The 72,089-nt window shown below is 39.3% G+C and overlaps 3 protein-coding genes and 1 pseudogene across 3 annotated transcripts in view; 1 reads left to right on the top strand and 3 right to left on the bottom strand.

Annotated features, from left to right (window-relative positions):
* LOC100523835 (olfactory receptor 1L8-like) overlaps positions 1-202 on the bottom strand; it is a 1,025-nt gene extending 823 nt beyond the window's left edge. The window contains exon 1 of the mRNA XM_003122146.2: positions 1-202. This exon is cut by the window's left edge and continues 823 nt beyond it. Within this exon, the coding sequence (XP_003122194.2) occupies positions 1-122 (122 nt within the window). The 5' untranslated portion in view covers positions 123-202.
* Positions 203-29,140: 28,938 nt separating this feature from the next.
* On the bottom strand, positions 29,141-30,281 carry LOC100621729 (olfactory receptor 1L8-like). The gene has a single exon (XM_003353646.2). The coding sequence runs from the start codon at positions 30,279-30,281 to the stop codon at positions 29,337-29,339; it is 945 nt and encodes a 314-aa protein (XP_003353694.2). The 3' UTR covers positions 29,141-29,336.
* Positions 30,282-40,772: 10,491 nt separating this feature from the next.
* LOC110259067 lies at positions 40,773-41,688 on the bottom strand (annotated as a pseudogene).
* Positions 41,689-63,650: 21,962 nt separating this feature from the next.
* Positions 63,651-64,238, top strand: LOC100517631 (olfactory receptor 1J4-like). The gene has a single exon (XM_021082357.1). It carries the CDS (start codon positions 63,651-63,653, stop codon positions 64,236-64,238), a length of 588 nt encoding a protein of 195 aa, XP_020938016.1.
* Positions 64,239-72,089: the final 7,851 nt, after the last annotated feature.

Genomic DNA, 72,089 nt, shown 5'->3' with positions numbered 1-72,089 from the left:
GTGATGGTGACCAGGTATATGGTGAGGAAGAGGGTAAAGAGTGGCTTCTGGTCCTCGGGCCGAGAGGAGAGTCCCAGGAGGATGAACTCAGAGACACTGCTGGTTTGGTTGACTCTTTCCATTGATGTGGGTCTAGTTATGCACAAGAAGTTTTGTTACAAAACATGCTCCAATTCCACACCCCAAACCATGAGAACCCAGCAAGTCTTTATTTCCTCGATTTAGTCACAAAGCGCAGCTGTTCAGGGAAAGCTTGTCAGCCTCCTGGTGCTTGATGTGGTCCTTCCTTCCCTAATCCATGGGTGTCATAGGGCCTTCTTTGAAAGCTGGAGAGACAGAAGAAGAGTTTTCCTTTAGAAACCATAAGAAGTGGACATTCCTGATCCACATTTTTTAGTTCCTATTCTGAAAATGCTCTGGGTCCCTGCTGAGAACATAGCATAAAGAGATTAATCTTTGCTTTTATGCAGTTCATGTTGTGGTTTTGGAGGTAGATCATTAGCAAACAAATACATAATATAATATCAGGTTGGGTACATTTGTTAACGAAATAAAGCAGTATAAGAGTGGAGGTGACTGCGCAGTGGAGATTTTAGGTTGGGAAGTCACAGGATACTCACTCCTTATCAAAGCTAATTCAGTTGTTATAATACTGGAGTTTACCTTTGCATTGTCTTGGGTAGAAATAAGCCTTGGCCAAAATAACCAACAGGTGAAATCTAAGAAGAATGTTGAATTAATTCAACAGTGTTTTCTCCCTCATTTGGTGGCAGAATGAGAAGGCCCTTCTCCTTAGTTCTTGAGATGCTCTCATCCTCAGTCTGTGCATGTCTCCCCTCTTTGGTAAATTATTTTTCTTTTCTTTAGTCCCCTGTCCTAAATTACATTTGTACATAATAAGCATCCAAGAAAATTTTAAAAAATTAAAAAAAAATTGTTGAAGTGTAGTTGATTTACAATGTTTTGTTAATTTCTGCTGTATAGCAAAGTATATATATATATACACGTGTATACACACACACATATTCTTTTTCCTATGCCTTTCTATTATGTTTTCTCACAGAATATTGAATATGCTTCCCTATGCTATACAGTAGGACCTTCTTTTTCTTTTTCTTTTTGTCTTTTTAGGGCCACACTCGCGGCTTATGGAGGTTGGCTAGCAGTCGAATCTGAGCTGTAGCTGCTGGCCTACACCACAGCAAGACCAGATCCTTAACCCACTGAGCGAGGCCAGAAATTGAACCTGCATCCTCATGGATGCTTGTCAGATTGGTTTCTGCTGAGCCACAGTGGGACCTTTTGTTTATGATGGGCAACCCCTGTTGATTATTCATGTTGTAAAGATTCCTTTCAGTGGATATGTGTATATATACATAATTGAATCACTTTGCTCTACAGAAGAAATTAACACAACATTGTAAATCAACTATACTACAAACAAATTTTTAAAAATGAAAAACAGTTATCTCTCACATATTTATCCAAAAATACTTATGAGAAGCATGTTTATACACATGGCTTTTTTCAGTCATATCCAGTTACCCAGCAATGGACATCCAAAAAGCCTCTGTTTCTTGCTACTGCAAAACACTCTATAATGAGCGATCTTGCATCAGTAAAGCACTGTAAAAAAGTGCTTTGAATCAACTTTTTTTTTAGAGTCACCATATTCCTCCATATATTTTGAATAGGGATTTTCAAATATTTTTGAGACACTGGTTAATTATATATTCTGGTTTCCAAAAAACTCTCGATAATAGAGCTCCCCCTGTGGTGCAGTGAGTTAATGATCCCTTTAGTTAATGATCCCTTTTGTTTCTGTGGTGGTGCTGGTTTGATACCCAGCCCAGTGCAGTGGCTTAAAGATCCAGCCTTGCCGCAGCTGTGGTATAGGTTCCCAGGTGAGGCTCTGCTTCGATCCCTGGCTCAGGAGATTTCATATGCTGCAGGCATGGCCAAAAAAGGAAAAAAAATCTCTATGATGAACATACTTCTGTTATCAAAGTGTTTAAAATAATTTCTTTAGAGGCAGCATGCTCTTTCACATACTTTTGAAAATACACTGGTGTAGTACATAGATATATTAACACATTAATTACTTGAATAGAAAATGCTTACATTTTAGTTGTAAGTTACTAAACATTTTTAAGCCTCAGTTACTTCATGCTTAACAATGGACACAAATATTTACATTCACATGAGGATTTAGTGAGAGAACACATTGCAAGCATTTAAAGGACACAGCATATTGTAAACACTCTGGAGAAGCTGTTGATCCTTATCACTCCCTGTGTCACCTTCCCTTATCTGCTTTTTCTAGATGTTCTCCTAAGCAATTAATACATAGGCATAAAACATCACATCCCTCACTGCCAAATTGTTAGGCTAATTTCAGGATTTTACAAGACTTTATGGAAGAAATATTTGTTGATGCATTGAGCTTTGAATGTATCAGTAAAGATAATCATAATACTGAATATTATTGAAAATTTATTACATGCCATGCTTATGCCAAGCATCTCACTATCATAACAGGAATTGTGAGGCATGTGTTGTTATCAGGAGACTTAGTTTTACGGAGGTAAAGGTGTTTGCTTAAGGTCACTAAGGAAGTGAAGAGCAGTCAGGATTTGAAGCCCACTCTGTTTTCAGACTCACTCTAAGCTCATGCTCTTAAGTGTTATGCTCCCCCTTCTTGGTTTTTGTGTATTTATTGTCACCATCAGGCAAGGCACTGTTTTCCTCATTTTGATAATTTCCTACATGAATTAGCCTTCCATCCCCCTTAACTGACAAACTTTCTTCTCCCATGTTCAGAATATATCCTTGCAGTTGCAAGAGAGGTGACCTATCTTACTATGTTATAGAGATGGTGGAATTTGAAAAGCTGAACATCCATGATTAATTGGCCAAAATCAGGCAGAGATAACTGGTGGTGCATGACTGGGGCATGTCTGTTGTCTAAGCTGTGGTTGTGCAGTGGACACTTCCCTGGACTGAAAAGGAGGGGTTGGATTTGTCCTCCATCACCTGCTCCCAAGCTGGTTCCTGATGTTTTATGAACAACAAGGGAGACATTATGTATGTAAAGCAGTTTATCACAAACAGATCAACATTCAAAGATGAGTCATTTGTGAAAGGGCTGCCTGAGGAAGGTGGAATACAAAACTAAGTGGTGATTTGGTGAATTAATGGGATTGGATCCTGGTTGAATGTGCTGACAAGGGGCAAAAAGGAGGAAGATTTTGGAGCTGAGAATCAGGAAGAACAGTTCTAAAAGCACAGGGAAGGAGGCTGGGAATACCTTAGTTTGATGGGTTTTGCTTCCATGAAAACATGGTATAGGTGGCCTAGAGGTTAAACTGGATGCCCTTAAAACCAAGTGCCACATGGAAGTTTTACTTGGACCTTATGACTTCTCAATCCATAAAATATTTGAAAGTATGAAGAAATAAAGAGTAAGGTTCTGAATTGGATTGGGGTAGCCCCTGGGTGGCTAGCTCACCAAAGCTCACCTCCACATCCAGATGCTTTTCTTTCCTTGCCAGCCTCCCCAGAAGCTGATGGGCACCACCTCTGCTCTCAGCCAAAACCTCATGCTTCTCAGCCAAAGCTCAGCTTCCTCCTGTGTCTCTCATGAAATCTGGGGCTGATTGGAAGGAGAGAAGCAGGAAAGGAGGGAGGAGCTGATGTCCTCCTCCAAAGGGGTAATACTTATCCCTCCCCTGTCCACAGACCCCACATTTCTTTCTTGCCACCTGGTCCCCAGCAGGCTGCTGCTTCTCCCAGCTCCAGATCTCAGAAGGCAGAGATGCCCTGACTCAGGGGGGAGGGCCCTCCTGGTTGTGGAAGCCCCACCAGCTTCCCAGGAGTCTCAGGTGTGTCCTGCTGGCCTCTTGGGGCACTTGTTAGGCTGAGGGTGTTGTGTTGTGATGACCTCTCAAGGGAGTTTGTCCTGGGATCTCTCCAGGCAGAGAAAGCAGAATGGGAATCACGGTTAGCACAGCTGACTCCAAGGGGACAAGTGGATCCCCGAGGCTTCCTGTTTAGATATGGGATGAATCTCAGAGCTTCTCATTCCCATGGCAGCGTCTCTCAGGCATGCTTCAGTTGCCTTGACTATAGGTTATCAAGGGTGGACAAATATTTGTGTGGGTGAATATGTTCATTTTAGGGGATTTGGCTGTGGACTGAGGTGTATTCTAGAACCAGGCAGGTCCTAAGTCAATACAGGAAGGTTATTGTTTTCAGCGGATTCAGTGGTGTTAGATCAATGGTGTGTATGTGCTTTTCAGTGTCCAAGGAGGTGTGTGGCCGAGATTATTTTCTGTGTGGTGTTAGGTTAATGTTAGTTTGTGTATGATTAAAGCACAAGATCAGGCAAAGGTTATTGTCATATTTAGGAAAGGGGCTTTGGAAATAATAGTGTATGTTTTCTGAATTTAGGCTCCATGAAGGTTTAGTATGTAGCGATGGAGATTTTTAATAGAATGCTTGCCTGGCTTTCTTTTAACTGTTTTATCAAGTTACTCAGCCTTTAAAGCTTCAGTTTCCTCATCTGAAAAATGCACATAAGAACTTTGTGGCACTGAAATCCGAGAGAAAGCGTGAATATCATAGAGAGACTCTCGTATGTTATCGTGAACACCATCCACAACAATGTTATAGGAAATAAATCTCATTCTGCTAATGTTTTTAGGATAAACCGCTGTCTCACACAGAACACCTGTGTCTTCTTTCTTAGCTGAGTGGAGTTTAAGCATTTTAATCTGTGTATAAGTGTCAGCAGTACAGAGACTGCAAGTCCTGGGTTTGAGTCCTGCCTCCTGTACTTACTCTTCATATGATATTTATCTTTCCCCTGTTTATCCTCATTCATCCAACAAATATTTATTTACTTATTAATTTCCAGCTTTATTGAGATGATTGCCATATAACATTGTGTAAGATTAAGGTGTACAATACAATGATTTAATAGATGTATTTATTGCAGAATGATTACCACATTAAGGTTAATCAACACATCTATAACCTCACATACTTACAATTTAGTTATTTTGGTGAGGACTTTTTTTTTTTCATTTTTTGCTGCTGCCATGGCAGGTGGAAGTTCTGGGGCAGGGACTAAACCTGTGCCACAACAGCAATCCATGCCACTTCAATGACAACACAGGATCCTTAACTTGCTGCACCAAACAGATTACTGGTGAGATTTTTTACTTCGCTTATCTTAGCAACTGCCTTTCTTTTTTTTTTTAAATTGATATATGGTTGATGTACAATACCATAAGTTTTGGGCATACAACATAGTGGGATTCATAATTTTTAAATGTTATACTCCATTAAGAGTTATTATAGAATATTGGGTCTATTCCAATATCAAATCAAATATCCCTGTAGGTTTTTTATTTTCTACAAAGTGGTTAGTACTTCTTAATCCTCTGCCCCATCTTTACTTTTCCTTCTCTCCCCACTACTAATCTATTGTTTTTTATATCAGTGAGTCTACTTCACTTTGTTATTTTCAGTAATTTAATTCTTATACCCTACATGTATAGAATTTGTTTTCCTCTATTTCATGTTTTAATAGTTATTACCCCAATACATTTTTTTTCAACTGTACAGCATGGTGACCCAGGTACACATACATGTATACATTCTTTTTTCTCACATTATCATGCTCCATCATAAGTGACTAGACATAGCTCCCAGTGCTACACAGCAGGATCTCATTGCTGATTTATTCTGAAGGCAATCGTTAGTTTCTGTTAACCCCAAGCTCCCCAACCACCCTACTCCTTCCCCCCCTCCCCCTGGGAAACCACAAGTCTATTCTGCAAGTCTATGATTTTCTTTTCTGTGGAAAGATTCATTTGTGCCTTATATTAGATTCCAGATATAAGTGATACCATATGGTATTTGTCTTTCTCTTTCTGACTTACTTCACTCAGGATAAGAATCTCTAGTTTTATCCATGTTGCTGCAAATGGCATTATTGTGTTCTTCTTTTATGGCTGAGTAGTATTCCATTGTGCATATATACCACATCTTCCTAATCCAATCATCTGTCGATGAACACATTGGTTGTTTCCATGTCTTGGTTATTGTGAATAGAGCTGCAATGAACGTGCGAGTGCATGTGTCTTTTTTTTTTTTTTAATTTTCCCACTGCACAGCAAGGGGGTCAGGTTATCCTTAGATGTATACATTGCAATTACAGTTTTTCCCCAACCCTTTCTTCTGTTGCAACATGAGTATCTAGACATAGTTCTCAATGCTATTCATCAGGATCTCCTTGTAAATCTATTCTAGGTTGTGTCTGATAAGCCCAAGCTCCCGATCCCTCCCACTCCCTCCCCCTCCCATCAGGCAGCCACAAGTCTCTTCTCCAAGTCCATGATTTTCTTTTCTGAGGAGATGTTCATTTGTGCTGGATATTAGATTCCAGTTATAAGTGATATCATATGGTATTTGTCTTTGTCTTTCTGGCTCATTTCACTCAGTATGAGATTCTCTAGTTCCATCCATGTTGCTGCAAATGGCATTATGTCATCATTCTTTTTTATGGCTGAGTAGTATTCCATTATATATATACCACTTCTTCTGAATACAATCATCTGTCGATGGACATTTGGGTTGTTTCCATGTCCTGGCTCTTGTGAATAGTGCTGCAATGAACATGCGGGTGCACGTGTCTCTTTTAAGTAGAGTTTTGTCCGGATAGGTGCCCAAGAGTGGGATTGTGGTGTCATATGGAAGTTCTATGTATAGATTTCTAAGGTATCTCCAAACTGTTCTCCATAGTGGCTGTACCAGTTTACATTCCCACCAACAGTGCAGGAGGGTTCCCTTTTCTCCACAGCCCCTCCAGCACTTGGTATTTGTGGATTTATTAATGATGGCCATTCTGACGGGTGTGAGGTGATATCTCATGGTAGTTTTGATTTGCATTTCTCTTATAACCAGCGATGTTGAGCATTTTTTCATGTGTTTGTTGGCCATCTGTATATCTTCTTTGGAGAAATGTCTATTCAGGTCTTTTGCCCATTTTTCCATTGATTGATTGGTTTTCTTGCTGTTGGGTTGTATAAGTTGTTTATATATTCTAGAGATTAAGCCCTTGTCAGTTGCATCATTTGAAACTGTTCTCTCCCATTCTGTAAGTTGTCTTTTTGTTTTCTTTTTTCCATCTGAGTCAGACACTCAGCAAAGGAGATGGTCTTCTTCTCCGATAGGATGTTCACCAGCATCCTGGGGACAATGGTTTTTGAGAAGCAAATGTCAATGAAAGTCACAAAACTCAGGAAGAAAAACATGGGGGTGTGGAGCTGGGCGTCTGAGCGGATGGCCAGGATGATGAGCAGGTTCCCTGTGATGGTGACCAGGTACATGGTGAGGCAGAGGATAAAGAGTGGCTTCTGATCCTCAGACCGGGAGGAGAGTCCCAGGAGGATGAAGTTGGAGACACTGCTGGTTTGGTTGACTCTTTCCATGGTCATGGAGCCAGGAAAAATAGACAAGGTCCTACAATTTATCCCACATCTTTCATTCATACCTGCAACCACAAACAAGCCAACAAGTTGGTGTTTCTTCCTACCTTTTCTTTCCACCCATAGGATCATGATTTGCTAACACAGGGGCAACTTGTGAGCTTCACGGCCCCTGAGGCTGCCCTTTCTTCCCACCTTGAAGATTTCCCAAGCTTCTTGTATTGATAGTATGAACATAGGGGAAACATTTTTGTTTTAGGAGCAGAATTGAACCTTCCTGATTCAGTTTAATATTAAATCTTAGAAATGTTTTTTTTTTTTATTAAGCACCCACTCTGTGAAAAATATTCTGGGAGTGGTGATACAATTGTGAATATGACATACAAAGGCCTTTTTTTTTGAATCTTGCATTCTAATGGAACTGCAATTGAGCAAGCTATCTATCTATTTATCTATCTATGTATCTATGTATCTACCTATCTATCTGGTAGTTCACAATTTTATAAAGAGAAGTAAAGCCTCACAAGGGGTAGAAATTGAAAGAAATAGGATGGGGAGTATTTCAGCTAAGGTTGCATTCTTGTTCGCTCTATATCAAAAGGAATTTTTACTGATGGCATGCTGAGACTTACATCTGACCATTCTTGCCCAAAAAGGGGCTTGATAAAGCAATCAACAGGGGAAATTGGCACAACATTGTAAATGTACCATATTTTAATACAGAAATAAAATAGCATAAGCAATAGGGATGTCAAAGGAATAATGGACCTAGGTCAACAAAGTTTTCTGGGCTTGTTTTATTTTCAGAGGCATTTATTTGAAAGATCGTATTTTTCAGTGAACATCAAATTATACTATCGGTCCATACAAATCTTTATTTTTCAAGTTTCTTTTTATTCATTTTCCAATTCCTTAAAATCATGTTCCTGCTAAGACTTTGCAACCATAAACATTGATTCGAATATTCTCATGCTCACACAGTGTTTTATTTTTAATTTATTTTTTATTTTTTGGTATTTTATTATTTTATTTATTTTATTTTATTTTTTCATGCTGTACAGCATGGGGATCAAGTTACTTACACATTATACATTTTTCCCCCCCACCATTTGTTCTGTTGCAATATGAGTATCTAGACATAGTTCTCAATGCTACTCAGCAGGCTCTCCTTGTAAATTCTTTTTTTATTTTTTCATTTAAAATTTTTTTTTATTTTCCCACTGTAGAGCAAGGGGATCAAGTTATCCTTGCATGTATACATTACAATTACATTTTTTTCCCTCACCCTTTGTTCTGTTGCAACATGAGTATCTAGACAAAGTTCTCAATGCTACTCAGCAAGATCTCCTTGTAAATCTATTCTAAGTTGTGTCTGAAATCCCCAAGCTACCCATCCCTTCCACTCCCTCCTCCTCCCATCAGGCAGCCACAAGTCTTCTCTCCAAGTCCATGATTTTCTTTTCTGAGGAGATGTTCATTTGTGCTGGTATTAGATTCCAGTTATAAGTGATATCATATGGTATTTGTCTTTGTCTTTCTGGCTCATTTCACTCAGTATGAGATTCTCTAGTTCCATCCATGTTGCTGCAAATGGCATTATGTCATCATTCTTTTTGATGGCTGAGTAGTATTCCATTGTGTATATATACCACTTCTTCCGAATCCAATCCTCTATTGATGGACATTTGGGTTGTTTCCATGTCTTGGCTATTGTGAATAGTGCTGCAGTGAACATGTGGGTGCATGTGTCTTCTTTAAGTAGAGTTTTGTCCGGATAGATGCCCAAGAGTGGGATTGTGGTGTCATATGGAAGTTCTATGTATAGATTTCTAAGGTATCTCCAAACTGTTCTCCATAGTGGCTGTACCAGTTTACATTCCCACCAACAGTGCAGGAGGGTTCCCTTTTCTCCACACCCATTCCAGCCCTTGTTATTTGTGGACATCTTAATGATGGCCATTCTGACTGTTGTGGGGTGGTATCTCGTGGTAGTTTTGATTTGCATTTTTCTCATAATCAACAATGTTGAGCATTTTTTCATGTGTTTGCTGGCCATCTATATATCTTCCTTGGAGAAATGTCTATTCAGGGCTTTTGCCCATTTTTCCATTGCTTGATTGGCTTTTTTGCTGTTGGGTTGTATAAGTTGCTTATATATTCTAGAGATTAAGCCCTTGTCGGTTGCATCATTTGAAACTATTTTCTCCCATTCTGAAAGTTGTCTTTTTGTTTTCTTTTGGGTTTCCTTTGCTGTGCAAAAGCTTTTCAGTTGGATGAGGTCCCATGGGTTTATTTTTGCTCTAAATTCTATTGCTTTGGGAGACTGACCTGAGAAAATATTCATGATGTTGATGTCAGAGAGTGTTTTGCCTATGTTTTCTTCTAGGAGTTTGATGGTGTCCTGTTGTATATTTAAGTCTCACAGCCATTTTGAGTTTATTTTTGTGCATGGTGTGAGGGTGTGTTCTAGTCTCTTTGCTTTGCATGCAGCTGTCCTGGTTTCCCAGCAATGCTTGCTGAATAGATTTTCTTTTTCCCATTTTATATTCTTGCCTCCCTTGTCAAAGATTAGTTGACCATAGGTGTCAGGGTTTATTTCCGGATTCTCTATTCTGTTCCATTGGTCTGTCTGTCTGTTTTGATAGCAGTCCCACACTGTCTTGATGACTGTGGCTTTGTAGTATTTCTTGAAGTCTGGGAGAGTTGTGCCTCCTGCTTGGTTTTTGTTTCTCAGGATTGCTTTGGCGATTCTGGGTCTTTTGTGGTTCCATCTAAATGTTTGGATTGTTTGTTCTAGTTCTGTGAAAAATGTCCTGGGTAATTGGATAGGGATTGCATTGAATCTGTCGATTGCTTTGGGTAGTATGGCCATCTTTACAATATTGATTTTCCCAATCCAGGAACATGGAATATCTTTCCATTTCTTTACATCTTCTTTGATTTCTTTGATTAAAGTTTTATAGTTCTCGGCATATAGGTCTTTTACCTCCTTGGTCAGGTGTATTCCGAGGTATTTGATTTTGTGAGGTACAATTTTAAAAGGTATCATATTTTTGTATTCCCTTTCTAATGTTTCATTACTGGTATACAGAAATGCAACTGACTTCTGAATGTTAATCTTATGTCCTGCTACTTTGCTGAATTTATTAATCAGTTCAAGGAGTTTTTGCGTTGAGTCCTTAGGGTTTTCTATGTATAGTATCATGTCATCTGCATACAGTGACAGTTTTAGCTCCTCTCTTCCTATATGGATGCCTTTTATTTCTTTGGTTTGTCTAATTGCTGTGGCCAGGACTTCCAAAACTATGTTGAAGAGCAGTGGTGAGAGTGGGCATCCCTGTCTTGTTCCAGATTTGAGTGAGAAGGCTTTCAGTTTTTCCCCATTGAGTATTATATTTGCTGTGGGTTTATCATAAATGGCTTTGATTATGTTCAGGAATGTTCTCTCTATACCCACTTTGGCCTGGGTCTTGATCAAGAATGGATGTTGGACTTTGTCAAATGCTTTTTCTGCGTCTATTGAGATGATCATATGATTTTTGACTTTTTCTTTGTTAATGTGGTGTATGATGCTGATTGATTTGCATATGTTGAACCATCCTTGTGAACCTGGGATGAACCCAACCTGGTCATGGTGTATAATTTTTTTGGTATGTTGTTGGATTCTGTTGGCTAAGATTTTGTTGAGAATGTTTGCATCCATATTCATCAATGATATTGGGCGATAGTTTTCTTTTTAGGTGGTATCTCTGGCTGGTTTTGGAATGAGGGTGATGGTGGCATCATAGAATGTCTTTGGGAGTATTCCTTCTTCTTCAACCTTTTGAAAGCGTTTAAGGAGGATGGGCACCAATTCCTCTTTATATGTTTGATAGAATTCGCCTGTGAAGCCATCTGGTCCTGGACGTTTATTTGTAGGGAGTGTTTTTATGACCTCTTCAATTTCATTTCTAGTGATGGGTCTGTTCAGTTGGTCTGTTTCTTCTTGATTCAGTTTTGGCAGGCTTTAAGATTCTAGAAAATTGTCCATTTCTTCCAGATTGTCAAACTTGTTGCCGTATAGTTGTTCATAGTATTCTCTTATGGTTTTTTTGTATTTCTGCTGTATCCGTTGTGATTTCTCCTTTTCCATTTATAATTTTGGTGATTTGGGTTCTTTCTCTCCTCTTTTTAGTGAGTCTGGCCAGGGGTTTGTCCATTTTGTTCACCTTTTCAAAGAACCAGCTCTTGGTTTTATTAATTTTCTCTATTGTTTTTTGATTCTCTATTTTATGGATTTCTTCTTTGATCTTCATAATTTCCTTCCTTCTGCTGACTTTAGGTCTTTTTTGTTCTTCTTTTTCTAATTCATTTAGGTGGAGGGTTAAGTTGTCAATTTGGGATCTTGCTTCTTTTTTGAGGAAGGCCTGTATTGCTATAAATTTCCCTCTGAGCACTGCTTTCGCAGCCTCCCATAGATTTTGAGGGGTTGTGTCTTCATTATCATTTGTTTCAAGGTAGTTTTTAATTTCCTTCTTGATTTCCTCATTGACCCATTGGTTTTTTTAGTAGCATGTTGTTTAGTCTCCATGGAGTAGGTTTTTTCTCTTTCCTTTTCCCAGGGTTGATTTCTAATTTCATGGCATTGTGTTCAGAGAAGATACTTGAGATAATTTCTATGCTCCTAAATTTATTGAGATTCACTTTGTGTCCCAATATGTGGTCGATTCTTGAGAATGTTCCATGAGCATTTGAGAAGAATGTGTCTTCTGATTTTTTTTGGATGTACTGTCCTGAAGATATCAATGAAGTCTACCTTTTCTATTGTTTCCTTTAGGATCTCTGTTGCTTTATTGGTTTTCTGTCTGGAGGATCTGTTCATTGATGTGAGGGGGGTATTAAGGTCTCCTACTCTGATTGTATTCCCATCAATATCTCCCTTTATGTCTGTTAATATTTGTTGTATGTATCTGGGTGCTCCTATATTTGGGGCATATATGTTGATGATAGTAACATCCTCTCCTTGGATGGATCCCTTAATCATTAAGGAGTGTCCTTCTTTGTCTTTCTTTATGTCTTTTGATTTAAGGTCTATTTTGTCTGATATGAGTGTTGCGACTCCTGCTTTTCTGTCGTGTGTATTGGCGTGAAATATTTTTCCCCACCCTTTCACTTTCAATCTATATGTATCCTTTGTCCTAAGGTGAGTTTCTCGTAGGCAGCATATTGAAGGTTTTTGCCCTTTTATCCACTCAGCCACTCTGTGTCTTTTGATTGGGGCATTCAGTCCATTGACATTTAAGGTGATCATTGATAGATGATTATTTATTGCCATTTGAACCTCGGGTTCCAGTTGATTCTATGGTTCTCCATTCTTCCTTTCTTTTTTTTTTTTTTGGTTGGATGTTCTCCTGTTATTATTTGCTTGAGGGTATTTTTATTTTCATTTTTTGCAAATGCAATATTTGGTTTTGGCTTGTGGTTGCCCTGTTTTTGAAGTATGCTAACCCCTTCCCATAATTGTGTGTTTTAGCCTGATGGTCCTGTAAGTTCAAACACTTCATTACTATATTAAAATTAAGAAGAGAATCATACAAACAAACAAAAAGGGTTATTTACTTCCTAACATCCCTTGCCCACATTTTATGGTTTTGATGACTCTTTTTTATTTTTTTCTTTTTAATTTTATTTTGTTTGAAGCATGTTCATGATTAAATCTGTATGCTGGCTTATTTGAGTGACTGCTCTCTGATTGCGGTTTCCTCAGTCCTAGTTCTTCCTCTTCTTCTTTTTTTTCTTTTCTTTTTTCTTCCCTTTCCTTCCTTTCTTTTTGGTTTAGAGAAGCCCTTTCAATATTTCCTTTAACCTGGGTTTTGTGTTGCTGTATTCTTTAAGTTTTTGTTTGTTGGGAAAAATTTTTATTTCCCCTTCTATTTTAAATGATATTCTTGCTGGATAGAGTATTCTAGGTTGCATATTTTTTCCTTTTAGCACTTCAAATATCTCTTGCCATTCCCTCCTGGCCTGTAGTGTTTCTGTAGAGAAATCAGCTGATATTCTTATGGGGGTTCCCTTGTAGGTAACATTCTGTTTTTCTCTTGCTGCCTTTAGGATCCTCTCTTTATCACTAACTTTTGCCATTTTTCTTATGATGTGTCTTGGTGTGGGTCTATTTGGGTTCAGTTTGTTTGGGGCCCTCTGTGCTTCTTGTATCTTGAATCCAGTATCCTTTAGACTTGGGAAGTTTCCAGCGATAATTTCTTCAAATATATTTTCCATCCCCTTATCTTTTTCTACTCCTTCTGGAATTCCCATTATGCGTAGATTGGCCCGCTTTATATTATCCCATAGTCTCTTATATTGCTTTCCAGTTTTTTGATTCGGTTTTCTGTCTGTTGACCAGATTGAGTGATTTCCATTATTCTAGCTTCCATATCCCTGATTCGTTCTTCTGCATTATTCATTCTGGTTTTTACTGCCCCTAGTGCAGTTTGCATCTCTGCAAATGAATGTTCTAGTTTTTCTTGGCTCCTCCTTATATTTCCTAGTTCCTTTCTGAGGGTATCTGCATTACTGTTCATATCTTCTCTGAATTCCTTCAGTATTTTCACTATTTCTCTTTTGAACTCCAGGTCTGTCAGACTGCAGAGATCTGTTTCATTGTTGAGTGCTTTAGGTGCTTTTCTGTTGGTTTGACTGGGGGTGGTTTCTCAGCTTCTTCATCTTGCTTGTTGTTTTCTTTCTCCTGAGGGAGTTTTATTCTCAGTGAGTGGGCAGTGTTTGCCTTGTCACTGCCATGGAATATTTCCTGAGGGCTGGTGTTGTTGGTCAGTCTTTTTTGAGGCAGTGTGTCTTTTCTGGTGTTGATGGGGCTAACAGTGTTTCTTTGAAGCAAAGGAGGACTTCCTGAGTGCAGACAGGACTGGGAGGTCCACCCTACGATGGTAGCAGATTTCACTTGGTCATGCAGAGCTTGCTCTGGTGTTTTTAGGCTGTGGGGTTCTTGCAGGGGTTTGGCAGTGTTGGGCTGCTGCTCTTCATTGGTGCAGCACCCCCTGGGGGCTGGAGCAGCTATCTGGGTCACTGAGAACTTAAGAGGCTCTTCCCTAGGGCAGCCCAACTCAGAAGGACAGCCTGAGAATGTAGGCGGATCTTTTCACAGTCTGGCCGAGCTTGTTGTAGATTTTCTGGGCTGCAGGGGCTCTTCCAGGGGGCTGGTGGTGCTGAGAAGTTATTTCACGGGAGTGGGGCACCCCCTGGGGGCTTGGGCAGATAGCAGGGCCATTGGAGACCCAAGAGGCTCCTCCCCAGGGCAGCCCAACTCAGAAAAACTGTCTGACTCAGCCAGGCGTGTTGCAGCTTTTCTGGGCTACAGGGGTCTGCATGGTGCTGGCAGTCCTATGCAGCTGGTCCACTAGAGCATCCCCTGGGGGCTTTGGCGGGTAGCAGGGCCTTTGGAAACCTAAGAGCCTCCTCCCTGGGGCAACCCGACTCAGAAAAACCGTCCGAGAATTAGGCCAATCTATTCACAGCCTGGCTAAGCTTGTTCTAGCTTTTCTGGGCTGCAGGCCTTTTCTCGGGGGCTGGTGGTGTTTGGTGCTGCTCTGCGGAAGTTTAGCCCCTCCATAGGGCAAGCAGGCCTGTGCAGGGAAAGCCCCTGTGGTGGTAGGCTTCAGGCAATTGTTGAGGCCAGCCCTCCTGGATGGCAGGCAGCCCCATGTCCGGTGAGAGCGTAGGGCGTGGTGGGGGTGAGGGGGGGGAATGCACTGGGAAGCACAGCTTTCAGCTAGCTAGCGGACCAGTAAGCTTGCTGTGGCGTGGGGGGTATTCTATGGGGACCCACCCCTTCTTCTCTCCCCTCCCCAGCAAGGGCGTAGACCAGGCTCTTCTCCCAGGTTCCCTCTGATGGGGCTTTCCACTTCCCTGCTCCTAGAGTATTGCTCCCTTCCTCTGCGACAGCTTTGTTTTCTAGTCTCCCAGGCAGTCTCTGCCCCATCAAATGGTTTCTCAAATTGACAACTTAACCCACCACCTAAATGAATTAGAAAAAGATGAACAATCAAAACCTAAAGTCAGAAGAAGGAAGGAAATAATAAATAATAGAGGATATCAGTAAAATATATTAAAAAAACAATTGAAGAAATCAATCAAACCAAGAGCTGGTTCTTTGAAAAGGTAAACAAAATTGACAAGCCTCTGGGTAGACTCACCAAGAAGAGGAGAGAAAAAGCCCAAATAAAGAAAATCAGAAATAAAAAAGGAGAAATCACGACAGATACTGCAGAAATACCAAAACCATAAGAGAATACTATGAAGAACTATATGCCAACAAATTTGACAATCTGAAAGAAATAGACAACTTTCTAGAGACTCATAGCCTACCAAAACTGAATCAAGAAGAAATAGACCAACTGAACAGACTGATCATTAGAAATGAAATTGAGTATGTCATAGAAACAGTCCCTATAAATATAAGTCTAGGACCAGATGACTTCACAGGTGAATTCTACCAAACACACAAAGAGGAAATTATACTCATCCTCCTTAAACTTTTCTGAAAATTTGAAGAAGAAGGAACACTCCCAAAGACATTCTATGACACGACCATCACCCTAATTCCAAAACCAGACAAAGATATCACCAAAAAAGAATATTATAGGCCAATATCTTTGATGAATAGAGACAAAAAATTCTCAAGAAAATTTTAGCCATCTGATTCCAACAACATATAAAAAAGATCCTATGCCACAACCAGGTGGGATTCATCCCAGATTCACAAGGATGGTTCAACATACACAAATGAATAAACGTCATACACCACATTAACAAAAGTCAAAAACCACATGATCATCTCAATAGATGCAGAAAAAGCATTTGACAAAGTCCAACATCCATTTATGATAAAAACACTTACCAAAGTGTGTATAGCGGGAACATACGTTAATACAATCAAAGCCATTTGTGCCAAACCTACAGCAAACATAATACTCAATTTAGAAAAGCTGAAAGCCTTCCCACTAAACTCTGTAACAAGACAAGGATGCCCATTCTCACCACCATTATTAAACATAGTACTGGAAGTCGTAGCCACAGCAATCAGACAAACAAAATAAATAAATGGCATCCAAATAGGAAGAGAAGAGGTAAAACTGTCACTGTATGCAGATATGATACTATATATAGAAAACCCCAAGGACTCAACCCAAAAATGACTTGAACTGATCAACAAATTCAGCAAAGTAGCAGGATAGAAGATTAACATTCAGAAATCAGTCACATTCTGTATACTAACAAAGAAATATTAGAAAAGGAATACAAAAATACAATATCTTTTAAAATTGCACCCCCAAAAATCAAATACCTGGGAATACAGCTGACCAAGGAGGTAAAGGACTTATATGCTGAGAACTATAAAACATTAATCAAGGAAATTAAAGCAGATGTAAAGAAATGGAAAGATATTCCATGCTCCTGGGCTGGAAAAATTTGTATTGTAAAAGTGGATATTCTACCCAAAGCAATCTACAGACTCAATGCAAGCCCTATTTCATTTTTAAGGAGAAATTGTTTGATTTGATTTTCTTTCTTTAATTCAGTGGAGGATTCTTTACATTCTATAGTGCTTTATCATTTTCAAAATTTCACATACATGATTTCATATAATCCCATAAAAACCCTTTTTAAAATCCCCTCTCCCCAAATTGCCCTTACCTTTTCCCTCTCTCTGTTGGTAACCACTAGTTTGTTCTCTATATCTGTGAATCTGCTTCTTTTTTGTTTTTGTTTTCACTAGTTTGTTGTATTTTTTAGATTCCACATATAAGTGATATCCTACAGTATTTGCTTATTTCTGTCTGACTTACTTCATTTAACATAATGCCCTCTAAGTGTATCCATGTTGCTGCAAATTATTTCATTCTTTTTATGGCTGAGTAGTATTCGATTGTTTATATATACCACATATTCTTTACCCATTCATCTGTTGATGGACACAGGTTGCTTCCATACTTTGGCTATTGTAAAGAATGCTGCTGTGAACTCTGAGGTGCATGCTATCTTTTGAACTAGTGTTTTTTTTTTTGATATGTACCTAAAAGTGAAGTTTCTTAGTCATGTGGTAGTTATATTTTTAGCTTCTGAGAAATCTCCATACTGTTTTGTGCATTTGGCTTCACCAATTTACATTCCCACCCAAAGTATATTGGAGTTCCTTTTTTTCCCACATCCTCACCAGTATGTGTTATTTGTGGTCTTTTTGATGATAGTCATTCTGACAGGTGTGAATTGATAACTCATTGTGAATTTGATTTCTATTTCTCTGATGACAGTAATGTTGAACATCTTTTCATGGGACAGCTGGTCATCTGTGTGCCTTCTTTGGAAAAATGTCCATTTGGGATTCTGCCCATTTTTGATTGAGTTGTATGAGCTATTTATAGATATTTGAGATGTATGAGCTATTTATAGATATTTTTGCTACACTCATGGCATGCAAATGTTCACGGGCCAGGGATTGAACAATGCAGTAACAATGCTGAATCCTAACCTGTTACTAAAGCAGGGAACTCCCTCTTTATATATTTTGTCTATTAAAACCTTTTTTAAAATTTTATTATTTTATTTTATTTTTTATTACTATATGAATTTATTACATTTGTAGTTGTACAATGATCATCACAATCCAATTTTATAGGATTTCTATCCCATAACCCCAGCACATCCCCACACCCCCCAAACTGTCTCCTCTGGAGACCATAATTTTTTCAATGTCTGTGAGTCAGCATCTGTTCTGCAAAGAAGTTCAGTCTGTCCTTTTTTCAGATTCCACATGTCAGTGAAAGCATTTGATGTTGGTGTCTCATTGTATGGCTGACTTCACTTAGCATGATCATTTCTAGGTCCATCCATGTTGCAAAAAATGCTGGTATTTCATTCCTTTTAATGGCTGAGTAATATTCCATTGTGTATATGTACCACTTCTTCTTGATCCACTCCTCTGTCGATGGACATTTAGGTTGTTTCCATGTCTTGGCTACTGCAAATAGTGCTGCAGTGAACATCAGAATACATGTGTCTTTGTGAGTCATAGTTTTCTCTGGATAGATGCCCAGAAGTGGGATTGCTGGGTCAAATGGTAGTTCTATGTTTAGTTTTCAGAGGCATCTCCATCCTGTTTTCCACAGTGGTTGCACCAATTTACAATGCCACCAACAGTGTACTAGGGTTCCTTTTTCTCCACACCCTCTCCAGCCCTTCTTGTTTGTAGACTTTTGGATGAAGGCCATTCTGGCTGGTGTAAGGTGGTACATCAGAGTGGTTTTGATTTGCATTTCTCTAATAATGATAGATTTTGAACATCTTTTCATGTGTTTTTTGGCCATCCATATATCTTTTTTGGAGAATTGAATGCCCATTTTTAAATGGAGTTGTTTGTTTTTTTGGTATGGAGCTAAGGAAGGTGTTTATAAATTTTGGAGATTAAGCCCTTGTCAGTTGATCATTTGCAAAGATTTTCTCCCATTCTGTGGGTTGTCTTTTCATTTTGTTTAGGGTTTCCTTTGCTGTGCAGAAACCTTTCAGTTTGATTAGGTCCCATTTGTTTATTTTTGTTTTTGTCAATACTCTAATAGGTGGATCTGAGAAGAAGTTTCTGTTGTTTATGTCAGAGAGTGTTTGGCCTAAGTTTTCCTCTAAGAGTTTGATAGTGTCTGGTGTTATATCTAGGTCCTGAATCCATTTGGAGTTTATTTTTTTGTATGGTGTTAGGGAGTGTTCTACTTTCATTCTTTTCCATGAGGCTGTCCAGTTTTGCCAGCACCACTTATTGAAAAAGCTGTCCTTTCTCCATTGTATATTCGTGCCTCCTTTGTCATATAGGAGTTGGCTGTATGTGCATGGGTTGAATTCTGGGCTTTCTCTCCTGTTCCACTGATCTATATTTCTGTCTTTATGCCAGTACCATACAGTTTTGATGACTGTTTCTTTGTAGTAGAGTCTGAAGTCCAGGAGCCTGATTCCTCCAGCTCCATTTGTCTTTTTCAGGATGTCCTTGGCTCTTCTGGGTCTTTTGTGCTTCCAAACAACTTTAAAATATTTTCTTCAAGTTCTGTTGAAAATGTCCTTGGTAATTTGCTAGGGTTTGCATTGAATCTGTAGATTGCCTTGGGTAGTATAGTCATTTTGATAATATTAACTCTTCCAATCCAGGAGTATGGTATGTCTTTCCATCTATTTGTGTCATCTTTGATTTCTTTCATCAGTATCTTATAGTTTTCAGAGTACAGGTCTTTTTTTCTCTTTACATAGATTTTCTCCTATGTAGTTTATTCTTTTGGATGCGATGGTAAATGGGATTGCTTCCCTAATTTCTCTTTCTGATTTTCATTTTTAGTGTATAGAAATGCCATCAATTTCAGTGTTTTAATTTTGTATCTTGCAACTTTGCCAAATTCGTGGATGGGCTCTAATAATTTTCTGGTAGTGTCTTTATGATTCTCTAGGTATAATATCATGTCATCTGCAAATAGTGATAGCTTTACTTTTTCCTTTCCAACTTGGATTCCTTTTATCTCTTTTACTTCTCTGATTGCTGTGGCTTCCAAAACTATGTGGAAGAGTAGTGGTGAGAGTGACCATCCTTGTCTTGTTCCTGATCTCTGTGGGAATTTTCAGCTTTTCACCATTGAGAATGATGTTCACTGTGGGTTTGTCATATATGGCCTTTATCATGTTGAGGTAGGTTCCCACTATGCCCACTTTCTGAAGGGTTTGTATTAGAAATGGGTGTTGGATTTTGTCAAAGGCTTTTTCTGCGTCTATGGAGAGGATCATATAGTTTTGATTCTTCAGTTTGTTAATGTGATGTATAACACTGATGGATTTGTGAATATTGAAGAACACTTGCATCCCTGGTATAAATCCCACTTGATCATGATGTACAATCCTTTAAATGTATTGTTGGATGCAGTTTGCTAGTGTTTTGTTGAGGATTTTTGCATCAATGTTCATCAGTGAATTTGGCTTGTAGTTTTCTTTTTTTGTGGAAACTTTATCTGGTTTTGGTACCAGGGTGATGGTGGGCTCATAAAATGAGTTTGGGAGTGTCCCTTTCTCTGCCATTTTTTGAAATAGTTTCAGAAGGAGAGGTGCTAGCTCTTCTCTGAATGTTTGATGGAATTCACCTGTGAAGCCATCTGGTCCTGGACTTTTGTTTGTTGGAAGTTTGTTAATCACAATTTCAATTTCAGTTCTTGTGATTGGTCCATTCATCTTTTCTATTTCATCTTGGTTTATTCTTGGAAGATTGTACTTTTCTAAGAATTTGTCTATTTCTTCTACGTTTTCCATTTCATTGACATATAGTTGCATATAATAGCTCTTATGATGCTTAGTATTTCTGTTTTGTGACTTCTACTTTTTCATTTCTAATTTTATTGATTTGAGTCTTCTCTCTTTTTTTGCTTGATAAATCTGTATAGGGTTTTATCAATTTTTTTTGATCTTTTCAAAGAACCAGCTTTTTGTTTCATCGATCTTTTCTATAGTTTTGTTTCTATTTCATTGATTTATGCTCTGATCTTTATGATTTCTATCCTTCTTCTGACTTTAGGTCTTGTCTGTTCTCTCTGGAGCTGCTTTAGATGTAAAGTTAGCTTGTTCATTTAAGCTTCTTCTTGTTTCCTGAGGTGGGCTTGTATTGCTATAAACTTTCCTCTTAGAATGGCTTTTGCTGCATCCCATAGGTTTTGGAGTGTCGTATCTTTGTTTTCATTTTCTTCTAGGTATTTTTTAATTTCCTCTTTGATTTCTTCAGTGATCCATTGGTTGTTTAGTAGCATGATGTTTAGTCTCCATGTGTTTGTGTTTTTTTGCAGTTTTTTTCTTGTTGATTTCCAGTTATATAGCGTTGGGGTGGGAAAAGATGCTTGATATGATTTCAATTTTCTTAAAGTTACTGAGGTTGGATTTATAGTCCAGGATGTGATCAACCTTAGAGAATGTTCCATGTGCACTTGAGAAAAATGTGTATTCTGTTGCTTTTGGATGGAATGTCCTATAAATATCTATTAAGTCCATCTAGTTTAATGCATCATTCAGGTCCTGTGTTTCCTTTGATTTTCTGTCTGGTTGATCTGTCCATTACTGTAAGTGGTGAGTTCAAGCCCTCCACTATTATTGTGTTATCGTCAATTTGTCCTTTTAAGGTCGTTTGCAGTTGCCTTATATATTGTGGTGAACCTATGTTAGGTGTGTATATGTTTAAAATAGTTATATCTTCTTGGATTGAACCTTTGATCATTATGTAGTGACCTTCTTTGTCCCTTAAAATATTCTTCATTTTAAAATCTCTTTTGTCTGATATGAGTATTGCCACTGCAGCTTTCTTTTGATCCCCGTTTGCATGGAATATTGTCTTCCATCCTCTCACTTTCCATTTGTATGTGTCCCTAGAAGTGAAGTGGGTCTCTTGAAGACAGCATGTGTATGGGTCTTGGTTTTGTATCCATTCAGCCAGTCTATGTCTTTTGGTTGGGGCATTTGAGGTGATTATTGATATGTATATTCTTATTGCCATTTTATTAATTGCTTTGGATTTGTTTTTGTTGCTCTTTTTTCTTTCCTTCTTCTCTTGTCTTTTTCTGCCTAGAGAAGTTCCTTTAGTATTTTTTGTAAGGCTGGTTTAGTGTTGCTGAATTCTCTCAGCTTTTGCTTACCTGTGAAGCTTTTGATTTCTCCTTCAAATCTGAATGAGAGCCTTGCTGGGTGGAGTAATCTTGGTTGGAGGTTTTTTCCTTTCATCACATTAAGTATATCATGCCACTCCCTTCTGGCCTGCAGAGCTTCTGCTGAAAAATCAGCTGATAACCTTATTGGGGTTCCCTTGTATGTTATTTGTTCCTTTTCCCTAGATGCTTTCAAGATTTTCTATTTGTCTTTAATTTGGTCAGTTTGATTAATATGTGTCTCGGGGTATTCCTCCTTGGGTTTATTTTATATGGTACTCATTGTGCTTCCTGGATTTGAGTGAGTGTTTCCTTATCCATGTTAGGGAAGTTTTGGCTATTATCTCTTGGAATATTTTTTCTGTCCCCTTCTCTTTCTCTTCTCCTTCTGGCACCCCTATAATATGGATGTTGGTGCATTTAACATTGTCCCAGAGTTCTCTGAGGCTGTCTTCATTTCTTTTCCATCTTTTTTCTCTTTTCTGTTCTGCATCCATAATTTCCACTAATCTGTCCTCCACCTTGCTTTTTTGTTCTTCTTCCTCCTGTATTCTTCTGTTAGCTGCTTCTAGCAAATTTTTTATTTCAGTTTGCATTTTGCATCTCTTCTTGTTTAAGTTTTATATCTTGTATCTCTTTGCTCAGTGTTTCCTGTGAGCTATCCTTCTTTGCCTCCAGTTTATTTCCCATGCCTTGCTTCATCTTCAGCATCAACAATCTAAACTCTTTTTCCTAGAGTCTGAGAATCTTCTCATTGCTTAGCTGATTTTCTGGTGTTTTTCCTTTCTCCCTCATCTGAGTTATAGTTCTCTCTTTTCATTTCTATAAGTTTTTGGTGTGGTGACTGTTTTATAGATAATAGAGCTGTAGCCTCTCTTATTTCTGGTGTCTACCCCCCTGAGGCTGAAGTTGGTATGGGGGGCTTGCTGTAGGCTTCCTGATGGGAGGGGCTGCTGCCTGCCCACTGGTAGGTGGGGCTGATTCCTATCCCTCTTGTGGGTGGGACTTAGTCTCTGGATGGGATTAGAGGCAGCTGTGTGCCTGGGGGGTCTTTAGGCAATCTGTTTACTGAGGGGAGGGGCTGTGATCCCACATGGATTGTTGTTTGCCCTGGGGCTTCTCAGTGTTGACTGATGATTTGGTCCGGATTTTCCCAAAATGGCCACCTCCAGAGAAAGGCACGGCTGCTGAATATTCCTGAGAGCTTTGCTTTCAATGTCCTTCCCTCACAAGAAGCCACATTCACCTCTGTTTTCTCAGGATGTCCTCTAGGAACTGCAGTCAGGTTTGACCCAGCTTCCTATGGAGACTTTTCTTGCCCTGGAACCCAGTGCATGTGAAAGTCTGTGTGTGCCTTTGAAGAATGGGGTCTTCATTTCCCCCAGTCCCATGGAGTTCCTGCACATAAGCCCCACTGGCCTTCGGTGCCAGATGCTCCAGAGACTCTTTCTCCCAAGGCCAGATCCCCACATGTGAGAGTTTGAAGTGTGGCTCAGAACTCTCCCTCCTGTAGGTGAGTCTCTGTGAACCAGTTAGTTTCCAGTCTGTGGGGCTTCCCACCTGGGAGGTATGGGGTTTTTTATATCTTGAAATCGCCCCTCCTACCTCTTGATGTGTCCTCCTCTTTGTCTTCTGGAGTAGGATATCTTTTTTAAGGTTTCCAGTCCATTTGGGTGAAGATTGCTCAGGCTTTAGTTGTGAATTTTATTGTTCTTAGGAGAGTAGTTGAGCTTCAGTCCTTCTATTCTTCCATCTTAATCCCATTTGGATTTTAAACACTTATCATTCATATCATTTGCAAATACTTTCTCCCATTCAGTAGGTGGTCTTTTCATTTTTCCACAGTTTCCTTTATGGTACAAAATCTTTTAAATTTAAGTAGATCCCATTTGCTTATTTTATTTTATTTTCTCTTGCCTTAGGAGACAGAGTCAAAAAACATTGTTATTACTTATGACTAAAATTTCTCTAAAAATTAACCCTTGATACAGTAACTGAAATACTTGATGCACAAAAACATAAGTCTTTAACCTATGCAACACTAGGATCTCTATCATCCAATTAGGAGTTGATCTTCCATCTTAATAATCATTAAATTTTGAATATATTCCTTTACAAGTTTTCTAATATACATTTTACATCTGGATTATTTCCTCCCTCTTTTTTTCCCACTATTAGTAGCATTTTACAAAATGGCTCAAGCTGTGGTGTATGCAAGTTCCCAGGCTAGGGACTGAATTCCAGCTATAGCTGTGATCTATGCCACAGTGGCAGCAACACCGGATCCTTAACCCACTGTGCTGGCCTGGAGATCACACCCACACTGCCACAGAGACAATGCCAGATCATTAACCTCCTGTATGGTCTTTTTAGTTTATTGTTGAATTTGGTTTGTTAATATGTTTTTGAGTTTTTTTTTTTGTATCTATATTCATTAGCAATATTGGACTACAATTTTCTTTTTCATTGTGGTGTTTTTTTTCCTGGTTTTGCTATTAGGGTAATGTGGGCTGTAGAATGAATTTGGAAGAATTCTTCCTCTTCAATTTTTAGGAATAGTTTGACAAATATAGAGGTTATTTAACTCTTCTTTATATATTTGGTAGAAATCCCCTATCTGCTCTTGAACTTCTGTTTGTTGGGGTTTTTTTTTTTGAGTATTGATTCAGTTTCATTACTGGTAATCAGTCTGTTCACAGTTTCTATTTCTTCTTGATTCAATATAGGAGCTTGTATATTTCTAAGAATTTATTCCTTCTATCCATTTTATTGGTATATTATTGTTTGTGGTAATCTCATGGCTCTTTGTATTTCTGTGGCATTGTTTTTAACTCCTCTTCTTTTATTTCTGATTTTATTTGTTAACCTCTCTCTTTTTTTCCTTGATGAGTCTTGCTAAAGGTTTATCTATTTTTCTATCTTTTCAAAAGAACATGTATTAGTCACATTGATCTTTTTCCCTTCATTTTTAGGTCTCTATTGTTTTTATCTGTGTTCTGATCTTATTTCTTTTCTTCTATTAACTTGAGGTTTTAATTTTTCTTTTTCTTTTCTTTTGACTGTAAAGTTAGGTGTTTTTTTTTTGTCTTTTTTTAAGGACCATGGCATATGGAGGTTCCTAGGCTAGGTGTTGAATTTAAGTTGTAATTGCTGGCCTATGCCACAGCCATGCCAGATCTGAGCCACGTCTGTGATCTACACCACAGCTCATGGCAACGCTGGATTCTTAACCCACTGAGCAAAGCTAGGGATCGAACCTGCATCCTCATGGATACTAGTCCGATTCATTTCTGAGTCACACCTGGAACTCCCAAAGTTAGATTGTTTATTTGAAATTTTTTCTTGTTCCTGAGGTAGACTATTAGTGCTATAAAGTTTTCACTTAAAACTGCTTTTGCTGACTCTCATAGATTTAAATTTATTGTGCTTCCATTTTCACTTGTCATGTGTTTTTGATTTCTTCTTTGATTTTTTAGTTAGTGCATTGATTGTTCAGTAGCATGTTGTGTAGACTCCTGTGCTTGTGTTTTTGGCAAGTTTTTTAAAAATTAACTTTATTCTCATAACTTGTAGTCAGAAAAGCTGCTCATGTGATATTATTCTTCTTCAATTTATTGGGACTTGTTTTGTGGCCCAGCATATGATCTATTCAGGGGATTGTTCCAAGTACACTTGAGGAACGTGTATTCTGCTGCTTTTGGGTGAAATGTCCTATATAAATCTACTAATTTCATTTGGTGTACTGTGTTGTGTAAGGCCAGTGTTACTTTATAGTTTTTCTGTCTTGACGATCTTTTCATTGATATAAGTGGGGTTTAAAATTCCCTAATCTTATTTTGTTACTATAAATTTCTCCTTTTATGTTTGTTAATACTTGATTTATATATTCAGGTGCTCCTGTGTTGGGTCCATATATATTTACAGTTTTATATATTCTGATTTGTTTGATCCATTCATCATCATGTAATGACCTCCTTTGTCTCCTTTTTTTTTGTTTGTTTTAATGTGATATACGCATTGCCACCCCAGTTTTCCCTTTGTTTCCATTTTCATAGAATACTATTTTTTTAAAAATTCTTCTTAGGGCTGCACCTGCAACATATGGAAGTTCCCAGGTTAGGGGTTGAATCAGAACTGCAGCTGCCAGCCTGTGCCACAGACAGCAATTTGGGAGCCAAGCCACATTTGAAACTTACACCACAGCTCATGGCAAAGCTCGATCCTTAACCCACTGAGCAAGGCCAGGGATTGAACCCACATCCTCATGTATAAGTCAGGTTTATAACCTGCTAAGCCTCAATAGGAACTCTTGCAAAGAAAACTTTTTTCCATATCCTCACTTTCAGTCTGTGTGCGTCTTTAGTTCTTTTTTTTTTTTTTTTTTTTTTTTTTTTACAGTGGTGATTAGCTTGCTCACATATTCTTAAATGGCACCTCCCTTGTCTCACTTTCTTTTTTTTTTTTTTTGGTTTTATTTTTTATTTTATTTTATTTTATTTTCCTACTGTACAGCAAGGGGATCAAGTTATCCTTACATGTATACATTACATTTACATTTTTTCCCCCACCCTTTGTTCTGTTGCAACATGAGTATCTAGACAAAGTTCTCAATGCTACTCAGCAGGATCTCCTTGTAAATCTGTTCTAAATTGTGTCTGATAATCCCAAGCTCACAATCACTCCCACTCCCTCCCCCTCCCATCAGGCAGCCACAAGTCTTTTCTCCATGTTTTTAGTTCTAAAGTGAGACAGAATGTGTGTATATTTAGTTGCTCCACCTTAATATATTCAATGGGTCTTGACATCCCCTTTAAATTGTGTTGATACATTGTCATAAATTAAATGATTATATCAATAGATTTATTTTTAGGTTCTCTATTGTGTTACATTGTATATGTGTATTCCTATAGAAATGCTACATACATTAATTACTTTAGCTTTCTAATAACTCTTGAAATTTGGTAATTCTGTCTTCCAACTTTGTGATTTTTTCTTTAAAGATTGTATGGCTTTCCCACTTCATTTGTATTTGCATTTAAATTTTCAGAATTGGCTTTCCTATTTCCAAGGACACTGATCAAGTTCTTTTGCCCAGACTTGGGGTAAAGAGGGTGGAATCAGCATCTGCTTTCCTAAAGCCTAAGCAGTGGCACCATGGATGTATTTAGTGTAGAGTACCTATCAGCTGTGGTGAGGGGAGGATATCACAAAGACACATTAAGATGTCCTCTTGTTTCTTACTGAAAAGACTTGATGCAATAGAATAGTGACATAGATCTTTAAAATTATAAAAGTTTTGGTTCATAGAATCCTTATCGTATCACATTATCATTTAAGTGAAACAGATAAACAATGATGCTTTTCACATTTGCAGGCACCTTGAAAGTTTCTATTCAGTTTGTACATTATGAAGAAAATCTTTTACCATTGCATTGGTCGTCTGATTGATTAACAGATTTAAATTCCATGAACTATAAATATTTATTTGAATTCAGACATTACAAATATGGGTAAGAAATAGAATTTCTCACACTCTCTGTCCTACCCTCCCCCCCAACTTCCATTCTGTTTTTTTTTCTTTGTCTTTTTAGGGATGCACCTGCAACATATGGTGGTTCCCAGGCTAGGGGTCCAATCAGAGCTGTAGCTGCCAGCCTATGCCAGGGCCACAGCAACGAGGGATCCAAGTCATATCTGAGACCTACACCACAGCTCATGGCAATGCTGGATCCTTCACTCACTGAGCAAAGGCCAGGGATCAAACACACAACCTCATTGTTCCTAGTCAGATGCATTAACCACTGAGCCATGAAGGGAACTTCCCAACTTCCATTCTTATTCCAGTGTCTATACAAATATATATCATATAATTTTAAAAAACATAATGGAGTCATAGTTTTATACTATGTTCTACTTATTTTTCCTACCTAATGACGTTTCAAGAAAGTAATAGAGATTCTTTCAGCCTGCTGCATATTGTTACATTCTATGTAGTTAATCACAGGTAGTTTCTCCATTCCCTATTGATATGGTTTTAGGTTTCTGCCAATTTTCATATGTTACACACTGGGATTGACTAACAAAACCTCTCACTATTCAATATACACTTACGATAATATTCCTTCAAGTTAGACTCTTAAGAGATGGAGTTTCTAGGATAGAGTATTAAATCATACATTATAAACATATACATTTAGGGATAGATGGAGGGAAGAAAGGTTTCAACACCTCACAGTGGAATGGATAATTTTATATTATCACTCTTGAGTCTTGTTCTTTTTGGCCATTAGCAATTTTTAATTGTATGGTTAAAATGAACAAATTGAAAAAATAACACTCTAGCAATATAATAAAAGAAGAATAGAAAGATAAGAGTAAAGTGAAAGCATAATTTTTAAGCAAGAAAAATTGTTTGAAGGAGAAAGATGAGAAATTTTAAAAATCCTCTAAATGAAAATTCATTACAGTGTACTTCTCCTCTGCCCTCTATCTTTTCATTCTCCTTTCAGATGTTTGCAAAGACATTCAACAGCTAAACATTCAGGAGTTCCCATTGTGACTCAGTGGAAATGACCCCAACTAGTATGTATGAGGAGAAAGTGTGTTGATCCCTGACATCACTCAGTGGGTTAAGGATCCAATATTGCCATGAGCTGTTGTGTAGATCGCAGAGGCAGCTTGATTGGATCCCACGTTACGAGGCTGAGGTGTAGGCTGGCACCTGCAGCTCTGATTTGACCTCAAGCCTAGGAACTTCCATATGCTGTGGGTGCAGCCCTAGAAGGAAAAAACCCATTAATTATTTTTAGTAATATAGAGAAATCAAAGGATTTTGGAGAATAAGTCATCATAAAAGAAAGAAGTTTGTTCAGGAAATATCTTTGGGAAAAAGATTAGTTTAAAGCAGTGTTTGGAAGATGAGAGAGTGATGACTTTTCCTAGGAAAGAGGAGGAATAGTGAGGGAGTGTATCATGCTCTAAGCAGAAGCAGAGCAAAATGATGGGTCCTCATCCATGGATGTAAGTGCCCACAGCAGCCTTGTCTCACATGGGGCAAAGAGGCTAACTTCCAAGAGTTTGATTGTTCACCAAGAACCAGTAGGAAACAGATTCCAGGAGAGAATAGTCCATCGTGTGTTAATCAAGGGGATGTTGCCTGGAATTTGCTCCTGACCACCAGCTTCCTCAGGCCCTGTTTCAGGTCTTTGTTTCTCAGGCTATAGATAAAAGGATTTAGTGTGGAGGTTAAAACTGTGTAGACGATTGTTGCCATGTGGTCCCTGATGGTGTAGGAGGACACAGGCTGTAAATAGACATAGAAGTTGCTTCCATAAAAGAGTGTCACCACAGTGACATGAGAACCACAAGTGGAGAAGGCTTTGCGTTTGCCAGCAGCTGAGGGAATTTTGAGAACCACGGTGAGGATTCGTATGTAAGAGAAAGTAATGCATAGAAAGGGGGTCACTAAAATAAAAGATCCTTCTGTCATCATCACAGTTTCATTGACAAATGTGGAGGAGCATGACAATTTCATCAGAGGACTGATATCACAGAGAAAGTGATGGATGATATTTGAGTCACAGAAGGTGAGCTGATTCAGCAGAAGTGTGTGTAGCAGTGAGTGGAGGTGAGGCAATGAGCAGGAGAGGGCCACCATCAGGGCACAGCGGTGGTGACTCATGATGGTGACATAGTGGAAGGGATCACAGATGGCCACATAGCGGTCAAAGGCCATGACTGCTAGAAGGAAACTGTCAGTGTTTCCCAAGGCATATAGAAAATACATCTGAGTCAGACACCCAGCATAGGAGATGGTCTTATGGGACAAGAAGTTCACCAGCATCCTGGGGACAATGGTTGTTGTGAAGCAAATGTCAGTGAAAGACAGGAAAGTCAGGAAGAAATACATGGGAGTCTGGAGCTGGGGGTCCGAGCGGATGGCCAGGATGATGAGCAGGTTTCCTGTGATGGTGACCAGGTATATGGTGAGGAAGAGGGTAAAGAGTGGCTTCTGGTCCTTGGGCTGAGAGGAGAGTCCCAGGAGGATGAACTTAGAGACACTGCTGGTTTGGTTGACTCTTTCCATTGATGTGGGTGTAGTTATGCACAAGAAGTTTTGTTACAAAACATGCTCCAATTCCACACCCCAAACCATGGGAACCCAGCAAGTCTTTGTTTCCTCGATTTAGTCACAAAGCGCAGCTGTGCAGGGAAAGCTTGTCAGCTTCCTGGTGCTTGATGTGGTCTTTCCTTCCCAAATCCATGGGTGTCATGTGCGATGAGAGCTGGAGAGACAGAGAGGCATTTTCCTTTAGGGACTGTCAGGGGTGGATCTCTCTGATTCAAGATTTTTAGTTCCTATTCTGAGAAAGCTCTGTGTCCCTGCTGAGAACATAGCATAGCACAGCGGAATCTTTGCTTTTGTGGAGTTCATGTTGCACTTTGGGTGCTAGATCATCAACAAACCACTATGGAATAGAATATCAGGTTGGGATATATTTTTTTTCACATTTGAGTCCTTTCTTAAACTATAGACATGCTTAGAGACAGTATATTTTTCATTTCTGCACTTACTACATTTGGTATAAATTAGGCTCTTAGTGAAAGTTTGTTAATGGAAGAATGAATGCTAAAACCCTCAAGATCATTAACACAATGAAAAAAGTGATTCAAAAGGTATATATGAATCTACTGAAAATATTAGGAAAAGTTCTTGTTTCTGAAATCAAGTTTGTGTTGATAATACATCCCTTGCATTCTGCCTTCATTCATCTACTCATGAATATTCACACTGCTTCCAAAGCCACAAGAAGAGTGAAAGAATAACATCAATCCACTTAAAAAGAAATACCAGATTTAGGAATTTGAATACTCATCATCTAGTATTATTTTGACACTTGAAAGCACTGGTTTAATGTGCACTCAATTTTATTAATGCTGTTACCCTCTGAGGCAAGTGATGGATAACAGCTATTTTCTTGAGGTTTAGAGAATGTCAAGGAAGCATGGAAGTCTATAAATTTATGTGTGTTTGTTATAAACTCAACAACCAATTTAACAAAATTAAAATAGAGGCCTGTATTTTTAATCATTTAATGTAATTTTTCAAAAGAGATTTAAAAGTAATATAAACAGTCCAGTACCTTCAGAGCTAAAAGAATTTTCCTAAACAGAAAAGGAATTCATAATGATTATTATATGCCAATTCCAAGATAAGTATTCAGATCACTATCTGAATTTTAAAATGAAATACAATTTGGTCGCTCAACATACTATATCACTAAGGAAAAATAATATGCTAACATAAAATTTATTAATAAATTAGGTTAATCATTGCAAGAGCTCTTCTGATATCAAATATTACCTTCAAGTTTTATTAAACCAATTATAGAAATCTACAATACCTACTTGAGCCTTTTTAAAGTATAAAAATTTTTAAGCATGTATCATGGTTTTATGACTTTTCCTCAGAGGAAAAGGCACAATAGCCATGAAGAGAGAATATTTTTATATACTACTAAACTATGCTAAGGAATACAAATAAAATGGTATTTTAAGATCTAAATACTGTACCTTATAATGTCTCACAAATTATGACCGTACCACCAATTTGAGATGTGGATGCCTGAAATATAAAGTTGAAGGTTGTTTTAAGTTTTTATATCATACTAATTGGCCAAAGGATTTGCCTCAGATATCCACTAAAAGGGCAGTGTTATACTGTGACTTAGCGGCATAAGAAAACAACTTTTCTTTTTGTTATTTTTCCACCAATCACATATAGGCCTTGGTTCACTCTCCTTCCCCTCAAATACTGTGCTTTAGTGCACAGAAATTTTTCGTTTTAGCTATTACACGATTAAGTATGTCCTTATAGAATGATCAGAAGCATCTGGGAAAGGTGGAAGTGAAAAAAATCCTCACCGGGAAAGTTAGCGTAATACTTGCCCTTCAGAGTGGCCCACTATCAACATTTCCTAGTGGGTTTCTTTATTTTCAGGTCCCTGAGGTATGTGCAATAAATTATGACTTGAACTAAACAAGTCACACTTGGCTCCAAAGTGAAATTTTCCTCCCTCTACTTTCTAGTCCCCAAGGTGGGAAGAGGAAATCCTGGTCACAGCCAAAGAAGTCCTATTTTTGGCTCTAACACACATTTTCCTGCTTCTCTAAAAGCCAAACTTTGCAATTGAGACTACAAGAGTCTTAAGGTAGCATGTTAAACTATATTTTAATTTTTACTTCCACAATCTGTCTCAAACTTAAGAAAAAATTTGTTTCACAAAATTAATGTCATTGTCCTCTTTTTCCCATGCAAATCACTTTTCTAACTCAGAAACTGCCCTTAACTCTTTAAAATATGAGGTCATATGACTTCAAATGAAACAGTAGAGAAAATAATACAGAAATAGGTTGCTTCATTTCCATAAAATAGGATATGTAATTTTCTGACTATAAATAAGTTTTACTTATTTTGCCTGTAAAAGGGAACTATGAAGTCCTAATTTATGGTACAGTAATTAGAAGTACTGTTTATTTTTTATTTATTACTCAAATGAATTTGTTAACAAAAGAAAGCAGTACAAGAGGATGGAGGTGACTGGGGAGTGGAGATGGAAGTGTTTTAGGTAGCAAAGTCGTAGGACACTCATTCCTTATCAGAGCAAATTCTGTTTTTATATCACCAGGGTTTATCACTGCATTGTCTTGGATGGGAATCAGCATTGGCCAACATAACCAGCAGGGCAAATCTAACCGGGATGTTGAATCTAGTTCAATAGTGTTTCTTTCCTCGTCTGGGCACCAAATGAGAGGTTCATCCTCCTTAGCTCATGGGATGCTCTCATCCTCAGTCTGGGCATGTCTCCCTTCTTTGGTCAATTTTTTTCCTTTAATCCCCTGTCCTAAATCATATGTGTACTGGATGGGCATCCATTGGTGACTATTCAAATCATGTTTTAAAAATTCTTCTTTCATATGTGTATATATATGATATGTATTATATAGATGTATATATATACACATCATGTTTATATTGTGTGTGTGTATGCACATATATTTTTTCTGTCACCAGTTATCTAGTGTTTCTTGCCACTTAAAAAATTCTGTAATAACAGATCTTGCACTAGTTAAAGTGCTTTTTTATATTTTAATTTTTTTTTGCCTTTTCTAGGGCCACTCCCATGGCATATGGAGGTTCCCAGGCTAGGGGTGGAATCGGAGCTGTAGCTGCCAGCCTACACCAGAGCCACAGCAATGTGGGATCTGAGCCGCATCTACAACCTACACCACAGCTCAAGGCAATGCTGGATCCTTAACCCACTGAGCAAGGCCAGGGATTGAGCCTGAAACCTCATGGTTACCAGTCAGATTCGTTAACCACTGTGCCATGACAGGAACCCCTAAAGTGTTTTAAATCAATTTTTAGAGCCAGCATATTCATCCGTACCTCATGAATTACATATTACACAGAAATTTTCAAACACTTTGAGACATTGGTTATTTGTATATTCTTGAGTACCATCAAAATCTCTGCAGTAAATATGTATGTTAACAAAGTGTTTAAAATTAATCGTTTGGAGGCAACATATTCTTTCACACATTTTATAAGGAGTTTTCTTTCTTTCTTTTTTTTTTGATTTTTAAGGCTAAGCCACAGCCACAGCAATGTCAGATCTGAGCCATGTCTGCATCCTACACCACAGCTCTGGGCAATGTCAGATCCTTAACGCACTGAACAAGGCCAGGGATCGAACCTGCAACCTCAGGATTCCTAGTTGGATTCGTTTCCTCTGCACCTAGATGGGAATTCACCCCTTTTTTCTTTTTAGTCCACACCTGTGGCATATGGAGGTTCCCAGGCTAGGGGTCAAATTGGAACTATACCTGATAGCCTATCCCACAGCCACATCAATGTGGGATCCAAGCCTTGTCTGTGAGCTACACCACAGCAAGCCCAGATCCTTAACCCACTGAGCAAAGCCAGGAATTGAAGCTGTATCCTCATGGATGCTAGTCAGGTTCGTTTTTGCTGAGCCACACAAGAACTTCTGTTTTCCTCATTTTGTTAATTTCCTATTACAAGAATTACTCTTCCATTCCCCTTAACTGACAAGATATCTTCTTCCATGTTCAGATCTCTCCTCGCAGTTGCATGAGATGTGACCTATCTTTCTATGCTGTAGAGATGGTGGAATTTGAACATTTGAATGTCCATGATTAACTGGCCCAAATCAAGCAAAGGTAATTGGCTGTGCATGGCCAGGGCATGTCTGGTATGTGGAGCTGTGGTTATGCAGTGGACACTGCCCTGGACTGAAGATGAAAAGGAGGGGTTGGATTTGTCCTCCACCACCTGCTCCCGAGCTGGTTCCTGATGTTTTATGTACAACTAGGGAGACACAATGGCTGTAAAGCAGTTTATCACACACAGATCAACATTCAAAGATGAGTCATTTGTGAAAGGGCTGCCTGGAGAAAGTGGAATACAAAACTCAGTGGTGATTTGGTAAATTAATTGGAATGGATGCTCCAGGTGGAAGATGTCAGGAGCACCCATGTGGACAAGTAGCAAAAAGGAGGAAGGTTTTGGAGCTGAGAATCAGGAAGAACAGTTCTAAAAGCACAGGGTGAGAGTCCAGGAATACCATATGCATTTTTTTCTTTTCTTTTTTTCTACTGATGGGTTATGCTTCCCTGAAAACATATAGTACAGGTGGCCTAGAAGTCCAGCTGGATGTTCTTAAAACCAAATGACACATGGAAATTTTACGTGGACTTACAACTTCTCAATGTATGAACTATTTGAAGTATCAGGGACAAAAGAGTGAGGTGCCAAATTGAGTTGGGGAGCCCCTGGGTGGCCAGCTCACTGAAGCTCACCTCCTTGTCCAGATGCTTTTCTTTCCTTGCCAACCTCCCCAGAAGCTGATGGGCACCACATCCGCTCATCAGGTTCACATCTCCTTTTCAGCCAAAGCTCAGCTTCTTCCTGTGTCTCCCATGAAATCCTGGGCTGATTGGAAGGAGAGAAGCAGGAAAGGATGGAGGAGCTGAAGCCCTCCTCCAAAGAGATAACACTTATCCCTCCCCTGTCCGCAGACCCCCATTTCTTTCCTGCCACCTGGTCCCCAGCAGGCTGCTGCTTTTTGCATCTCCAGATCTCAGAAGGCAGAGATGCCCTGACTCAGGGGGGAGGGCTCTCCTGGTTGTGGAAGCCCTGCCAGCTTCCCAGGAGTCGAAGGTCTGCTCTGCTGGCCTCTTGGGGCACTTGTTAGGCTGAGGGTGTTGTGTTGTGATGACCTCTCAGGGGAGTTTGTCCTGGGATCTCTCCAGGCAGAGAAAGCAGAATGGGAATCACATTAGCACAGCTGACTCCAAGGGGACAGGTGGATCCCTGAGGCTTCCTGTTTAGATATGGGATGAATCTCAGAGCTTCTCATTCCCATGGCAGCGTCTCTCAGGCATGCTTCCGTTGCCTTGGCTATAGATTATCAAGGGTGGACAAATATTTGTGTGGGTGAATATTTTCATTTTAGGGGATTTGGCTGTGGACTGAGGTATATTCCAGAATCAGGCAGGCCCTAAGTTGATATGGGGGGGTTGTGATTTTCAGGGGATTCAGTGGGAGTTGGTGAATGATGTGTATGCACTTTGTAGTGTCTGGGGAGGTTGGTGGATAAGGTTTTTTTCTATGTGAGGTGAGGTTAATATTAGTTTATGTATGTTTAAAGCACAGGGTCAGGCCAAGGCTATTGTTGTATTTAGGAAAGGAGCTTTGGCATAAAGAATGTATATGTTTCTGAGTTCAGGTTCAAACTGTTTTGAAGTTTAATGTGGAGGAAATGAGATGCCCATTGGAATGCTGGCCTCCTTCCTTCATGGTTGTTTTCATCAAGTTACTGAGTGTCTATGAGCCTCAGTTTCTTCATCAGCTAAATGAGGAAAGCAACTCCTCTTTGCACTAAAATCAAAGAGAAAGTTTATTTTTGAATTTTATATAGAGTTTATTGTATTTATGGTGAATGTCACCCACAACAATGTTATAGGAAATAAATCACATTCTGCTAGTGTCCTCAGAAGAATCAGTGTCTCACACAACACACGTGTGCCTGTTTCCTTAGCTTGTTTAATTTTTAATATTTAATCTACATATTAAGATGAAATACTATGGAGACAGAAAGTCCTGTGTTTGAGACCTGCCTCCTTCACTTCCTCTTCGCTGGGCCTTTTTCTTTCCATTCATTCAAGAGACAATTTAAAATAGAATTAGGATTTCCCATCATGGTGCAGTGGAGGCGAATCTGACTAGGAACCATGGGGTTGTGGGTTTGATCCCTGGTGTTGCTCATTGGGTTGGTGATCTGGTGTTTCCATGAGCTGTGGTGTGGGTCATGGATGAGGCTCTGATTTAGTTTTGCTTTTTCCCCCTAATTGCTTTTGCTAGGACTTCTAGTAATATATTAAGCAGGAGTAAGAATGGGCATCCTTTTATGTTCCTAATCTCAGAGAATCTTTCAACCTTTCACCACTGAGTTGGCTGTGGGCTTGTCATAAATGGATTTTATTATGTTGAGGTTTTTATCATGAAAGTCTATTTTATTTTGTAAATGTTTTTCTGCATCTATTGATCATATGATTTTTATTTTTTCTATCCCTGTGGTGTACCATATGTATTGACTGGCACAATACATGCACATGTTGAACTATCTTGCCCAAAGGGATAAATCTCACTTAATCATGGTGTATGATCCTTTTAATGTATTTTTGAATTCAGTTTGCTCATGTGTTTTCCCTAATTTTGTTTAGTTGTTGTGTGTTCTTGGTCACTAAACTTTTAAAAGTGGATTATTCTGAATTTTTTTCCAGACTGTTCATAGATCTCCATTTCTTTATGGTCAATTATTGGAGCTTTATTAGTTTCCTTTGGTGATACCATGTTTCCCTGACTCCTCATGATCCCTGATTCCCTGTGTTGGTATCTATGCATTTGAGTAAGTAGTCTCCCCTTTTAGACTTTCCACATTGTCTTCTGCGGTCATAGCCCTTCATCAGTCAGCTCATTTTGGGGTCCTGGATAGGCCAGCGATGGTGTCCTTGGGAAGGTTGGGCTTGTGCTGTCAGGGTCCTTATTTGGTGAAGCCACAGTCCGTGCTCTGAGGTCAGAGTAGTACCACTGGCTGGGCCCCAAGTTGGGTAGGATTGCTGGCTGTGCTCTGTGGATAGGTGGAGCTACTAGCTGGGCTCTGCATTCACCTTTGGGTCAGATTGCTGGCTGTGATCCCAAGCAGGATGGTGCCACTGGTTGTACACTTTGATTCAGTAGGGCTATGGGCTTGGCCTCATAGTCCCTCCTGGCCAGGTCGAGTATCATCAGGCTGTGATCCCTGATTAGATGTTCCCTTTGTCTGGACTCTTAAGTTCAGGCAAGGCCACAGCCAGGATTTCATGATGGTATAAGTTCTCAGGCTGCTTTTTGCAGTTAGTCCAGGAAGCGGACTGATTCTCAAAGCAGGACAGGGTGGCAGAATGGGCTTCATGAGCAGGTAGGCCACTGGCTTACTCTGCTGTTGGAAAAGAGCTCTGACAGGGCTTTTTGTTGGGAGGGGCTGCTGGCTGTATCCTGCAGCTGGGCAGGGCTAATGACTGTGGGTCAGGCATGGTTGTTGTGTGGGCTCCCTTGTTGGGTGGCCACAGGGTCTGCTCTGTGATTGGTCTGGGTTACTGGCTGGACTCCCCATTTGGATGAGGCCACAGGCTGTGTCCAGCAATGGTACAAGGCCTTAGGCTAGGCTCTGCTTCAGGGGAGGGCTGCAGGCTTGGATCCAAGGCTGTGCAGGATCCCTGTACTTAACACTTGGGCAGGACTGGTCTTTTGGCTTCCTGTACAAGCATAGCTCTTGCATAGGCTAAACAGCTGCTCCCGTTCTTTGGCCAGGTTTCCTGGTCCAGCATAGCTGTAAGTCATATTCAGCCTTATGCAGGGCGTCATATTTGCTTTACAGCTTGGCTAGAACAGGCTCCAGTACTGATAATGCTCCTTGGATGGTGACCTTAATCTGGCAGAAGCACCCATGGGCCTCCCTGTTCAGACAGGTCCACCAGCTAGGCACTGCAGACGGCAGGGTCATTGGTTGGGATATCTGCTTGGGTGCAGCTGCAAGGAAAAATGTGTGCTTCTAAGATCTGAGCACTGGTGGCTGTAAGCTGCACACTTCTTCTCTATATGGTGTGAATATATCATACTTTATAAGATGAATTTATCCATTCTACCATAGATGACATCTTAGGTTATTTCCAGGTTATGAGGCTCCATAAGTTTAACCCCTGTTGTCGTGTTTTTATACGTATCTCTTGTTGCACAGGTACATGTGTTTGTCTGGAGTGTATACCTAGGAGTGCTGTTTATGGAGTACATGTATCTTTACCTGTACTATTTAATAACAGTTGTTTTCCAAATCGACTGCACTAATTATATTCCCACGAGTAGCATAATTTGCTGTGGCTCTACATTTTCTCTAACCCTTGATAGTTATCCTCTGAATTTTAATTTTTGTCTGTCTTCTGGATGTACAGTGGCTTTCCATTATGACTTAATTTGAATGTCTCTGATTATTAATGAAGCTGAGCATCTTTCTATATGATTATTAATCATTTGGATTTCTTTCTATTTTGGAGATGTTGATTCAATTCTTTTTCTTAGTTCCCCTACCTCCCCCACTGGCTTTATTTGTTTCTTTTTTTTTCTTACTGATTTCAAGGGATATTTATGTACTCTGAATCTGAGTGTTTTGTTGGCTTTGTGAATTTCAAATATCTTTCACCATTCTGTTACTTGTCTTTTTTTTCCTTTTTCTTTTTTAAATTTTCTATGGCCACACCCATGTCTTATGGAAGTGCCCAGGCTGGGGATAGAACCTGAGCCAATGTGGTTGGATTCTTAACCCACTAAGCCACAGCAGGAATTCCCTGCTATTCTTTTGAATGATTTTCCCCTTAACTCAATGAAACAGCTCTCCAGAAAGTGAAGCCAGTGGCCTTTGTCGCAGCTTTTCTTTTTGTCCATCCCTGGACCACAGGCAGGACCTTTAGGAAGAATTGCCTGGGCTGGGGATGGCTCCTGGGCCCTCCCTCCCCACTCTTTGCCCACCCCACCCCTTTCTTGCCAGCTCAGCTGGCCTTGGCAGAGGCAGACAGGCCTGTGAGCAGGCATCGTGGTGCCTCTGTAGGACAGCATGTGGGCAGCAGCTAGAAAATGCCCTGTTCTAGCAGAGAAATTCCCTGACTGTCTCTGCAGCTTGCAGTGTGACTGTGCTGGCCTGCTGCTGTGATGAGGACTTGAAACCCATCCTCAGAGGGGTTGCTAGAAGCCACAGCACCCTGTCTGCACCCTCTGCCTGCTGGACATGCCAGACCTCACCTCTTGAGGGTAGGGGTGCAACAGAACTTTCCTATGTATCTTGAAACCTCCTCTCAGCTCTGTGTCCTGAGGCCACTCCATCTGTGGCCAGGCTGTCCCAGGCTGCCACAGCATGGCTGCCAGTCTTTTTTCTTTTATGATATCTTTTGATAAACAAAATATTTAATTTAATGTAGTCTAATGTACTATTTTCTTTTATGTTTACTGCTTTCTGTTTCTTTTTATAAGAAATATTTTCCTATCTAAAGGTAACAAAGATATTCTTCTATATTATTTCCTAAAAACCAATGGCTTTTGGTTTTTCATGTGTCAGTTTGTTATACATCAGGAGTTAATATTTGCATATGGTGTATGTCAGGAATCCAATTGTATTTTCCAACTGTTTTAGCTCCATTCCTGAAAAGATGCTCTTCAGTGCCTCATTCATAAGTCAAGAGTATAACAATGTGTGGGTATGTTTCTGGGTTCTCTGTCTTATGGCAGTTATCCTTTTTGTTTAGCCCAACACCAAAACCACATAGTTTTAATTACCATAGGTCTATAATGTGTCTTAATACCTGGTAGGCTAGTGACTCTCCAGTATTCTTTCTAAATCAGCATGTCAGCATCACCTGAGGATTTAGTAGAAATGAAAATTCCTGGACCTCATGCAGAACGACTCAACGGATATAGTCATAAGACCAAGGCCATGCCCAATCTGGGGGAAAGTGTTATGATCAAGATTTTCTCTTCCAGGAGTTCCTGTTGTGGCTCTCTGGAAACACATCTGACTAGTATCCACAAGGATGCAGGTTCAATCCTTGGCCTTGCTCAGTAGGTTAAGGATCCAGCATTGCCAAGAGCTGTGATGTAGGTCACAGATGTGGCTCGGATCCAGTGTTGCTATGGCTGTGGCTGTGGTGTAGACTGGAAGTTACAGGGCCCATTTGCCCCGTAGCCTGGGAACCTCCAAATGCTGTGGGTGCAGCTCTAAAAAGACAAAAAAGTCTCATTGGTCAATAGTTGCATATGTAAAGATGTGAATACAACTCAAGTTTCATGACACATGTGAGTTATATACCTGCTGACTTACAAGAGTTTATTGTGTGTAACAGGAGCTAGTAGAAATGGGGTCTGGAAGCAAAGTGATGCTTAGGAACATGCCTTCTGATGTTCTGACTAGGATTTCCTCCTGCTTATCAGCTTCCCCAGGCCTCTCTTCATGTCTTTGTTTCTCAGACTGCAGATGAAAGCGTTTAGCATGGAGGACAGAACTGTGTTGACAATTGTTGCCATGTGTTCGCCAACAGTGTAGCTGGACAAGGGCTTTAAATAGAGGTAAAAGATGCTTCCATAAAATAGGATCACCACAGTAAAATGGGAACCACAGGTGGAGAAGGCTTTGTGTTTGCCAGCAGCTGAGGGAGTCCTGATAACAGTGATGAGGATTCATATATAAGAGAAGGCAATGCCTAGGAAGAGGGTCACCAAAACCACCAGTCCTTCTGTCTTTATTGTGACATCATTGACAAATGTGTGTGGAGGAGCAGGACCATTTCAGCAGAGGGTTGATGTCACAGAGGAAGTGGTGGATGACATTGTAGTCACAGAAAGTGAGACAATTCAGCAGAAGTGTGTGTAGCAGTGAGTGGAGGGTAGAAAATGAGTAAGAGAAGGCCACCAAGAGGACGCAGACATGGTGGCTCATGTTGGTGACATAGCAGTCAAAGGCCATGACTGCCAAAAGGCAGCTGTCAGTGTTGCCCAAAGCATGCAAAAAATACATCTGAGTCAGACACCTAGCAAAGGAGATGGTCTTCTTCTCCGATAGGATGTTCACCAGCATCCTGGGGACAATGGTTTTTGAGAAGCAAATGTCAATGAAAGTCACAAAACTCAGGAAGAAAAACATGGGGGTGTGGAGCTGGGCGTCTGAGCGGATGGCCAGGATGATGAGCAGGTTCCCTGTGATGGTGACCAGGTACATGGTGAGGCAGAGGATAAAGAGTGGCTTCTGATCCTCAGACCGGGAGGAGAGTCCCAGGAGGATGAAGTTGGAGACATTGCTGGTTTGCTTGACTCTTTCTATGGTCATGGAGCCAGGAAAAATAGACAAGGTCCTACAATTTATCCCACATCTTTCATTCATACCTGCAACCACAAACAAGCCAACAAGTTGGTGTTTCTTCCTACCTTTTCTTTCCACCCATAGGATCATGATTTGCTAACACAGGGGCAACTTGTGAGCTTCACGGCCCCTGAGGCTGCCCTTTCTTCCCACCTTGAAGATTTCCCAAGCTTCTTGTATTGATAGTATGAACATAGGGGAAACATTTTTGTTTTAGGAGCAGAATTGAACCTTCCTGATTCAGTTTAATATTAAATCTTAGAAATGTTTTTTTTTTTTATTAAGCACCCACTCTGTGAAAAATATTCTGGGAGTGGTGATACAATTGTGAATATGACATACAAAGGCCTTTTTTTTTTGAATCTTGCATTCTAATGGAACTGCAATTGAGCAAGCTATCTATCTACTTATCTATCTATGTATCTATGTATCTACCTATCTATCTGGTAGTTCACAATTTTATAAAGAGAAGTAAAGCCTCACAAGGGGTAGAAATTGAAAGAAATAGGATGGGGAGTATTTCAGCTAAGGTTGCATTCTTGTTCGCTCTATATCAAAAGGAATTTTTACTGATGGCATGCTGAGACTTACATCTGACCATTCTTGCCCAAAAAGGGTCTTGATAAAGCAATCAACAGGGGAAATTGGCACAACATTGTAAATGTACCATATTTTTAATACAGAAATAAAATAGCATAAGCAATAGGGATGTCAAAGGAATAATGGACCTAGGTCAACAAAGTTTTCTGGGCTTGTTTTATTTTCAGAGGCATTTATTTGAAAGATCGTATTTTTCAGTGAACATCAAATTATACTATCGGTCCATACAAATCTTTATTTTTCAAGTTTCTTTTTATTCATTTTCCAATTCCTTAAAATCATGTTCCTGCTAAGACTTTGCAACCATAAACATTGATTCGAATATTCTCATGATCACACAGTGTTTTATTTTTAATTTATTTTTTATTTTTTGGTATTTTATTATTTTATTTATTTTATTTTATTTTTTCATGCTGTACAGCATGGGGATCAAGTTACTTACACATTATACATTTTTTCCCCCCACCATTTGTTCTGTTGCAATATGAGTATCTAGACATAGTTCTCAATGCTACTCAGCAGGCTCTCCTTGTAAATTCTTTTTTTATTTTTTCATTTAAAATTTTTTTTATTTTCCCACTGTAGAGCAAGGGGATCAAGTTATCCTTGCATGTATACATTACAATTACATTTTTTTCCCTCACCCTTTGTTCTGTTGCAACATGAGTATCTAGACAAAGTTCTCAATGCTACTCAGCAAGATCTCCTTGTAAATCTATTCTAAGTTGTGTCTGAAACCCCAAGCTACCATCCCTCCACTCCCTCCTCTCCCATCAGGCAGCCACAAGTCTTCTCTCCAAGTCCATGATTTTCTTTTCTGAGGAGATGTTCATTTGTGCTGGTATTAGATTCCAGTTATAAGTGATATCATATGGTATTTGTCTTTGTCTTCCTGGCTCATTTCACTCAGTATGGGAGTTTCTAGTTCCATCCATGTTGCAGCAAATGGCATGATGTCATTCTTTTTTATGGCTGAGTAGTATTCCATTGTGTATATATACCACTTCTTCCGAATCCAATCCTCTGTTGATGGACATTCGGGTTGTTTCCATGTCTTGGCTATTGTGAATAGTGCTGCAGTGAACATGTGGGTGCATGTGTCTCTTTTAAGTTGAGTTTTGTCTGGATATATACCCAAGAGTGGGATTGCTGGGTCATATGGTAGTTCTATGTATAGTTTTCTAAGGTACCTCCATACTGTTTTCCATAGTGGTGGTACCAATTTACATTCCCACCAACAGTGCAGGAGGGTTCCCTTTTCTCCACACCTCCTCCAGCACTTGTTATTTGTGGACTTATGAATGATGGCCATTCTGACTGATGTGAGGTGGTATCTCATGGTAGTTTTGATTTGCATTTCTCTCATAATCAACAATGTTGAGCATTTTTTCATGTGTTTGCTGGCCATCTATATATCTTCCTTGGAGAAATGTCTATTCAGGTCTTTTGCCCATTTTTCCATTGATTGATTGGTTTTTTTGCTGTTGGGTTGTATAAGTTGCTTATATATTCTAGAGATTAAGCCCTTGTCGGTTGCATCATTTGAAACTGTTTTCTGCCATTCTGAAAGTTGTCCTTTTGTTTTCTTTTTGGTTTCCTTTGCTGTGCAAAAGCTTTTCAGTTTGATGAGGTCCCATGGGTTTATTTTTACTCTAATTTCTATTGCTTTGGGAGACTGACCTGAGAAAATATTCATGATGTTGATGTCAGAGAGTGTTTTGCCTATGTTTTCTTCTAGGAGTTTGATGGTGTCTTTTTGTATATTTAAGTCTTTCAGCCATTTTGAGTATTTGTGTGCATGGTGTGAGGGTGTGTTCTAGTCTCTTTGCTTTGCATGCAGCTGTCCAGGTTTCCAAGCAATGCTTGCTGAATAGACTTTCTTTTTCCCATTTTATGTTCTTGCCTCCCTTCTCAAAGATTAATTGACCATAGGTGTCAGGGTTTATGTCTGGATTCTCTATTCTGTTCCATTGGTCTGTCTGTCTGTTTTGATACCAGTCCCACACTGTTTTGATGACTGTGGCTTTGTAGTATTTCTTGAAGTCTGGGAGAGTGATGCCTCCTGCTTGGTTTTTGTTTCTCAGGATTGCTTTGGCGATTCTGGGTCTTTTGTGGTTCCATCTAAATTTTTGTATTGTTTGTTCTAGTTCTGTGAAAAATGTCCTGGGTAATTTGATAGGGATTGCATTGAATCTGTAGATTGCTTTGGGTAGTATGGCCATTTTCACAATATTGATTTTCCCAATCCAGGAACATGGAATATCTTTCCATTTCTTTACATCTTCTTTGATTTCTTTGATTACAGTTTTATAGTTCTCGGCATATAGGTCCTTTACCTCTTTGGTCAGGTGTATTCCGAGGTATTTGATTTTGTGAGGTACAATTTTAAAAGGTATCGGATTTTTATATTCCCTTTCTAATGTTTCATTGCTGGTATACAGAAATGCAACTGACTTCTGAATGTTAATCTTATATCCTGCCACTTTGCTGAATTTATGAATCAGTTCAAGTAGTTTTTGCGTTGAGTCCTTAGGGTTTTCTATGTATAGTATCATGTCATGTGCATACAGTGACAGTTTGATCTCTTCTCTTCCTATATGGATGCCTTTGATTTCTTTTGTTTGTCTAATTGCTGTGGCTAAGACTTCCAAAACTATGTTGAAGAGCAGTGGTGAGAGTGGGCATCCCTGTCTTGTTCCAGATTTGAGTGAGAAGGCTTTCAGTTTTTCCCCATTGAGGATTATATTTGCTGTGGGTTTGTCATAAATAGCTTTGATTATGTTCAGGAATATTCTCTCTATACCCACTTTGGTGAGGATCTTGATCATGAATGGATATTGAACTTTGTCAAATGCTTTTTCTGCGTCTATTGAGATGATCATATGATTTTTGACTTTTTTTTGTTAATGTGGTGTATGACGTTGATTGATTTGCATATGTTGAACCATCCTTGTGAACCTGGGATGAAGCCTACCTTGTCATGGTGTATAATTTTTTCTGATATGTTGTTGGATTCAGTTGGCTGAGATTTTGTTGAGAATTTTTGCATCTGTATTCATCAATGATATTGGCCAATAGTTTCCTTTTTTGGTGGTATCTCTGTCTGGTTTTGGAATGAGGGTGATGGTGGCATCATAGAATGTCTTTGGGAGTATTCCTTCTGCTTCAACCTTTTGAAAGCGTTTAAGGAGGATGGGCACCAATTCCTCTTTATATGTTTGATAGAATTCGCCTGTGAAGCCATCTGGTCCTGGACGTTTATTTGTAGGGAGTGTTTTTATGACCTCTTCAATTTCATTTCTAGTGATGGGTCTGTTCAGTTGGTCTGTTTCTTCTTGATTCAGTTTTGGCAGGCTTTAAGATTCTAGAAAATTGTCCATTTCTTCCAGATTGTCAAACTTGTTGCCGTATAGTTGTTCATAGTATTCTCTTATGGTTTTTTGTATTTCTGCTGTATCCGTTGTGATTTCTCCTTTTTCATTTATAATTTTGGTTATTTGGGTTCTTTGTCTCCTCTTTTTAGTGAGTCTGGCCAGGGGTTTGTCCATTTTGTTCACCTTTTCAAAGAACCAGCTCTTGGTTTTATTAATTTTCTCTATTGTTTTTTGATTCTCTATTTTATGGATTTCTTCTTTGATCTTCATAATTTCCTTCCTTCTGCTGACTTTAGGTCTTTTTTGTTCTTCTTTTTCTAATTCATTTAGGTGGAGGGTTAAGTTGTCAATTTGGGATCTTGCTTCTTTTTTGAGGAAGGCCTGTATTGCTATAAATTTCCCTCTGAGCACTGCTTTCGCAGCCTCCCATAGATTTTGAGGGGTTGTGTCTTCATTATCATTTGTTTCAAGGTAGTTTTTAATTTCCTTCTTGATTTCCTCATTGACCCATTGGTTTTTTTAGTAGCATGTTGTTTAGTCTCCATGGAGTAGGTTTTTTCTCTTTCCTTTTCCCAGGGTTGATTTCTAATTTCATGCATTGTGGTCAGAGAAGATACTTGAGATAATTTCTATGCTCCTAAATTTATTGAGGTTAGCTTTGTGTCCCAATATTGGTCGATTCTTGAGAATGTTCCATGTGTAGTTGAGAAGTATGTGTCTTCTGATTTTTTTGGATGTAGTGTCCTGAAGATATCAATGAAGTCTAACTTTTCTATTGTTTCCTTTAGGATCTCTGTTGCTTTATTGGTTTTCTGTCTAGAGGATCTGTCCATTGATGTGAGGGGGGTATTAAGGTCTCCCACTCTGATTGTATTCTCATCCAGATCTCCCTTTATGTCTGTTAATATTTGTTTTATGTATCTGGGTGCTCCTATATTTGGGGCATATAAGTTGATGATAGTAACATCCTCTCCTTGGATGGATCCCTTAATGATTAAGTAGTGTCCTTCTTTGTCTTTCTTTATGTCTTTTGTTTTAAAGTCTATTTTGTCTGATATGAGTGTTGCAACTCCTGCTTTTCTGTCATGTCTATTGGCGTGAAATATTTTTCCCCACCCTTTCACTTTCAATCTATATGTATCCTTTGTCCTAAGGTGAGTTTTTCGTAGGCAGCATGTTGAATGTTTTTGCCTTTGTATCCACTCAGCCACTCTGTGTCTTTTGATTGGGGCATTCAGTCCATTGACATTTAAGGTGATAATTGATAGATGCTTATTTTTTGCCATTTTGTACCTCGTGTTCCAGTTGATTCTATGGTTCTCCATTCTTCCTTTCTTTTCTTTTCTTTTTTTTTTTTTTTGGTTTGATGGTCTCCTGTTATTACCTGCTTGAGTGTATTTTTTTTTCATTTTTTTGCAAATGCAATATTTGGTTTTGGCTTGTGGTTGCCCTGTTTTTTAAGTATGCTACCCCTTCCCTAATTGTGTGTTTTAGCCTGATGGCCCTGTAGATTCAAACACTTCATTATTACATTAAAATTAAGAAGCGAAACATACAAACAAACAAAAAGGGTTATTTACTTCCTAACATCCCTTGCCCACATTTTATGATTTTGATGACTCTTTTACTATTTTTAATTATATTTTTTTGATGAATGTTCATGATTAAATCTGTTTGTTGGCTTATTTGAGTGACTGCTCTCTGATTGTGGTGTACCCAGTCCTTGTTCTTCCTCCTCTTCTTTTTTTCTTTTTCCTTCCCTTTCCTTCCTTTCTTTTTTGTTTAGAGAAGTCCTATCAGTATTTCTTTTAACCTGGGTTTTGTGTTGCTGTATTCTTTCAGTTTTGGTTTGTTGGAAAAATTTTTTATTTCCCCTTCTATTTTAAATGATTCTTTCTGGATAGCGTATTCTAGGTTGCATATTTTTTCCTTTTAGCACTTCAAATATCTCTTGCCATTCCCTCCTGGCCTGTAGTGTTTCTGTAGAGAAATCAGCTGATAATCTTATGGGGGTTCCCTTGTAGGTAACATTCTGCTTTTCTCTTGCTGCCTTGAGGATCCTCTCTTTATCACTAACTTTTGCCATTTTTATTATGATGTGTCTTGGTGTGGGTCTGTTTGGGTTCAGTTTGTTTGTGGCCCTCTGTGCTTCCTGTATCTTGAACTCAGTATCCTTTAGATTTGGGAAGTTTACAGCAATAATTTCTTCAAATATATTTTCCATCCCCTTATCTTTTTCTACTCCTTCTGGAATTCCTATTATGCGTAGATTGGCCCGCTTTATATTATCCCATAGGTCTCTTATATTGCTTTCCAGTTTTTTGATTCGGTTTTCTGTCTGCTGACCTGATTGGGTGATTTCCATTATTCCATCTTCCATATCACTGATTCATTGTTCTGCATTATTCATTCTGGTTTTTACTGCCCTTAGTTCAGTTTGTATCTCTGCAAATGAATGTTCTAGTATTTCTCGGCTCCTCCTTATATTTTCTAGCTCCTTTCTGAGGGTATCTGCATTGCTGTTCATATCTTCTCTTAATTCCTTCAGTATTTTCACTATTTCTCTTTTGAACTCCAGGTCTGTCAGACTGCAGAGATCTGTTTCATTGTTGACTGTTTTAGGTGAGTTCTCCTGTTGGTTTGACTGGGGGTGGTTTCTCAGCTTCTTCATCTTGCTTGTTATTTTCTTTCTCCTGAGGGATTTGTACTCTCAGTGATCGGGCAGTGTTTGCCTTGTCACTGCCGTGGAATATTTCCTGAGGGCTGGTGTTGTTGGTCAATCTTTTTTGAGGCAGTGTGGCTTTTCTGGAGTGTTGATGGGGCTAACAGGATCTCTCTGAAGCAAAGGAGGACTTCCTGAGGGCAGACAGGACTGGGAGGTCCGCACCACGATGGTAGCAGATTTCACTTGGTCATGCAGAGCTTGCTCTGGTGTTTTTAGGCTGTGGGGTTCTAGCAGGGGGTTGTCAGTGTTGGGCAGCTGTTCCTCAGGAGTGCAGCACTCCTTGAGGGCTGGAGAAGCTATCTGGTCACTGAGAACCCAAGAGGCTCTTCCCTAGGGCAGCCCAACTCAGACGGACAGCCTGAGAATTTAGGCAGATCTTTTCACAGTCTGGCCAAGCTTGTTGTAGCTTTTCTGGGCTGCAGGGGGTCCTGCAGAGAGCTGGCAGTTCTTTGCAGCTGTTTTGCAAGAGTGTGGCTCCCCCTGAGGGCTGGAGCAGATAGCTGGGCCACTGAAAACCCAAGAGGCTCTTCCCCAGGGCAGCCTGACTCAGAAAGACTGTCTGAGAATTAGGCAGATCTTTTCAAGGCCTGACCAGGCTTGTTGTAGCTTTTCTGGGCTGCAGGGGGTCCTGCCTGGAGCTGGCAGTCCTATGCAGCTGTTCTGCAAGAGTGTGGCTCCCCCAAGAGCTGGGTCGGCTAGCTGGGCTGCTGAAAACCCAGGAGGCTCCCCCCCAGGGCAGCCTGACTTGGAAAGACTGTTGGAGAAATAGGCAGATCTTTTCACAGCCTGGCCAGGCTTGTTCTAGCTTTTCTGGGCTGCAGGCTTTTTCTCAGGGGCTGGTGGTGTTTGATGCTGCTCTGTGAGGGTGTATCCCCTCCAAAGGGCAAGCAGGCCTGTACAGGGACAGCCCCTGTGGTGGTAGGCTTCAGGCGATTGTTGAGGCCAGCCATCAGGTATGGCAGGCAGCCCCAGGTCCAGCGAGTGCATAGGGGGTGGTGGGGGTGGGAGGAGGGGATGCACTGGGAAACACAGATTTCTGATAGCTAGTGGGCCAGTAAGCTTGCTGTAGTGTGGGGAGTATTCTATGGGGACCCACCCCTTCTCTCCCCTCCCTAACACAGGCACAGACGAGGCTCTTCTCCCAGGTTCCCTCTGATGTGTCTTTCCACTTCCCCACCCCTAGAATATTGCTCCTTTCCCCTGCAACAGCTTTGTTTTCTAGTCTCCCAGGCAGTCTCTGCCCCATCAAACTTGACAGACTGGTTTCTAGACCTCCCAAGCAGTCTCCATTCCATGCCGGCCCCCCAGCCCTTTCCTGGGGACTAACCTCCGGAGCCAAGGTCTCGGTGCCCAGCCCCCACCCAGGCATCTCAATTTTTGGTGACTGTGCCCATAGTTCAGATGATCCGTTCGGTTCTTGATCTGCTTTTCAGAACTCTGACTTACTGCTACACTCTTCTCTGCATCTGGAGATTCCTCTGGTTCATTTGATCTTTCCATCGAGTAGGTGACTTTCCAGGGTGCAGGATCCCTTTCTCCTCCACGGTTCCCTTTCGGGAGCACCTGTCCAGCTCAGATTCACCTTCTCTCATTTTCCTTTTTCTCTTGTTTTACCTAGTAATGTCACGAACTTCTTGCCGTTATTGGAGTTTAGGTTCTTCTGCCAGCGATTGGTTGCTGTTCTGTGTGTCATTTATCCCATAGATGTGCTTTTTTGTTGTGTTTGCGGGAGAGGGCGAGCATGTCCCCCTACTCTTCCACCATCTTGTCCCCTCTCCCCAGAATTGTTAATCTTCCCAAATGGCATCTCTATACCTGCTGAACAATAGATACTCATTTTCCTTCCCCCAGAGCCCCTGTCAGTCAACATTTCCATTTTTTTGTCTCTATTGATTTGACTGTTAATTCATCTCACTTAAATGGATTCTTACAGTATTTGCATAAGAAGTACCATAAGGCTTCATGATTTTACTTAGCATAATGTCTTCAAGGTTCATTCATGTTGGGGCTGTGTCAGGATTTATTTCCCTTTTTATAATTTATTTATTTATTTTATTCCCACTGTACAGCAAGGGGATCAAGTTATCCTTACATGTATACATTTTTTCCCAACCTTTTGTTCTGTTACAATACGAGTATCTAGACATAGTTCTCAATGCGACTCAGCAGAATCTCCTTGTAAATCTATTCTAAGTTGTGTCTGATAAGCCCAAGCTCCCGATCCCTCCCACGCCCTCCCTCTCCCATCAGGCAGTCATAAGTCTATTTTCCAAGTCTATGATTTTCTTTTCTGTGGAGATGTTCATTTGTGCTGGATATTAGATTCCAGTTATAAGCGATATCATATGGTATTTGTTTTTGTCTTTCTGGCTCATTTCACTCAGTATGGGAGTCTCTAGTTCCATCCATATTGCTGCAAATGGCATTATGTCATTCTTTTTTATGGCTGAGTAGTATTCCATTGTGTATATATACAGCACTTCTTCCAAATCCAATCATCTGTTGATGGACATTTAGTTTGTTTCCATGTCCCGGCTATTGTGAATAGTGCTGCAATGAACATGCGGGTGCATGTGTCTCTTTTAAGAAAGATATTCCATGTTCATGGATTGGAAAAATCAATATTGTAAAAATGGCCATACTACCCAAAGCAATCTACAGATTCAATGCAATCCCTGTCAAATTACCCAGGACATTTTTCACAGAATGAGAACAATCCAAAAATTTATATGGAACAGCAAAAGACCCAGAATCGCCAAAGCAATCCTGAGAAACAAAAACCAAGCAGGCGACATAACTCTCCCAGTCTTAAAAAAATAGTACAAAGCTACAGTCATCAAAACAGTGTGGTACTGGAATCAAAACAGAGAGACCAATGGAACAGCATAGAGAACCCGGAAATAAACCCTGTCACCTATGGTCAATTAATCTTTGGCAAGGGAGACAAGAACATAAAATGGGAAAAAGAAAGTCTATTCAGCAAGCATTGCTGGGAAACTTGGACAGCTGCATGCAAAGCAATGAAATTAGAACACACCCTCACACCATGCACACAAATAAACTCAAAATGGCTGAAAGACTTAAATATACGACAGGACACCATCAAACTCCTAGAAGACAACATAGGCAAAACACTCTCTGACATCAACATCATGAATATTTTCTCAGGTAGAAATAAGAAATAAGACCAAAAATAAACCAATGGGACCTATTTCCTTTTTAAGGTTGGTAATATTCCATTGTATGCATAGTATACAGTTATCCATTTATTTGTTGAAGGACATAGGGTGTTTCCATTTTTTGGCTATTGTAAATAATGCTGTTTTGAACATGGCTGTATAAATAACTCTTAGCCCCCCCGAAATCTTTTAGTTATATAACCTGAATCATATGGTAATTCAATGTTTAATTTTGGGGGGACTGTTACAATGTTTGACCCTTTCTTCCTTCCTTCTTCACTTTCTTTCCTTTCTTTTCTTTCTTTTTTTTTATTCCTTTCTTGTAGTCACCCTAATAATGATAAATGTGTTATGCGTTGATCACTTTATTTTGCACATGGTACAGAAATTTTCCCAATAATGCTTTAAGTGGTGTGCGTGTGTGTGTGTGTGCATGTGCGTGTATGCACACATGCATGACTGGTTGTGTAAGACAGATACAAGCACATAAGCAGCCTGATGGTAAAGCTGTGGAAGGGAATGTGTCTTATTTATTAATCCTCCCTACTGTCTACCATAGTGTCTCCACTATGTAAAAGAAAGAATGAGCTGTTCCTTATTTCCACAGAAGGGTTTGAATGAAGTTATGTACTTTCTCCACACGACTGTGTCAGTGTTCAGACAAATCACATTTTATTGCTGTCCCCAGACTGGATGAGGCTTTAGTGTGTAAGTGCAGTGCAGTGAAACCTGTCTGTACACTGACACAGTCACTCTGAGAAACCATGTGACCATGTGGTAACTGTTATGCTTAGTACTGCTAAGTTCCAGGCATTTCCCATTTCTCATTTCCCAAAGAGGGAAAAGCAGCATGAGGAGAGATAACCAGAGCTGTGTGTCTGAGTTCCTCCTCTTGGGGCTCCACATCTGGCCAGAGCAGCAGGGCATGTTCTTTGTCCTATTCCTGGGCATGCACCTGACCACAGTGCTGGAAGATTGCTCATCATCCTGCTCATCAGGCTGGACCCTCACCTTCACACCCCCCTGTACTTCTTCCTCAGCCACTTGGCCTTCACAGACGTCTCCTTATCATCTATCACTGTCCCTAAGATGCTGATGAACATGCAGACCCAGAAACTATCCATTTCTTATCCAGAGTGTATCTCACAGGTGTATCTTTATATGTTTTTTGGTTGTGTTGATAATCTCCTCCTCGTGGTGATGGCCTATGACAGATACATGGCCATCTGTCACCCTCTCTACTACACCGCCATCATGAGAGAAGGACTGTGTTCTCTGCTCATGGCTTGCCCTTGGATTCTCTCCTGTGCTTGTGCCCTTCTTCACACCTTCCTGCTGGCCCCGGGGGGTGTCCTTCTGTGCTGACAACATCATCCCCCATGTGTTCTGTATCCTCCCCAACCTACTCAAGCTGCCTGCTCAGACACCTCTCTCAATGAGCTGGTCATATTCACTTCAGGGGCTGCATTTGTCACTTTCTCATTTAGTAGCATCCAGGTCTCTTATGGCCACATTGGGGTCTCCATCCTGAGGGTCCCCTCTATTAAAGTGATCTGCAAAGCCTTGTCCACCTGTGGCTCCCACCTGTCTGTGGTGTCTCTATTCCATGGGATAATTATGACAGTGTACTTTTCCTTGTCAAGCTGATCCCATGCCAAAACATCATTGCTTCTGTGATGTACACAGTGGTCACCTCAGTGGTCACCTCCATGCTGAACCCTTTCATCTATAGTATGAGAAACAGAGATATGACATTGGCTTTGGGAATTCTTTTCAGAAGCAGTAACATTTTATTATGTCTTTTTTTTCTTAAAAAATTTTATTGTGGTATAATGTGCTACCCAACATGAAAGTTAGTCATTTTAATCATTTGAGGTATGCAATTGGGCTACATTTTAATCATTTGAGGTATGTAATTGGGTTACATTTAGTATATTCATCACTGCTATTTTATTCAAGGCCTTGAACAGGGAACTATGGACTATCAATACAATTGAGTACTTCACAGATATGAAAAAATAATGACAAATATACCTATGAATCAATATGGACGGTTTTCCATGATATACTATTAAATGGATAAAAGCAATGCATAAAAGAGCATCTATAGCATGCTACTTCCTATGTGAAAAAGAAGGGAAATTAATAAATACATGTATCTTCCCATTGAGTAAGCAGAAACACACAAGGAATCAATTTGAAAATAATGAGACTGATTATCTACAGGGGTTGGAGTGGGAATAGGATAGAAAATGGAGAGATGAGTATATTTATTTGCATAGTTTTTGACTATGTTGTTTTGCACCACTAAAAAATAAAATAAGGTGATAGAAAATAAAGCACAATAGAATAAAACAAAAAATTAGCCTAGCTATATTTAGAGTTAATACCATAATCAGACTTAAGGGGAACATACAGTAATGAAATTATTATCAACACTGAATTTTGTTTATAAACTACCCTCAGAATAACAGAAACACATTTTTGGGTAAGCAGATTTGTTGAAGTGAAGTTAGTTTGTCATTAACAGTGGTTTCATTTCAAGATTCTGAAATTACATGTATTCAAAGATTTAGTAAATAAGTAAATATGTTCTGAAAAAAGGACTGACTCCCCACTGGGGTAAAAGTGAGCTGTACATGGAAAAAGAGAGGCTAGAACCAATTCTATGGTGTCAAACTAGAATTGAAGATACCAACTTGAACTCATGGGTTGTAATATATATAAACTGATTGACATTATATATCAATATCTGTCTGGTGCCCATCTACCAACCTTCTGTCCCACTCCTGACCCACCTCTATGGGTAACCATTCTTTAGTTTGCTTGTTTCTAGTTTCTATATCCTGTGTTATTTTTAAAATTTTCTTTACCTTATTTTTTGAATTATTTCAACAATACATTTTTTCCTAGTGTAAATCATGGTGACCCAGTTACACATATATGTATGCATGCTATTTTCTCACATTATCATGCTCAATCATAAGTGACTAGATGTAGTCCCCAGTGCTACAAAGCAGGATCTCATTGCTAATCCACTCCAAAGGCAAGAGTTTACATCCATTAACCCCAAGCTCCCAATCCACCCCACCCCCTTCTCCTTTCCCTTGGAAACTGTAAATACATTCTCTAAGTCCATGGTTTTCTTTTCTGTGGAAAGGTTCATTTCTGCCCTATATTAGATTCCATATATAAATGATATCATATGGTATTTGTGTTTCTCTTTCTTTTTTTTTTTTTTTTTTTTTTACTAGTGAATGTATTTTATTTTATTTTATTTTCACTTTTTTTTTATTTTATTTTCCCACTGTACAGCAAGGGGGTCAGGTCATCCTTAGATGTATACATTGCAGTTACAGTTTTTTCCCCACCCTTTCTTCTGTTGCGACATGAGTGTCTAGACATAGTTCTCAATGCTATTCAGCAGGATCTCCTTATAAATCTATTCTAGGTTGTGTCTGATAAGCCCAAGCTCCCGATCCCTCCCACTCCCTCCCCCTCCCATCAGGCAACCACAAGTCTCTTCTCCAAGTCCATGATTTTCTTTTCTGAGGAGATGTTCATTTGTGCTGGATATTAGATTCCAGTTATAAGTGATATCATATGGTATTTGTCTTTGTCTTTCTGGCTCATTTCACTCAGGATGAGATTCTCTAGTTCCATCCATGTTGCTGCAAATGGCATTATGTCATTCTTTTTTATGGCTGAGTAGTATTCCATTGTGTATATATACAACACATCTTCCTAATCCAATCATCTTCAGTGGACATTTGGGTTGATCCCATGTCTTGGCTATTGTGAATAGTGCTTCGGTGAACATGCGGGTGCATGTGTCTTTTTAAAGGAACATTTTGCCCAGATAGATGCCCAACAGTGGGATTCCTGGGTCATATGGTAGTTCTATGTATAGATTTCTAGGGAACCTCCATAATGTTCTCCATAGTGGCTGTACCAGTTTCCATTCCCACCAACAGTGCAGGAGGGTTCCCTTTCTCCACACCCTATCCAGCAGTTGTTATTTGTGGATTTATTAATAATGGCCATTCTGAATGGTGTGAGGTGGTATCTCATGGTAGTTTTGATTTGCATTTCTCTAATAATCAGGGATGTTGAGCATTTGTTCATGTGCTTGTTGGCCATTTGTACATCTTCCTTGGAGAAATGTCTTTTCATGTCTTTTTCCCCTTTTTCCATTGGGTTGTTGGCTTTTATCTGTTGAGTTGTATAAGTTGCTTTGTATATTTTGGAGATGAAGCCCTTGTCAGTTGCATCATTTGAAACTATTTTCTCCCATTCTGTCAGTTGTCTTTTTGTTTTCTGTTTGGTTTCCTTTGCTGTGCACAAGCTTGTCAGTGTGATGAGGTCCCATTGGTTTATTTTTGCTTTTATTTCTGTTGCTTTGAGAGACTTACCTGAGAAAATATTCATGATGTTGATATCAGAGAGTGTTTTGCCTATGGTCTCTTCCAGGAGTTTGATGGTGTCCTGTCTTATATTTAAGTCTTTCAGCGATTTGAGTTGATTTTGGTGCATGGTGTGAGGGTGTGTTCTAGTTTCATTGGTTTACATGCAGCTGTCCAGGTTTCCCAGCAATTTGTGCTGAACAGACTTTCTTTTTCCCATTTTATGTTCTTGCCTCCCTTGTCAAAGATTAATTTACCATAGGTGTCAGGGTTTATGTCTGCATTCTCTATTCTGTTCCATTGGTCTGTCTGTCTGTTTTGATACCAGTACCACTCTGTCTTGACGACCATGGCTTTGTAATATTGTCTGAGGTCTGGGAGAGTTATGCCTCCTGCTTGGTTTTTGTTTCTCAGGATTGCTTTGGCAATTCTGGGTCTTTTGTGGTTCCATATAAATTTTTGGACTTTTGTTCTCATTCTGTGAAAAATGTCCTGGGTAATTGGATAGGGATTGCATTGAAACTGTAGACTGCTTTGTATAGTATGGCCATTTTTACAGTATTAATTTTTCCATCCCAGGAGCATGGAATATCTTTCCATTTCTTTGAATCCTCTTTAATTTCCTTGATTAAGGTTTTATAGTTCATAGCATATAAGTATTTTACCTCCTTGGTCAGGTGTATTCCCAGGTATATGACTTTTGGGGATGCAATTTTAAAAGGTATTTTTGTATCCCTTGTCTAATATTTCATTGTTAGTATACATAATTGTGACTGTTTTCTGAATGTTAATCTTATATGCTGCTACTTTGCTGAATTTGTTGATGAGTTCAGGTAGTTTTTGGGTTGAATCCTTAGGGTCTTCTATGTATGGTATCATGGCATATGCATACAGTGAGAGTTTTACCTCTTCTCTTCCTATTTGAATGTTTTTTATTTCTTTTGTTTGTCTGATTGCTGTGGCTAGAACTTCCAGTCCTATTTGAAGAACAGTGGTGAGAGTGGACATCCCTCTCTTGTTCTAGATTTTATTGAGAAGGCTTTCAGCTTTTCTCCATTGAGTATTATATTTGCTGTGGGTTTGTCATCAATTGCTTTGATTATGTTAAGGAATGTTCCCTCTATACCCAGTTTGGCAAGAGTTTTGATCATGAATGGATGTTGGACTTTGTCTAATGCTTTTTCTGCATCCATTGAGATGATCATGTCTTTTTTTGCCTTTCTTTGTTAATGTGATGTATGACATTGTTGAACCATCCTTGTGCGCCTGGGATGAATCCCACCTGGCCATGGTGTACAATCTTTTTGATATGTTGTTGAACTTGGTTGGCTAAAATTCTGTTGAGAATGTTCGTGTTTATATTCATCAAAGATATTGGCCTATGGTTTTGTTTTTTTGGTGGTATATTTGTCTGTTTTTGGAATTAAGGTGATGATGGCATCATAGAATGTCATCGGGAGTGTTCCTTCTTCTTCAACCTTTTGAATAAGTTTAAGGAGGATAAGTATAACTTCCTTTTTTTATGTTTGGTAGAATTCACCTCTGAGGCCATCAGGTCCTGGACTTTTATTTGTAAGTAGTGTTTTTATGACATATTCAATTTCATTTCAGTGATTGGTCTGTTCAGTTTGTCTATTTCTTCTTGATTCCATTTTGGCAGGCTGTAAGTCTCTAGAAAGTTGTCCATTTCTTCTAGGTTACAAATATATTGGCATATAAATTTTCATAGTATTCTCTTATTTTTATTTTATTTCTGTAATATCTGTTTTGACTTCTCCTTTTTCCATTTCTGATTTTCTTTATTTGGGTTTTTTCTCTCTTCTTCTTGGTGAGTCTAGCCAGAAGTATGTCAATTTTTACCTTTTCAAAGAACCAGTTCTTGGTTTGATTGATTTTGTTTGTTGTTTTTTGAGTCTCTATTTTATTGATTTCCTCTTTGATCTTTATGATTTCCTTCCTTCTGCCGACTTTAGGTTTTGTTTGTTCTTCTTTTTCTAATTCATTTAGGTGTCCGGTTAAGTTGTTAAATTGAGATCTTCTTTTTTGAGGAAGGCCTGTATTGCTATGAATTTCCCTCTGAGCACTGCTTTTGCGTTATCCCATAGTTTTGAGTAGATGTGTCTTCATTATCATTTGTCTTGAGGTATTTTTTAATTTCCATTGATTTCCTCATTGACCCATTGGTTTTTTAGTATCATTTTGTTTAGTCTCCATGTAGTAGGTTGTTTCTCACTTGTATTCCTGTGGTTGATTTCTAGTTTCATGCCATAGTGGTCAGAGAAGATACTTGACATAATGTCTATACTCTTAAAATTGTCGAGGTTTGCTTTGTGCCCCAGAATGTGGTCAATTCTTGAGAATGTTCCTGTGCACTTGAGAAGAATGTATATTCTATTTTTTTTTGATGTAATGTCCTGAAAATATCGATTAAGTGTAACTTTTATATTGTGTCCTTTAGAATCTCTGTTGCCTCATTGGTTTTCTGTCTAGAGGATCTGTCCACTGATATGAGTAGGGTGTTAAAGTCTCCTGTCATGATTATGTTCCCATCGATTTCTCCTTTTATGTCTCTTAGTATTTGTTGTAGGTACCTGGGTGCTCCTATATTAGGGGCAGATATATTGACATTAGTAATATTCTCTTCTTTTATGGCTCCTTTAACCATTAAATGGTGTCCTGTTTTGTATTTCTTTATGGCCTTCATTTTAAAGTCTAGTTTTCTGATATGAGTATTGCAACTCCTGCTTTCCTGTCTTGCCCATTGACATGAAATTTGTTATCCCATCCCCTCACTTTCAGTATATATGTGTCCTTTGCCCTAAAGTGAATGTCTTGTAGACAGCAGATTGAAAGTTTTGCTTTGTTATCCAATCTTCCACTCTGTGTCTTTTAATCTGAGCATTCAGTCCATTGACATTTAAGTTGGTTATTGATAGGTACATATGTTAAACCTTGTTTTCCAGGTGATTCTATGTTGCTCTTTTTTTCTATACTTTTTTTTTGGTTGGATGGTTTCCATTTATTTTCTGCTTGAGTGTACTTTTCTTTTCAGTTTTTGTGAATGCAGTGCTCTGTTTTGATTTGTGTTTGCCCTGTTTTTTAAGTATGTTAACCTTTTCCTATATCTGCTTTAGCCTGATATTCAAACACATCTTAAAAAAATAAAATAATCTAATTTTTCTTACATCCTTGCCCAAGTTGTATGATTTTGTCATCATTTTTTTTAACATCTTCATCTTTAGATCTGTATGTTGACTTATTTAAATGACTGCTTTCCAATTGTGGTTTCCTCAATTTTAGATCTTCATTTATTTTTAAATTTAGAGAAGCCCTTTCAGATTATCTTTTAGAATGGGTTTCATATTGCTGTACTCTTTCAGCTTTTTTTCGTTGGGAAAATTCTTTATTTCCCCTTCGATTTTAAATGATATTCTTGCCAGATAGATATTCTAGGTTGCATATTTTTTCCTTTCAGTGCTTTAAATATATCTTGCCACTCCCTCCTGGCCTGTAGATTTTCTGTAGAGAAAACATCTGATAGGGGGTCCCTTATCATTAATGCTTTGATTGTCTCTTGCTGCCTTTAGAATCCTCTCTTTATCTTTAACTTTTGCCTTTAGAATCCTCTCTTTAACTTTTGCCATTTTTATTATTATATGTCTTGGTGTGGGCCTTTTTAAGTTCAACTTTTTTGGGACTCTCTGTGCTTCCTATATCTTTATATCAGTATCCTTTAGATTTGGAAAGTTTTCAGCCATAATTTCTTCAAATATATTTTCAATCCATTTTTCTTTTTCTTCTCCTTCTGGAATTTCTAGTATGCATACATTGGACTGCTTTATATTATCCCATAGGTCTCTTGTATTGCTTTCATTTTTTTCATTTGGTTTTCTGTCTGCTGTCCTGTTTGGGTGATTTCCACTGTTCTCTATTCCATGCCACTAATTCATTCCTCTGCTTTATTCATTCTGATCTTTATAGCCTTTAGCTCCATTCGTATCTCTGCAAATGAATTTTCTAGTTTTTCTTGGCTCTTCCTTATATTGTCTACTTTATTTCTGAGGGAATCTGCATTACTGTTCATATCCTCTCTTATTTCCTTCAGTATTTTCACTATCTTTCATTTGATCTCAATATCTGTCAGACTGCAGAGGTCTGTTTCATTGTTGACTGCTTTAGGTGATTTCTGTTCCTTTAACTGGGAATGGTTTCTGTGCTTATTCATCTTGCTCATGTTTTTCTTTTGTTTGTGAGTTTGGAGAAGCCACACTGTAGTCTTGTAAGGGTACTTCTTTGCAGGAATATGTCTTTGTATTTTTTGAGGGGGTTACTATTTATTTTTGGTGTGGGAGTTTGAATATTTGCTATCTCTTTCTTTGGTGTGAGGAGGCTGTCATTCCCAGAATGCTCAGTGTGTTTTCAGGGAGAAGGAGGCAATGGGTAGGGCCAGCAGTCAGCGCCTGGTCATTGGGCTCTCAATAGCAGCAAGGACATGCAGGAATGTGGCACAGGCTACTCCTAGTTGCAGGGCCTTGGGAAGTGTTAATAAGCTCTAGGCAGATCTTCAAGGTTACCAGAGCACTTGGCAGTAGCAACAGCAGGGTGCATGAGTTCCCAGGGGAGTGAGAGCAACCACAGCTTGTATTTGATTGCAATGCTCTCCTCTGAGGTGATTGGAACTGCAGGTGGTGCCTCTTCAGGGACCCCTATTGGGAGCAGGCAATGACCATATCTAGAATCAGTGATAACTGTGACGGTTTGCCCCCTCTACCTGTAGACCATGCATGAGGCAACGTGTGTCACTTAGCCAACATATGAGGTGCCATACAGGGTGCTCCTAGTTGCAGGATCCTGGGACGTGACAGAAATCAGGTGTGTGGGTACTGCCCAGAATGTTTGGCAGTGGCAGCAGCAGGCAGTGTGTTCCCAGGGATTTGAGAGCACTGACAGGTGGTGTTTGTTCACAAAGCCCTCCACTGAGGTGCCCTTTAGGTGAATGGGTCTGCAAGTGATTTTTGATCAAGTATCTCGAATGGCAGTGGGCCACACCCACCTCTGGGATGAGGGATGACTGTGGCAGTTTGCCCCTACCACCTGCAGACCAGGCAAGAAGCACCCTGTCCCACTTAGCCCATGCAGGAAGTGCTGCACCAGCTGCTTCTAGTTGTAGGATCTTGGGAAGGGATAGTGACCAAGTATCTGGGCACTTCCCAGAGCATTTGGCATGGCATCTGCAGGGTGGATGTGTTCCCAGGGGAGTGAGAGCAACAGTGTACGGTGCTTGGTTGATGTGCCCCCTTTTTTTCATTTTTGCCAACCCCTGAGGTCCCTGGTGTTGCAGGTGGAGCCCACTCACAGGCCCGCAGTGGTGGCAAGCCAAGCCTCCCATTGGCCTCTGAGATGACTGCTGCAGTCTGTCCCTTCCACCTGGAGATCATGCAAGAGGCATGTAGCACTTAGTTTCCTTATACTCATAGCCCACACAATTGGTGCCTCTCCACTGGTGGCCTTAACAAGAAGTGCCTAATGTCCCCTAAAGAGCAAGCCCTCAGACATGTGCATGCTATGGATCAGGGAGTTTCCTATGGGGTCTACCCTTCCTCCTCTCCCCTCCCCAACAATGGCACCTTGTCCAGACCTTCTCCCAGCTTCCCTCTGCCATGGTGTCCCCCTTCTTATCCCATGGTGCACTGCTCCTTAGCTCCTCATGCCATCCCCAGTCCTCTCCCCGGGACTGACCTCCAGACCCTGAACTCCAGAGCCTCCAAGCATCTCAGTCTGTGGTGTCTGTGCAGATGGTTCAGATGATCTGTGTGGCTCTCACTCTGCTTTGCTGTTTTCAGTCCAGCTGCTGCACTTTTATGGCAACTTTGAGGTCCCACCCACTTGGCTGATCTTTTGTCAGTTAGGTGACTTCCAATGTTGTGGGTTCTTTTTCTCCTTCACAGCTCCCTCTAAGAAATGCTAGTCCCATTCTGATTCCTTTTCTCTCTCTCTTTTTCTTTTCTTCTACTCTGTTATGTCAAAAGTTTCAGGCCCTTTTCAAGGTTTAATTCTACTGCAAGCATTCAGTTGATGTTCTGTGAGAGTAGTTTTACATGTTGGTGTGTTTTTTTGGATGTGTTTGTGGAAGAAGGTGTGCTTGACCTCTTACTCCTCTGCTGTCTTTCTCCACCCCACCACTTAAGATTCTTATGTATACTTTTAGTAAATCCTAAATGCTTACCTTGTCAATGCAGTATCTACTTAATAAAGTACTTTTGATAGTTTGCTATGTTGTGATTCTATCGGTTGCACTCAATTGTCTGTATCTTTGCACATTTAATAATGTGTACTCTTGTTTTATTATGGTTAAAATGTGTGAAAGAATATTTATTTGGGTAGTTCCTGTCATAGCTCAGTGGCTATGGAGTTCTGTTATGGCTGAGTGGTTAACAAATCTGAATAGTTTCCATGAAGATGTGGGTTGAACCCCTGGTCCCGTTCAATAGGTTAAGGATCTGGCATTACCATGAGCTGTGGTGTGGGTTGCAGATGCGGCTTGGATCCCATGTTACTGTGGCTATGGTATAGGCTGGGAGCTACATCTCTGATTCAACCTCTAGCCTGGGAAGTTACATGTGCCACTGTAAAAAGACCAAAACACATACACACACAAAAAGAATATTAATTTGGGCCACTGTGAAGATTTAATTTGAAAGTGTATGTAAAACACTTGAACAGTGCTTGAAACTATTGACATTGGTTTGGAAGCCTGGATTGGACATTTTTGATAACGGGATTTTAAGTGACTCAAAACAGGTAGGGTGCAGCAAACTCTATTGAAACCCCATGACATAGTTTCAGTAACTCTCTTCAAATGTAAGGAGTTTCATACCCTTTTTAAGAGGAAAGGAATGATTGATAACATTCACCTGGTGCCCTTTTCCAGTTTTCAACCTATCAAATTATAGAGGTTTGAACCTGGCTTGATGTAAAGATGTAAACTTGAACACAGAGACTTCTCAGTTCTGTTGACTATGTATTCAATATGAGAAAAAGCAGTTGTTCAATAATTATTTATTGAATGAAGACTGAATGTCCATTGGTTTCTTTGAGAAAATACTTGGTTAATATGAGTGGTTGATGTATTATTGGAGCAGAATTTTAAAGACTGATTCATTCACCAATGATTGAGAGAAATACAGGGAGAGTAGCAAAATGTAAGACTTTTCATAGGACAGAGAACATGACTATAATATTACAGCAAGGTCATTGACATTTCTCACTTTCCCCAATTCCCAGCTGAGGCAAGAACAGCATGAGGAGGGAGAAGCAGAGCCATGTGTCTGAGTTTCTCTTTCAGGGGTTCCCCATCTGGCCAGAGCAGCAGGGCATGTTCTTTGCCCTGTTCCTGGGCATGTACCTGACCATGGTGCTGGGGAACCTGCTCATCATCCTGCTCATCAGGCTGGACCCTCACCTCCACATCCCTTTGAACTTCTTCCTCAGCCACTGGTGCTCACAGACACCTCCCTTTCAACTGTCACTGTCCCTAAGATGCTGATGAACATGAAGACTCAGCAACAATCCATCCCTATTCAGGATGCATTTCCCAGATATGTTTTGTTCCCACTTTTTTTGCCTGGGCAATTTCCTTCTGATGGTGATGGCTTATGACAAGTACATGGCCATTTGCCAGCCTCTCTATTACAGCACCATCATGAGGCAGGAACTGTGTGTCTCTTTTGCTGGATCCTGGTTCCTCTGTTGTATCCACACCCTGTTGCTCACCCTCCTCTTGGTCCAATTGTCTTTATGTATGGACAACACCATCCTCCACTTCTTCTGTAACCTCAGTACACTCCTGAGGTTGAGCTGTTCAGACCCCTCCCTCAATGAGCTGGTCATCTTTCCTGTGGGAGGAAGCCTTTTTATTCTGCCTTTGAGTACTATCTTGGGTTCATTTATTCATATAAGGATTGCATTTCTGAGGGTCTCTTCCACCAGGAGAACCTTTAAAGTTTGTTCCACCTGTGGTTCCCACCTCTTTGTGGTGTCTTTATACTATGGGACCCTTGCTGGTGTTTCCTTTTTATCCTCATCATTGGACTCCAATGACAAAGTCATAATCAGATCCGTCGTGTATGCAGTAGTTACTCCCTTGCTGAACACCTTCATGTCCAGCCTCAGGAACAGAGACATAAAACAGGCCCTAAATACATTTGTAAATAGGGCTAACTTCTTGAAGTTATAATCACTAAATCCTCTTATTGCAGTCAAGAGCACAGTGAGATATATCTCCTAAAATTAGCATACAGCTGGCAAATCTGTAACTTCAGGTGAGCATGCATTCAACCATCAGATGTAGTGTTCATATATCAATAAGGTCCAGTTTTTTCTTGCATTGTTAATATTCCTTATCTTTAATTTGTTCTGCTTTTTCATCTTATAGTATGTGAAAAAGCCTATGCAAAATAGGTCACATAATTATGATTGCAGTTTCATCTTTTTCTTGTTTTAGATATGTCAGTTTTTGCTTATATATTTTTTTTATTATGTTGCTGAGAACACACTGATTTAGCATCATGTTCTGCTCCTTATGGACTGATTTTTCTCTGTGAGATGTGCTGAAATTGGCTTGCATTGGCTTCAAGCTGATTGTGAAGATCTCTTTTCAATTCCACAGTCAATGACACCTTGCTGGTGGTTTGAAGTCAGCCATGATGGGCATTATTACCCTATGAAAATTGGCTAATGATAGAAAGTAATGCTCTCCTATGATAGGGAGCCTTCTCTTATTCATTGAGCAGCCCACCATTGCTTTTATGGTTGAGGGGATATTTATCTTTAGCCATGGTTCCTATCCTCCCATCTCATTTACTTCCTCTGATATTAGTTTAGACATGCCAGCTTCCTTTTAAGTTTGTTTACATGTATTTCTTTCCCAACATTTTGAAGTTTCTTATGTCCTTATATCTGGAAAGTGTCAGTTCTTAACAGTGTAAAGTTGTGTTTTGGTCTTTTTATGTAGGTTGACCATCACTGCATATCTGGAGAATTTGATCTCTTAACATCCAATATAATCAGAATGTATTTGAATTTATGTTTTCCATTTTTCTATATATTTTGTACTTGAGACATCTGATTTCATGTTTTTCACTTTATCCTTTGTGATCAATAAAACATATATTTTGTTATTCCTTATGCACTCCTTAAGTTATACATTATTACTTTTTGTTATTTTTTTCTGTGCTTTATGTAGAGATGATATCTTGCTTGTCCTTAAAATTTTTTTATTGTGGTATAGTGTCCTACCCAACATGAAATTTACCATTGTACCAATTTGAGGTATACAATGACTTCTGAATGGCATTTAATATGTTCATAACTGCTATTTTATTCTAGGGCTTCAAAAGGAAAGTATGGAACTTCAATGCTGTTGAGCACTTCACAGCTATGAAAAAATGATGGTAAAGATACCTATGAATTAATATGGAAGGTTTTCCAAGATATACTATTAAATGGAAAAAAGCAATGCATAAAAGAGCATCTATAGCATGCTACTTCCCATGTGCAAAAGAAGGGAAAATAACATATACACGTAACTTCCCATTGAGCAAGAAAAAACACCCAAGGAATCAATTTGAAACTAATGAGACTGACAACCTAAAGGGGACAGGGTGGGAAAGGACAGAAAAGATGGGGAGATGAGTATATTTTTTTGTATAGTTTTGACTATGTTATCTTTTATCACTAAAAAATAAACAGAAGGTGATGGGAAATAAAGTAGAATAGAACAAAAAATGAGCCTAACTATATTTTGAGTTAGTACCATAATCAGAAAAAAGGGGAAAATAAATAACTAATTATTGTTAATCATCAAATTTTGTCTATAAACTACATTAAGTAAAAAACTGTAGGCACATTTTTTGGTAAGAAAGTTTTTTGCACTGATGTTATTTGTTATTAACAGTGGTTTCAGTTCAAGATTCTGAAATTACATGTATTCAAAGATTTAGTAAATAAGTAAATTTACCCTGCAAAAGAGAATGACTTCTGAATGGGGGAACTGTGTGATGTACCTGCAAAAGAGAGGTTAGAAAGAACTCTATGGTGTCAAACTAGAATTGAAGATACCAACTTGAACTCATGGGTTGTAATGTGTATAATCAGATTGAAATTATATATCAATATCTGTCAGGTTCCCATCTCCCATTCTTTCTGTCCCACTTCTGACCCATCTCCTAGGGGTAACCATTCCTTGAGTTTGCTTGTTTCTAGTTTCTATGTTCTGTATTTATTTAATATATGTTTCCTGGCTGTATTATCTGAGATCACTTGAAGCCCTGTAAGCAGCAAAGACCCGTAATGCCAAATTTGATTTTTGAATATCAGTGTCTTCTAATAGGAACCAAAGCGACTTAGAAAAATGGCTGATTCTAGGGCAGGGGCCAGGAGACATCAAGACCAGGGAAATTTTTCTGCGCTTGGAAATAAAAAGTGCTCACTGAATGAAGGGGACCCAGAAGCCAGCTGGAAGGAGCTCCCATTGGCCAAATCTAGAATAATTAGAGGTTGAAAATGAATAACATCAGTAATGGGTTACAACTCAGAATAAATGCAAATTCATGAGTCCATGATGATATAAAAAATCAATGAATAAAAGAATGAATATGGAGTAAGGGTAAGTTCCTTCCTGTAGGAGAATACAGCTAATCAACATAGAAGAAATGATAAATTTTGAAAATCACCATTTGACCACCATATTTTCAATAGTTTTCTTTCCATATATGAATCATCAGTTAATACAGTGGCTAAATTTTATTAAGAAATGCGTCATGGTTATATAGGCTCAAAGTATCTACAAAAACATACTTAGCTAATTACAAAGTTTAAAATAGTAAGTTACTGTAGAGAAGCTTGCAAACACTATTTAAACAAATGATCAATGATAAACTCACTAATAATTGGAAAAAAATTTTTTTTCTTTTTATGGCTGCACCTGTGACATATCGAAGTCCCAAGGATAGGGGTAGAATCAGAGCTTCAGCTGCCAACTGACAGCACAGCCACTGGATCATGGGATCCAAGCTACATTTGCTGCCTAAAATGCAGCCTGTGGCAACACTGGATCCTTAACCCAATGAGAAAGGCCAGAGTTCAAGCTTGCATCCTCATGGATACTAATCAGGTTTGTAACCTGCTGAACCAAAAAGCGAACTCTAAAGAACACAAATTTTTAATGTAGCTGTGCTATTTTTGAAAAAATCTGGGAATGTAAGGCTGATGTTTAGTGTTAATTAAGAAACATGGATAAAAACCTTATCCTAGGACCCAAAAGTTCATAAAAATTTTCATCATTGTGAATGATAGTGTGTGGACTATTCTATCACCAAGCCACTGTACTAACTTCTGTATTGAAATATAATTTGCAGGGCCTGGGTATCTCTGTCAGTAGAACATCAGGCGTTTAATCTGAGGGTCCAAGGTTCAATTCCCTGTCCAGGCACTGTGTGAAATAGAGTTTTCAAACAATATTGTGTTAATTTCAGGTGTATTACATGATGATTTGACATTTTCACTTATTATGAAATGATCACCGTAATTATTAGTCTAGTAACTCTCAGTCCCCATAAGCATTTACATTATTATCAATCATATTCCTTATGCTGTATATTGCATCCCAAGGTTTCTTTATTTTATAACTGGAGGTTTGTTCCTCTTCATCCATATCACCTACTTCATCCGTCTCCACCAGACACTGTTCCCTCTGGCAACTGCCACTTTCTTCTCTGTATTTATGAGTCTGTTTTCATTTTTTTCTGTTGATTTATTGTTTTGATTTAGTCTCCAAATATAACTGACATACCATGATATTTATCATTAACTCTCTTCCTTATATCACAGAGCATAATACCTTCTAGATCCATCCATATTGTTGGAACATGGCTGTGAACTGTGAGATGCCCCTGAATATCTCCCTTACGGCCATATTGTTGCCAACGAAGGTGGCAAACATCTTTGTCTCCAGGATGGGATGGTACAGACAGTTTTTTTCACTGTTGGGGATTCACATTCATTCTTTTGTATGTGGATAACAAGTTTCCCAGCACCATTTATTGAAGAGACTCACCTCTCCCCATTGTGTGTTTTTGGCTCCCTTGTCACAGATCAGTTGATCATATATGTGTGGGTTTCTTTCTGGGCTCTATATTCTGTTCCATTTTTTTGTCTATTTTTTTTTTTTGCATTTTCTAGAGCTGCTCCCATGGCATATGGAGGTTCCCAGGCTAGGTGTCTAATAGGAGCTGTAGCCACCAGCCTACGCTAGAGCCACAGCAACCCAGGATCTGAGCTGCATTTGCAACGTACACCATAGCTCATGGCAATGCCAGATCCTCAACCCACTGAGCAAGGCCAAGAATCGAACCCACAACCCATGGTTCCTAGTCGGATTCGTTAACCACTGCACCATGATGGGAACTCGTGTTCCATTTTTTTTAATATGTGTATTTTAGTGCCAGTAATATACTGTGTTGATTTCTAAAGTTTGAAGTAGAGTTTGCAATCAGGAAGTGTGATGCCTAAAGTTCTGTCCATTTTTCTCAAGATGACTTTGTCTTTTGTGGTTTCATATGCATGGAAAAAGTGATCGTGATGGGGTGTGAGCTGCAAAATATTTCAGTGTCAGTGGTGTGTGGTCTCAAGACCTGTTAGCACTCTGTTTGGTTCTTTCTTCAGTGGATGGATGACAATTTCCATTGTATGTTCTTCAAAGTGCAAGGGTGTTCCTGGCCTCTCCTGCTCCTCATGAGCAGGCAGAGGATAGACCAATGTGTCACTGACATTAGAGACATCTTCTGGGACTCCTGTAGTTGAGTCCCTTTGGTCCCTGCATTGGATCCATCTCAAGAGGAACACAGGAAATTGGGCAGTTAAGTCAGTTGTCATCTTCTCCAACCAGAAGCTTGGGGGTGTGTTCCCTGGGGTCTCTGTCCTGTTGGTAAATGTGGATCTTCCCCGCTGATTGTCCTCCTTCTTGTAAACAGGTGTGGAAGTGCTAAATATCATCAGGCAATCGAGGCATAATAGATGAGTCCTCAGGTAGTAGCCTGGTCCAGCACAGATTGGAGCAAGGTGGGGAACCTTTGCTTGGCCTAGATGTGTGTGTTGATATGAGGACCTGGAAGAGGAGGGAGAGAAAATGTGTGCTCATGTTGCTCATATAATCATGTGTTTTTAGTGACTGATTCACAAAGTGACCTACATGGTGCCACCAGCCTCAAGTGGCCATAACATTAAAATTAACTAAAATGACCTGAAATTAAAAGTTGGGCTCTTTAGTTGCACTAGTTATATTTCAAGTCTCCAGTAGCCACAGGAGACTGGTGCTGCTGTATTGGACAACACAGCTATAGAATATTTCCATCCTTGTGGAAAGCCCTATTGTACAGTGCTAGCAAGAGACCATGGAGGCTGGAATCTGCAGTACACCTGTGTGTGCTTGTGTTGCTGTGTGCATGTTGCTTCTTTTTAAGTTATTTCTTTGTTGGGTTTGATCACACATGATTCTCAGTGTGGGTAGTGGAGTGTCTGTGTACGAGCGTGTATGGTTTGTGAGTTGTGTGTGTGAATGGATGTGGTCTTAGCTTTTTTAAAAAAAAACAGCTTGTGAGGAGTAATTGCTATACACAAAACTGCACATATTTAATGTATATAATTTGAGGAGTTTGGACATGTGCACACACTTGTGAAGCTACCACCACAATCTAGGTCATCAACATATCTCTCTTCTCTCAGAATGTCCCTGTGTCCTTTTTATATGGTAAGAAAACAACATGAGATCTACTCTTTTAAGGAATTTTGAGGTGCACAGTATAGTATATTTGACTCTAGGTATTATACTGTAACGCAGGTCTCTAAAATGAATTCATCTTGCATAACTAAAACTTATTTTCAACTGAATAACAACACTGCATTTCTCCTTCCCTCTAGCCCTTTCTGACTTCCATTTAGTCTCTGCTTCTATGAGTTTCTCAAAGCAAAATTATGCAATCTTTGTCCTTGTAGGACTTGCTTATTTCACTTAGCATAATATTCTCTATTTCATCCATTTTGTCAGAAATGGTAGGATTTCCATTTTTTAAGCCAAAATTATAATCCATTGTGTATATGTGCCACATTTATCCATTCATCTGTCGATGGTCATGTGGCTTGTTTCCATAGCTCATCTATTGTGCACAGAGCCTCAATGGATATGGCAGCACATTTTCATGTCTGAAATTCTGATTCCAGTCCTTTCTGGTCTACACCCAGAAGTGAGATTACTGTATCATGTACTAGTTTTATTTTCAATGTCTTGGGGAATCTCCATACCACTTTCCATAATGGCCACACCATTTTACATCTCCACCAAGAGTGTAGAAGGGTTTGTGTTTTCATGTTTTTAAAATTGTGATTGAGAAAAGATTTCATTTTAAGGATGTAAGCAAGTTGGTGTGAATCCATACAAACCTCACTTCTGACTAGGATGAGCATAGGTTGGAGAAGGCCAAAAAGCAGCATCTGGGATTTTGTTTTTAAGTCACTATGTTTCATGCTGAGTGTCTGTTTTTGTGTATAACACACTGACACTCTCCTTCTCCTCTCTTTGGATGGCTGTAGAGCAGAGAGGGTCATGCAAGGGCCTTGGAAATATGTATAAGCATTTGACCTGCTCAGGCAGCCTCACAGCCTGAGTCTTCCTTTGTCTCAGCTCTAGACATAAACAGACAGCAACCAAATCCTCTTTATGCTAAGTTGGTGGCACAATTTATCCGGATGGTTTGAAGTCTCTTGAACTTCTCACAGTGTTCCTAATTGATGTTTGATGATTTCCACATTTCCACTCTGGGGAACAATATGGGGTCAATTTTGGAAGCATGTTGAATTAATCAGATGACTGTGAATTCTGATATAGGTCCTTGGTAGTTGAGCACCTGCAGTGTCTTGGCTCTGTGATCACCTCACTGGGCAAATTCACATGTCCTTTGCTTTGCATGTATGCTCAGAAGTGAGCCATTTTAAAGCCCTGGTGATGGAAGGGGAGAGACATAGAGACAATGGCAGATATTAATCAAGCTATTTCTTGGAAAAGTTTTTAAAACTGCAATGAGTCAAGTGCTGTAGACTAATCTTCAAGGGCCATCCATGGTCTGGGCCTGTACTATTTCCTGGATGGGAGAGAGAGACCTCAGAGGTCAACTCATTTTCAGGAAGGTACTTGATCTTGCTTGATGGCCTCCTGAATGTTTGTCATCTTCAGTTCCTGATGTCTGCTTACCCATCCTGTCCAAGTAATGAGTTGATTTATTTAATTTTGGGATCACCCTCCTTTTGATTCCTATTTATAGTCAGTATTTATTGACTCATGGTATATTTTTTAAATTAAAAAAATTACTGTGATAGAATATATGTAACAAAATGTAACATTTCAATAATTTTGTGTACATTTATGTGGCACTAAGTAATTCAGGTTTTTGTACAACCATCACCACCAGCCACCTCCAGAATTTTTTATTTTCCCAAACTGAATCTCTGTAACCCCTGAATAATAACTCCTCATTTTCCTCCTCACGCCAGCCCCTGGCAATCCCCATTCCATTTTTTGTCTCTAATAATTAGACTATTTTAGGAATCTCATACGAATGGAATCTTACAATATTTACTCTCTTGTGACTGCATAATTTTACTTAGCATAAAGTCTTCAAGGTTCATTCATGTCGTGGCTGTATCATGATTTCTTAACTTTGGTAATGCTGAATGGTATTCCATTGTATGTATAGACCAGATTATATTTATCCAATCATCTTCAAAAGGACATGGATTGTTTCATCTTTTGTCTACTGTGAATAATGCTGTTTTTGATATGGGTGTATAAATACATTTTGGCCCCTGCTTTCAATTATTCTGGATACATAAGTGGAAGTAAAATTCCTTAGTCATATGGGAATTCTATTTAATTTTTTGAGGAACTTTCTAAATGTTTGTATTTTCCTTCCTCTCTCCATCCCTGCCTCCATTCCTACATTATTTCCTACCTTCCTTCACTTCTTCCTCTTTCTCT

The sequence above is a fragment of the Sus scrofa genome, unplaced genomic scaffold (genome assembly GCF_000003025.6).
Source record: "Sus scrofa isolate TJ Tabasco breed Duroc unplaced genomic scaffold, Sscrofa11.1 Contig730, whole genome shotgun sequence".
In the NCBI taxonomy this organism is placed as follows: Eukaryota; Metazoa; Chordata; class Mammalia; order Artiodactyla; family Suidae; genus Sus; species Sus scrofa.
The sequence above is the reverse complement of the archived record's forward strand: the minus strand, read 5'-3'. Positions and strand labels throughout refer to the sequence as shown.

What these genes read in the sequence shown, in the direction of transcription:
- LOC100621729 (XM_003353646.2), bottom strand. Translation starts at nt 30,281, where the DNA reads ATGGAAAGAGTCAACCAAACCAGCAGTGTCTCTAAGTTCATCCTCCTG.
- LOC100517631 (XM_021082357.1), top strand. Translation starts at nt 63,651, where the DNA reads ATGGCTTATGACAAGTACATGGCCATTTGCCAGCCTCTCTATTACAGC.